The sequence below is a fragment of the Macrobrachium nipponense genome, chromosome 3, assembly GCF_015104395.2.
Source record: "Macrobrachium nipponense isolate FS-2020 chromosome 3, ASM1510439v2, whole genome shotgun sequence".
Lineage (NCBI taxonomy): Eukaryota > Metazoa > Arthropoda > Malacostraca > Decapoda > Palaemonidae > Macrobrachium > Macrobrachium nipponense.
Window position 1 is genome coordinate 106,688,996 of NC_087202.1, and position 72,089 is coordinate 106,761,084.

The 72,089-nt window shown below is 41.2% G+C and overlaps 1 long non-coding RNA gene across 2 annotated transcripts; it reads left to right on the forward strand.

Moving 5' to 3' along the window:
* The first annotated feature begins 19,581 nt into the window (after positions 1 to 19,581).
* Positions 19,582 to 40,040, forward strand: LOC135221939 (uncharacterized). 2 transcript variants are annotated; one of them, XR_010316129.1, is made up of 2 exons: positions 19,582 to 20,734; positions 39,371 to 40,040. It is a non-coding gene; the product is annotated as an uncharacterized LOC135221939 (long non-coding RNA). The 2 variants fall into 2 exon arrangements; XR_010316130.1 differs by having other exon boundaries at positions 19,582 to 20,659.
* The last annotated feature ends 32,049 nt before the right edge of the window (positions 40,041 to 72,089 follow it).

Here is a 72,089-nt window from a genome sequence, read left to right on the forward strand (position 1 = left end):
GTCTTTTTCCAAAAGAATATATGTATTAGGTTCTAGTCTACTTCTCCCATCTATAAGCTCCTCCACTACTTTCACCACTTCTTTACAATACCATGCTTTTGCTGTGTCCTTGAGCCCATAAACTGTTTTCTTCAACTCATAATCCACTCCAACCATCTTCCCTAGGTGGCTTTAAATATTCTTCTCTTTGTATCTCATCATCTTGTAAATATGTAGTTTTGACATCCAATGTATAACAATTCCAATCTTTCCCTTTTATTATGGTCAAACAAAATTTTAAAATTTCAGCTTTGCACATGGGAGCATCTTTTTCCCATTGCACCATCACTTCAACCCCTCTAGTTCCCAATCTTGCTTTACATATCCTTTCCCCCCCTTTTATCTTTTCAGTTACTATCAATCTTCTAGATATAGCTTTTTGTCAAAAATCATTTACTTCCTCATATCTTATTTTCCCTCCAACTTTGAACTTTTTCTTTAGCTTCCATTACGCTTCTATTTTCAAAGCCTAGCAACACCTCTTCTTCATCTTCAATTTTTTCTACCTGACTGTAATCCCTCAAGTTAACCCACCCCTTGTCAACTGACTGAGAGTCTAGTACATTGTACGAATCAGCCCATGACTTGCTTGATCTTTTTCCAGCAAGACTTAATATAGTCCATTCTTCTACTTGTCCTGTATCATTGTTTACAGCTCTAACTCTATTTCCATTTTTTAATTTTGTTATCTTCTATTAACTCACTTTCCCTATCATCTTCCATTGTTTAATCTACCGCATCTCTTTCTATAGCCTCTTCTGTGTCTTCATTCCTTCTCCAGCTCACTATTATCTCCTCTTTCCTGCCCATCTACATTCCCTTCATTTGGGCCATCGGATCTACCTTTCACAACATGCAATTTGTTCATGAAACTTACCTGTCAGATATATATATAGCTGTATTTTTCCGAATCCGACAGAAATTTAAACACTTACGACACGCAGTGGGAGTCAGGTGGTTAGTACCCATTCCCGCCGCTGGGAGGCGGGTATCAGGAATCATTCCCATTTTCTATTCATAATTTTTCTGTCGCCGGTGCTGGAAACACCTGTTTGCAGCACCTCCGTCCAGATTTTGGAAACTTACTAGCTACTTGAGTATCCCTTTTGGTTTTTCTTTGGTATCTGATTTGGATCGGTGGCTTGCACACGTTGACTTTGGTTTGAATTGATTTTGGTATTGAATTTTCTTTGATCAAGATGTCAGGGTCTAGTTCTACTAGCGCTAGATTTTGTTCGATGGCTGAATGTAGAGGTAGGCTACTGAAAGCTTTCAGTAGACCACATTCTGTTTTGTAAGTGTGCCAGGGGAATGAATGTTACGTTTGAAAGTCCCCCCGTTGTAAGGAGTGTGAAAGACTAACAGAGTCGGAATGAAGGCGTATGAAACCTATCTTAAGAAACTTGAACGAGATAGGTTAAGGAGTCTTCCTCCAGGAGTGTTTCAGGTATGGCCAAGATTTAAATTAGTTCTCCTGCTAACCCTCCTTCTGTAGATTATCTCCTACCCCTGTAGTGTTGCCTCCGGCCCCTGAGACAGTGTCGGTAGAAGGTAATACGTTATCGCTAATTCTTGAATCGATTCGTAACTTAGAATCAAAAGTGTTAGCTCTGGAGAGCAAAAAGTGAAGAAAAGTGCAGTGAAAGTGCCCCTTGTGTAGTGGAGGGTGCGTCAGATCGGCCTCATTTCGCCTCTAGACCTAGACCTCTGCTTGACTCCCAGATTACGGGGAGAGAGCATGTCGAAAGTCGAAGGAGGGTTACGAGGAACCCCCACCGATCTGGCGTGCCTTCGGCAGCTTCTGACGAACATACCAGACTGCCAAGGAGCGTGCGCGTGCACGTCTTCTCAAGGAGTGCTTTTCTTCTTCTGAAGCTTCCTCCCCGCGCAAGGGTGGATCTCTATACCGCATCACGTCCGCTTGAAAAGGACGGCTCGCGTTCGGGACGCTTCACGTCCAAGTTGTTCTCCGGAACTTTGCTCGTCGCCTGATAGTGCGTTTGCTGCTTTTCCTCCGCAGAAGAAGCGTAAGGATTCGTCGGAGGCGGAGTCTTCCCTAGATGTTTCTTTCGAGCGCCGCAGTCGCTCAGGAAGGTGCGTGAAGCGGCGGTTCCTGGGAGTAGCAAAGAAGGCGTCCCCCTCGCCGCTCTCCTGCTACAGGATCAGCCCCTCCCAGAAAAGGAGGCTTCACCTACAAGCAAGATTCTTCAGTCTCTTCAGCAGCACTTCGAGATGTTTTTCCTTCGAGAAAGACTGCTCCACGTCGCCGTAAGGATGACAACCTTCCTGTGAAGAGGTCGAGGCGTTTCTCCCTCTCTCCTCCTCGCTCGTCTCTCTCTCCGTTTGAGTCTCCCTCTAGAGTTAGTCCTGCTCCCCAGCAACTTTAATTTCTAGAGGAGGCGAGAAATTCGTTTCTCGCTCTCGTGAAGCGTTGTTTCCGCTGATACGAAACTTGTGGATAAGAAGCGAGTTTCCTTAGATGCAGAAGCGCTTCGGCGAAAGTCAAACGCGCTTTAGTGGACGCCGAACGTGACTCGGTGCAAGTTTCCGCGAGCGCCAGTGGACGCTCAGCGAGTGTTAGTGGACGCTCGGCGCGCACCACAGTGGACGCTCGGCGCGCACCAGTGGACGCTAGGCGCGCATCAGTGGACGCTCGGCGAGCATCAGTGGACGCTCGCGCGCCACCTGTGGACTCTCAGCGCGCACAAGTGGACGCCAGGTGTACACCTGTGGAGTTTGAGCGAGCTTCTGTCGGCGCCAGTAGATTGGCTTCGGACGCAAAACGCGCGCATACGGACGTCAGTTTTCCACTTCCGCAAGCACAAGCGGAGGCGGGAACTCTTCCTGTTCGCCGTTCTTTCTCTTTTGAGAAAGCTCAGGACTCTTCTTTACTTCCTCCGACTTCTCCAGTGTCTGAAGAGGAAGTTAGTGACGCTTTCGTCGAAGTGGACGAAGAACAGCACTTGGCTCCAGTTTCGACGGACTACAAGGTTTTGACTCGTTTACTTCAGTCAGTCTTTGCAGACACCTTCCAACCTGAAGCTCCAGTACTCCTCCCTCTCAGTTTTCGTCTTCCAAAGCTGCTAAGATCTCGGTGCCTTTGTGAGGATGAAGAAGTCGCTTTCTACGAAGCAAGCTTTTAGGAAGGTCCATGATTGGATGGAAAAGAGGAAAGCTTCAGGCAAGACTTCTTTCGCTTTACCACCTTCAAGACTTGGTGGCAAAGCTGGTATGTGGTATGAGACGGGAGAAAACGTCGGAGTTAAGCTTCCAGCCTCAGCTCAAGGAGACTTTGGTAGCATTGTAGACGCCACCAGAAGAGCTTTTTTGTCTCTCGAAGGTCTCGTGGACACATAGCGAGTTAGACTTTCACCTTAAAGGCCTCTTCAGGACACTAGAGGTCTTTAATTTCTTGACGTCGGTGCCTGGGGGTATTGGATGCCAGGTCCAGGAGTTCTGATTCCATCACTCCGGGGGAGCTGTCCAGTGTATTGTCTTGCATGGACAAGGCCGTCAGGGATGGTTCTGAGGAATTGGCTGCCCATTTCAGCACGGGACTGCTTAAGAAAAGAGCACTTTTTTGCAATTTCACTGCAAAGTCGGTCTCACCAGCGCAAAAAGCGGATCTTCTTTTCGCGCCTTTCTCAGAACATCTCTTCCCCCAGTCTATGGTAAAGGACATAGCAGCCAGTCTCCAGGAGAAAGCAACTCAAGACCTCCTGGCTCAGTCTTCTAGGAAGCCTGCTACTTCTTCGGCTTCTGGGTCCTCTGCTTTGAAGAAGTCGAAGCCCTTTCGACCCGCTTCTTCCTCGAAGCCAGCCCCTCGAGGAAGAGGCTCTTTCAGAGGCAAGACTCCCGCTCCTTCCAAGAGCAAGAAGTGAGAGGGAAGTCCTTCAGACACCGGTAGGAGCCAGACTTCTACATTTCGCGGAAGCTTGGGAAGAGAGAGGTGCCGACGCTTGGTCTCTGGACATCGTCAAGAAGGGGTACAGAATTCCTTTCCTGTCGTTACCCCCGCTGTCTTCGACACCAAAGGATTTGTCTCCGTCGTATCAGGGAGAAAAACAGACAGTGCTTCACGATCTATTAGATCAAATGATCAAGAAGCAGGCAGTGGAACAAGTCTTCGACCGGAGTTCTCCGGGGTTCTACAACCGTCTGTTCCTAGTGCCGAAGCAGTCAGGGGGGTGGCGCCCCGTTCTGGATGTCAGCAGTCTGAATCGCTTCGTTACCAAGCAGAAGTTCAAGATGGAGACACCTCAATCCGTGCTTGCAGCTTTAAGACCGGGGGATTGGATGGTCTCGTTAGACCTTCAGGACGCATACTTTCACGTCCCCATCCATCCCCGTTCAAGGAAATACCTGCGGTTTGTCCTGAAAGGGGAGATTTTCCAATTCAGGGCACTCTGCTTCGGTCTCAGCACGGCGCCGATGGTGTTCACCGTTCTTATGAAGAACGTTGCGAGGTGGCTCCATCTTGCGGATATAAGGATCTCTCTCTACCTAGACGACTGGCTTATTCGAGCCTCATCGCCAGACAGGTGTCTGAAGGACCTGCACACGACTCTGTCGTTAGCGAAGTCCCTGGGACTTCTGGTCAATCTCGAGAAGTTGCATCTGACTCCTTCTCAATCCTTAGTCTATCTGGGGATTCAGATGGACTCAGTGGCTTTTCGGGCTTTTCCTTTTTCCGTCCCAGGGGCGACAACTTCAATGCCTGGACAAAGTGTCGGCCTTTCTGGGGAAGGAAACATGCTCGGTGAGGGAATGGATGAGTCTGCTGGGGACCATTTCCTCACTGGAGAAGTTTGTTTCTCTGGGAAGGTTGCACCTCCGACCACTTCAGTTCTTCCTCTCAAGCAATTGGTCACGCAAACAGGATCTAGAAGAGGTCTTGCTTTTGACGGAAGAAGTGAAAAAGCACCTCAAATGGTGGTTGGATCCAAAGAAGCTTGCGGAATGGTCTTTCGCTCAAGCTTCGGAACCCCGACCTAGTGTTGTTCTCCGACGCGTCCTCCACCGGTTGGGGAGCAACACTGGGAGGGAGAGAAGTGTCAGGCACCTGGAGAGGGAACAGGTGTCCTGGCACATCAATCTAAAAGAACTCTCAGCGTTTACCTCGCTCTGAGGTTCTTCGAGGAGGAAGTCTCCAGCAAAGTGGTTCAGATAAACTCGGACAACACACAGCCTTGGCATACCTCAGGAAACAGGGGGGAACTCACTCTCATTCTCTGTTCGTCATCGCGAGGAATATCCTGATGTGGGCGAAGGCGCAAAACGTCACGATTCTGACAAGGTTTGTGTCAGGCGTGGAAAACGTGCGAGCGGACCTTCTCAGTCGGCAAGGACAGCTTCTGCCGACGGAATGGACCCTTCATCAGGAAGTATGCCAGGCGCTATGGAAGCTGTGGGGACGTCCTCATGTGGACGTTTTCGCAACTTCCCGAACGAAGAGACTTCCGCTGTATTGCTCCCCAGTTCTGGACCCGGGAGCAGTGGCAGTAGACGCCCTACTGTGGAATTGGTCGGACTAGACTTTAGGCTCTTCCCCATTCAAATACTCGGGGAAGTAATGAGGCAGTTCGCTGCATCAGAAGGAGCGAGAATGACCCTCATCGCCCCCTTCTGGCCAGCGGCCGACTGGTTCACGGAGGTGATGTCCTTCCTAATAGACTTTCCGAGGACTCTGCCCCTAAGGAAAGATCTACTCAGACAGCCCCACTTCGAGAGGTACCACAAAAACCTCCCCGCTCTGAGTCTGACTGCGTTCAGACTATCAAGAAGTTGGCCAGAGCGAGGGGTTTTTCAAGACCTGTGGCAACGGCGATTGCCAACGCAAGGAGGCCCTCCTCAGTCGCAGTTTACCAATCAAAGTGGGCTGTCTTTAGAAGTTGGTGCAAAAGGAAGGGCATTTCCTCCACCTCAACCTCTGTGAGCCAGATAGCAGATTTCCTTCTTCATCTTAGGAAAGAAGCGAAACTAGCCGTTCCCACGATTAAAGGCTACAGAAGCGTGCTTTCTGTGGTCTTCAGACATAGAGGACTCGACTTAGCGAATGATAAAGACATTCATGATCTCATTAGATCATTTGAGACTGTGAAAGTTCTCCAACCTAAGGTACCATCGTGGAACTTAGACGTGGTACTGAAGTTCCTCATGTCGAGTCAATTTGAACCGCTCCATTTAGCCTCGCTTAGGAATCTTACTAAGAAGACTATTTTCCTAACCGCTCTGGCGACGGCGAAGAGGGTTAGCGAAATTCAAGTCATAAGCAAGCATATTGGGTTCAAGGATCATAGTGCAGTTTGTTCCTTAAGTCCTACGTTCTTGGCAAATAGAACCGAGAAACCCTTCCAAACCCTTGGCCGAGAACGTTCGAGATCAAGGGGTTGTCGGAGCTAGTGGGACCTGAAGCTGAGAGAGTCCTGTGCCCTGTCAGGGCTCTCAAGTTTTATTTGCAGAGAACTAGAGCATGCAGAGGTTCTTCGGAGAACTTGTGGTGCTCTGTGAAAAAACCAGATCTTCCGATGTCGAAGAATGCACTGGCGTTCTTCTTAAGAAGTACGGTTAAGGAAGCCCATGAAAAGTGTGGTGAAAGTGACATGGAGCTTCTGAAAGTGAAAGCCCACGAGTTGAGGGCTATTGCTACTTCGGTGGCTTTTCACAAGAATATGGCAATCAAAGACATTTTGAGCGCCACTTATTGGCGAAGCAATTCGGTGTTCGCTTCACACTACCTGCGGGAGGTGAAAGCAACATACGAAAATTGTTACTCGCTAGGACCATACGTCGCTGCAGACACTGTTTTGGGGGCAGGAGGTAGCGCTCATCCTATCCTTTAATGGTTTAGGGGAGTTTTTAACTTGTGTTATGGTTGTGGGGTTGACCGCCTGCGGCGGATCTCCCTTCCATTAGCTTAGTCTATGTGGGATACTTTTGGTAGGCTACGCCAGGTGGTTTGGTTTTTACTTCGTTGCCCTCATTTGTATGGTCTATGGTCTAGTCACGTCGTGGTCTCGCCCCTGTTGACAGATCATCTGGAGTGCACCAGCTATATAGGTCTCTACCTCGCTGGCAACTCTAGTAGCACAAGCAGACTTACGCGGCAGTAACCTCGAAGTCAGCTATGCTAACAGGTAAGGAATCAAGATATCAATTATCTGCATATATATGTTTCCTAAAATCTTCTATTCTGTCTACTCCCACCACCAAAGGTGGGATTCAGCTATATATATATCTGACAGGTAAGTTTCATGAACAAAATGATATTGTAATGATACAATTAAGTTTGTTCATACTTACCTGGCAGATATATATAATCAAGTACCCACCCACCTCCCCTCAGGAGACAGTGGAAATAAAAAATTATGAATAGACAATGGGAATGATTCCTGATACCCGCTCCCAGCGGCGGGAGGGAATGGGTACTAACCACCTGACTCCCACTGCGTGTGTCGTAAGTGTTTAAATTTCTGTCGGATTCGGAAAAATACAGCTATATATATATCTGCCAGGTAAGTATGAACAAACTTAATTGTATCATTACAATATCATTTTATATATTCTAGCAGATATCTTTTGTGTTTCTGGTGATAGTCTTTGAATCTTAGTAATGTGTATTCTAGCTACTTCTCTTAAAGAATCCCCATGTTTAATTAACTACTGTTTTCCCTGATACTCCCACTACCTGAGCAGGTCTTCTTCATTCATTTTCATTTGACCTCTTATAGAATACCTCATCTCCCACCACTGCTTCAAATTTATGTTTCCTGACGTTTTTGTGTAATGCAATTCTTATTACACAACTCATTTTTTACAAACACTTCTCTGGACTTGTGCATAGCATTCAGTGTGTCTCTCACCATACTCTCTTACATTCCTTTCTCTCTGCTTGCAGGACTAGAACTCTATTCTCCCATTAAATTAGGCAGGGAAGGGTTTTTTCCAAATAAAATTGCTTAGGAGAGAAACCTCCATTATTCATTAAGCAGTTCCTAGCACTTGCTACCCATTTCATTAAGCCTCTTACGCCGAAGGGGTATAATAAAAATCGTCTCCCGTATGCTGAGGGGGTCTCGGAGTGAGTGCCGAAGTGGAAAAAATATTTTTTTCAAAAAATCATAGCGCGCTTAGTTTTCAAGATTGAGAGTTCATTTTAGACTCATTTTTTTGTCGTTGCCTAAAGTTTAGTATGCAACCATCAGAAATGAAAAAAATATCATTATCATATATAAATAATGCGATATATGATAGCGCGAAAAAAAAATTTCATATATAATTGTATTCAAATCGCGCGGTGAGCAAAACAGTTAAAGCTAAAGAGTTAATTTTTTTTTGTATTGTACACTAAATTGCAATCATTTTGGTATATAACACATTGTAAAACGATCAAAGCAACACAGAGAAAATATTATCACAAAATGATGTATGAATTCGTAACGAGTGGACGTAAAATTTTTTTTTTTTTTCAAAAATTCACCATAAATCTAAATATTGTTCTAGAGACTTCCAATTTGTTTCAAAATGAAGATAAATGATTGAATATTACTATACTGTAAGAGTTTTAGCTTACAATTGCAGTTTTCAACCATTTCGGACTAGTTGAAGTTGACCGAATGTCAAATTTTTTTTATATATTTTTTTTATATGCACATATTTCGAAAATGAGAAAAGCTACAACCTTCAATTATTTTTTTTGTACATTAAATTGCGCACATTTTCATATATAAAAGTCCATGAAACGCCTAATACGAAATGGAGCAAATGTAACGAGAATGCGACGTACGCATTTCGGAGATTTGCGGCGGAGAATCCGCGCGTAGGGAAGGAAAGTTTTTTTTTTTTAAATTCACCATAAATTGAATATTAAGCTACAGACTTCGAATTTGCTTCAAAATGAAGATAAATGACTGAATATTACTAGACTGTAAGAGGTTTAGCTTACAATTGCGTTTTTCGACTTTCGGTAGAGTCAAAGTTGACCGAACGTGGTTTTTTTGTATTTATCGTGATTTATATGCAAATATTTCGAAAATGAGAAAAGCTACAACCTGCAATCATTTTTTGTTGTATTCTACATGAAATTGTGCACATTTTCATATATAAAACTTTATGTGACGGCTAATTTAATATGAAAAACTTTCTGTAACGGCTAATTTAAAATGGTGCAAACATTAAGACAATCGCACAAAAAAATTTATGATTTTTTTCGGAAGAGTTACTGCGCGGACGTAAGGATTTTTTTTTTTTTTTTTTTTTTTTTTTCTCTCATAAATTCACCATAAATAGGAATATTGTGCTAGAGACTTCCAATTGGTTGCAAAATGAAGGTAAATGATTGAATATTACTAGAATATAAGAGTTTTAGCTTACAATTGCGTTTTTTGACCATTTCGGTTGAGTCAAATTTGACCGAAGGTTGAAATTTTGGCACATCGTTATTTATATGAAAATATTTCAAAACTGATAAAAGCTACAACCATGGGTTGTTTTTAGTTGTATTGTGCATGAAATTGTGCACATTTGCATATATAAAACTATGTAACGGCAAATTTAAAATGGCGCAAACATTACAACAATCGCACACAAAAATTTATCGGAAGAGTTACGGCGTGGATGTAAGGAAAAGTTTTTTCATAAATTCACCATAAATCGAAATATTGTGCTAGAGACGTCCAATTTATTGCAAAATGAAGGTAAATGATTATGTCGACATTTAATACGTCCAATCGGCACCCTGGAGACAATTTATCTCGACGTTTAATACGTCCAATCAGCGTAAGAGGGTTAAGCAATTCCTAGCACTGACTACTTATTTCAGTGCTATGGACCAATCTACTTTCTCATCCTCCATCATCTTTCTTACATTTCCCTTGATCATGCCTACGGTCTATTCACATAATCCGTTGCTCCATAGAGATTCACTTAGTAACTTTTTTTATTTCCTCTTTTTTTTCCTCTATTAACCCATCACTCCATTGTGTTTCCTCTGTTAGCGTCCATATTTTATCTCCACTTCTGTGACCAAACTGTAAATGTAATTTTTTCATTGTGCTCTTAATTAACCCCTTCTTTCTTTACCGGGTGGGTGAGCAGAATGTAAACATTGTGTCGCTGCCGAACTGAATCTCTCGGTAGTGACTCGAGTTTGGAGGGGTGCCCATCGTAAATATTTGCCAAAAATACACTAATCAAGACAGGCTAATGAAATTATCAGGTATTATTAGCACTATAATAACGCATATTCTCTGTTAGTTTTATCATCCTACAGGGAAAATAAAAAAAATTTTGATTTTATGAAAAAAAATGTGAAACTCAGTGTCCCTTGTACAAGGGACACTGGTGGTCGGTGAAAAAAACTACGGTCTTGAATAGAAATTCGGTCTTACAGAATGTTGGTATATTGCACCTGGAATGCATGCAAAGTATTATCAAAAAAGAACAGTAAATAAGCACGTAATAACAAAAAAAATGAGCAAAAAACTAAAGCGAAAGCCCCGCCAATAAATATGGAAATCGCAAATTTTATAGTATATCTTTCAAAAAATTGGGGGCGATGTCATTTTCTACGTTTTCTAAGATTAGTTTCATCACAGAAAACAACTTTAGGGGCATTAGGGGTATCTAAACTAATTTTTCAAGTTTCTTGTCCTCAGAAAAAAATCGCTTTTTTGCTTTTTCTCTGGTTTGGTTTTTTATATATAAAGTTACTATAAGGCTTTATTTCTACCTTCATTTATCTGGTGTTCATATCTTTTATTTGTAAAATGTAATAAGTGAATAAATAAATAAATACAGTAAATGATGATACAACTGGTTTTTACTTGGGGGGTAGAAGTTATTACATGTTTACGCTTGTCTGGTTTTGTGATTTTTTGTTGAGACGCAGTTCATCTGTCACCTACACACTACTATAAGCAGTAATAATACTATTTTTTTGGGTTCATCATACGTCTGGCATCGTGTCATACTGTTTATTTTGCTCCAAACTCTTCAAACCGAAATTACAGAATGATTGGAAGTCCCTATCTGAAAAGAGGAGTTTTGGTGGTACTATGCGTACCACCTTTATGCACCCGGTGCGGTATAGAAGACTTCAATGGTGGTACCCACCTACCTCCAAACAAACTTTCGGTAATGAAGAGGTTAACCTCAGACTCCTTTCCAACCCTTAAGTAATAATTCTTCTACCTTCCTCCTACTTACAGGTACTCTTAAATGACTTATAGGTACTCTTAAATGACCCTGTTTGTCTTCTCTTAACCTTACCTTCATTCCTCCTAATACTTCTATTATGACAATTTTCTTTCAAATTTATGGTCATACCAATTTTGTTCATGGTTTGCTTACCAATTAGCTATGGTATATCACCCTCCAGAATTTCTTTCTTCAAATAACACTTATTGTTTTTTAATATCACTTGTATTTCCATTACTCATTTTGACTTATAAGATGTCTCACCAAAATTAAACATTATTAGACTCTGTCCTAGTATCCATCATTCTCATCAACTCTTCCTGACTCGAATCCATGACAGTGCATGCTAGTCACAATTCCCCGCAAACTCTGGATTTACACCATGTCTAAAATCGCATCAACCACTCCCTGTGACTCTTCCTGTTTTATTAACTTCTACATGAATTTCTTCTGGCCCAGTTTCTGTTTTCTGCTTATTTTCTTCTTGTTTTGTTTCAGTTTTCTTCCTATTATGAAAATTCTGATGACAATCCTAGCCCAATGCCATTCTGAGCTGCATATTACACATAATGTTACTTTCCTTTCTTTGTTTATAGGATTTCTTCCACCCCTACCTCTGTTCCATCTTCCTCGATATCTCTGGTTTTCCCTCCCTCTCCCAGAACTCGCATTGCCTTCTGACCCTCACCATTCCTATTTTAACTTTCCTTGACCACAAGCTGCTAATACCATTTGTTTTTTATTTTCCATGAGATTTGGTTAATCCACTACATGATAATCCTTGACTTTCCCTTCAAACGTGCATTTCCCCATTGCTGTGTCACACTCAGATGCCACCTTTTCGTACCTAATTAAAAAGAACCTCGTCTTTTCACTCTATTCTCTTCTCATTGGAAAATAGTTTTTTATTCTACTGTAATTCTCTATTAGCATGTATTTTAGATAGGCTTCATCTAGTTTGGCTAGGATTATCTTTGGGCCCTCTGTACCCTTAAGTTTACACTAATCATTCCACTAGTTCTTGGGCTTTCTCTTTTAAGCTCATTCTTATCACTATCGCCAGGTATTTTGTATCCTCGCCAAACAACAATAGCCAATCTTTGACTTGACCTCTCCATCCTTTGTACTCTTCTTGTATTCCACTAAATCTTGGACATTCCCTTCTCCATCTATCTCCTTTTGTTCACTGTTGGATCCAACCATCTTTGAGCAACCTCGCTCTGCTACCAGTTTGAATATTTTCCTAGCCTAATCTTTCCTTTCGAACACAAATGTGCACTGTACCCACCTGTTCATGTTCTTCTTCTTCTTCTTTCTCTTCCCAGCTTTAACCCATTTTTATATGGGGTCGCCATTGTGAATGAGCCGTCTCCATTGGTTCACGTTCTCCGATACCAGTATACTCCAGCTTACACCTTTGAACAACACCACAACATAACTTACAACCCAAAAACTCCTATTCGACAGAGAGCTCTCTCCTACCATCCAAACAACCCACCCACGTGTCTCCTTCTGCCCTGTTATTGTTTACATCCACCAGACGCTGCCGCCATCTTGTCTTCTATGACGTCACAACACAACTTAAATATATCTATAGACACTTTTTAAAATCAACTATATGCTGCCCATACATAGGACATCAACCATATTTCGACAATGCAGAAAATAAAAATAGCAATAAAAATGAAACAACTCTGAATAAACTGATATATATGTAATGTACAATCAGAAGCTTGATTTGTTCCAGTACATTATACAAACCATCGGTCCTTTAACAATAGGGAAGGTAACTAGCGGCAGCTGGAACGGTCGTAAGCTTTGAACAAGGGAGTTCGGTAGTTAACTGCTTGTCCGACAGTGCATGCACAGCGCAACTGGGAGGTGAAGAACCACTTTTGCTTTCGGCCGTGTAGTGTGAGGACGACATTCGCCATCGCTCTCTGCCCGCTTTATCGTTGTTTGCTTTCAGGATTTTTTGTGTTTTCCCTTACTTTGTGTGTTACTGGAAGTCCATTTGTATTCGGGGTCTTCTGTTCGTTCGGGGTGGCCCCCTCCCCCCCGCACGAGGGGGAACTCCTCCTATTTACCCGATCTTTGCTTCCACAGGTGCTTATGCCCTGAGGAATGACCTTGGTCAGGTGTGGGCGTCTTTGGAACTGCAGGGCGTGCCGAGTGTCCAGGGGCTGCTTCACTTTTTGGCGGGGTCTGGTGCGGTCCCTTGGAGCGGTGACCACGACGACAACCAACTTGTCGACTCCAGGGTACGCTGCCCCTCCTCACCTGGTTTACTCGCCGCACGTGGTGTCTGTCCTTCGGGAGCGGGGCCCGTCTCTCCTTCCGCAAGGAAGAAGACTACGGGGACCGGAGGGGTACCGGCTAACACCGGTAGTTCCTCGCCTGGTGCTAGGGGCTCTGCCGCTACACCAGGTTCCGTCTCGGCCACTCGTTCCCGAGAGATACCGAGTGTACGGTCACCTGCCGGTGGCCGTACAGCCAAAAACCAGACACCAGAGCTCGCTCGGTGTCAGGTTTACGGCACAGAGCGGAAGGCTGGTTAGAGCCGCTCAGGCGACTCTCGCCAGGCCAGCTCTTGCTCTCGTAGCGACCAGCCGGTCACCCGGGTTGACGTGACAGTCCCAGACCAACCACAGGCTGAGGCTGGGAAGGGGTCCCCCCGATCGCTGGCGCCAGTGGTTCGACGCGCCATGAGGACAAGCACCGGTCTCACCGTGACAGTGGTCTCTGCAGGTTGCCTGACCACCGCTCCCACAGGGACCGGACGGGTAGGGCAACCAGCAGCAGTTCCTCTGACGCACGAGATTGGGGCTGCTGTTCTCAGTCCAGCCGTTCTCCCCAGGGGAACGGCACGACCAGGCCTGCAGCTCGATCCCCACTGCGGGTTGGTGATCGCCTGCAGCCCTCCAAGCCCGCTCGTTTTGCCAGTGAGCGAGGGGGAGCGTCAGGTCTTCCTCTCCTGTGCCTTCAACTTCCTCGGGTTACACCGGGAAGGGCAAGGTCTTAGGATCGACCGGGTCGTACGTGCTAGTGACAGGAGGAGACAGAGGGGTCTGTCGCTTTCCCCCTCCTGAAGAGGGAGGATCTCGTGAGTTGCTCTTGTTTGAGGGGCTTGACGGTCCTACTCCGCAAGATGCAGTCACTCCAAGGATCCAGAGGAACTTTGCCGAGGTTATTGCGCTGATTCGTCAGCATGACGACCTCGGGGAAGGATCGCCGCTCCCACCATCCGAGCCACATCCCGGCTCGAGTCGTATTGGGGTCCAAGAAGGAACCCAAACCGACGGTGGGTCTGCCGCGATCGCAGCTTGCCGACTGTTGGACCAGGTGAAGTCTCTCGTCTTCGGACCGGAAAGGCTACTTCCTCCTCCTCTACTGCGACAGCGGCGTTTTTATGTGCGTCAGAGGACGGTATCGGCTCTCTCCTGTCAGGTATCAATCAGCCCCACCCAGACGACGTTCACAGTGGCAGCAGACCCTTACCTACAGTGCGAGTTCGTAACCCTCCTCGGGGAAAACGTTTCTCCTGACGATACGTTTTCCCAGACTGGAAGGCCATCGCCGCAAGGTGATGGCTGCTCCTACTCTCTTCTCCAACTGCTAGTTCTGCTGGGAAGGCGAGCGAGTATCCAATTCCTCCCCCATTCCCTCTCTCCTTACGGCTACGAGGGAAAGGGGAGGGATCCTGCAGAGAGTTCTCTATAGGATCCCACGTTGGGGACTGCGTTACCGGGGGACCTTAGGGTTCTACCTGACGTAAGCCCCCGTTGTTGAGGAAGGATCCTGCCCCATCCTCGATTTCTACAGGAATTGGGAGGACCACCAACTGATGATCGTTTGATGAATTTGGGGGGGTGTTTCGCAGTGCTTAGAATTCTGTGGAATTTCTAGCACTCTTGAGTGTTCGAGTTTTTTACGATCTCCAAACACTTAGGCGAAACCACGGTCCAGAGTGGGCTAGACGAGAATCCCCAATAATTGTTACCACGATAATCGGGAACCTCACCAAATGCTCGAATTCTTGGAATTTCTAGCATTTGGAAGAAGCACTGCTGCTGAAGGAAGAATATCTCACAGTAGGCGACCAACCCTGAAATAGAGAAGAACAGACGGGAACATCCAGTTTGGCTTGAACTATCGTCTTTGGTATTCTGTTTACCATTGAAGTGAAGCTTTCCTTCGGGGAAGACTTCTCCTTCACTCTTGATTAGAGAACGAAGGCGGTTGATCTCCAATCCATATTCTCATTCCTCGAAGGGAAAAGAATTTAGGATGGAGGTCGTTGTACAGAAACCTACAAATATACTACGTATATTACCCTCGCGACATGATTCTGTTAAGCAGTTGAATTGTCAGGGGTGTAGGCGCATACCGTAGTTAACTCTTTGGATTGTGACCGAGACTAGTATCCTAATTGAACTGCAACTCGGGGCTGCCTGCAACCTCCCAGGAGTTACCAGTTTCGATTTTAGATACTTAAAGGTATTGTCACAACAACACCAACTTAGCTTTTGTATTTACTGAAATCCGTTTCGTTTAAATATAAATTGCTCGAGTGTATTTTTTATGCTCGATGGTTCTAGCCGAACGCATTCCTTTGTGGAATGGATTACCTGGCAACTCAGGATGACGAGCCAGCGAGAGCTACTGTGTATTGAACTGCCCGATAGCAGCTCAGTACCAGCTGGCTCTCCGAGATACACGGTCAGCTATGTCTCTCTCTCCCCTGCATTGATTGACTACCGAACTGTATCTCTGCCCAACAGTCACGGACTTAGGTCTCTGATTAACGGGGATTCTCGCATACATGAATGACCATCTACTTCTGTGACGCTCAATTTCATCGCCTTCGACATTGCGAGAATTTTCAACAGAGATATCTCTTGGACTCTTTCATCTTTCTGTTTACCACACTGTAACAGAAGTCTGTACTAGTCTCCCGCTGCATCGCACTGCGATAATGCGGAATGATTTCTGCAGACGTCTGAGTTTGTCTTCAAAATATCTCGTATTCGTAGGTGTGCAATTGTTCATTGTTCACCCCGAATTAACAGATGTATCGGAAGACATCGCCTACTCCCCGACCTGCCAGCTTTACTTCCAAATGTTCAGCCCATGAGAAGCAGTTCTTCAGGCGGTACTCCCGTGTTTTCTTTACTGAAAAACGTCCCGCTTTCATTGCAACTATGACTCCTCACCGGACAGCAATGAAATAGCGGTTTAGCGTTTTCAGTCATTTGTAAGCACAGGTTCAGAATCTTGAGAATCCTTCTCTCGATTCGGCTGTGAAGACGTAGGTTGCATAGTGTTGTTTCTCCTTAGCTGAGACTCAACTACTATGAGAATGTCTTGCCATCAGGGACCTCGGTCTCTAGAAGGCAATTGACTTTCGCCTGTTGGGCACATGCCTTAAGAGAATCATCACCTCGCCATCCGGCATCGGTGACAAACAAATACACGATTTGTTTGGTCTCTTGGCATAACCCTTTAAAGGGCGAAGGTCACGTGACTTGCTCGGATGCTTGGACAACTTGCCTCACTACCGAACGCAGTCAGTCGGCAGCTGTCAGGACTTAGTTCGGTTTTTCCAGATCAATCATTACTTCGTCCTAATGGCTTGTCCCAGTACCCATACCATCGACACCCACCATGGAGTGTCGGTGTCCTATCCACTACCGAGAAGAACAACTTCGCTGCATTGGGATACGAGAATGCGAGACACTTCGCTACAGACTTCGCTGCAGACGGATAAACCAGTATGGGTACTGGACATTACCGAAGTCGAGAAGAGGGATAGGTCATGCGACTATTCCTTTCTTTTCCTCTGAGGGAACTGCATGACTTTTCCTGCGAAGTCAAGCATACAGGGGATGGGGATCCGTGACGCTCGATTTCGTACTGAACTTTGTAGCGAAGACTCGGAACCCTTCGGTCCCTGACGATCTGTTCGAGTTCTTCACAATTCCCTCCCTAATGGACTTCCCCGCCTTCGATGCGAAGGAGATGCTGCTTTGTCCTGTGAGGGTGCGACGGCGCTATCTGAAGAAACTCGACACCCCAGGCTGAGTGTTGACGCCTCTCGGGATGACCTAGAAGAAGTACATTCCCTCGCATTCTGCAAGAACTTCTCCATGGCGCAGGTACTGAAGGCACAGGGGTCTGGTCCAACCAGACCACATGCACCTCCTCCTACCTTCGGGATATTGCCCACAGGTCCTTGGATCTTTTTCCTTGGGACCCGTGGTGGCTACTCAACACGTTGTGTAGCTAACCCAGACCCTCGCAGGCTGAACAGCATCGAGTCCTGGTGTGACTGTAAGAATGGATGAGTGAATGAGAGTGTGACTGGCTCCTCTTCCCATCTTTTTCTCCCCCTCTACCTGTGGGTAGAGGGATACGGTCGTCACCCTGCTAGATAAGGACGAGATGCAGGTGAGCTACTCGACAGAGCCCCATCCTTTCCCTTTCACTAGGGATGGGAGCGAATATCCACCACTTCCCCCAACAAGGGGGGGAAGTGGAAGCCAACAAGAGACAAACCCATAACTTTATGTTGCCTCTTGCAAACAGGAACATGTTCTTGCTTGCTGGTACGAAGAGATACGCTTCCCTCTCTCTTAGTACTTGGTGCACACCCCGATCAATCGGACAGAGGCTTGGATCCCTCCTTCGCTCTTACGGCCAGGGAGGCTTCCGAGGTTGGGCGAACATCAGTCTGTTCACAAAGACTCAGATTCCTCCCACCAAGAAGTGAGTCTTCCTATTGTTGAAGGACCGATGGTTTGTATAACGTATCGGAACAAATGACAATTTGTCGAAAATTGCATTTTTCCTAACTATACAAACCTGAGGTCCTTTAACAATAGGGAAGGTAACTAGCTGCAGCTGGAACGGTCGTAAGCTTCGAACAAGGGAGTTCGGTAGTTAACTGCTTGTCCGACAGTGCGCGCAGCGCGACTGGGAGGTGAAGAATCACTTTTGCGCCTAAAGCAAGAGTGAGGGGTGGCATGAGGTGGGACTATATGTAAAGGACCTCAGGTTTGTATAGTTAGGAAAAATGCAATTTTCGACAAATTGTCATTTCTTGAAGCGTTATAGGGCTTCATATTCACTGATGCCTGGCACCAGGTTACCCTCATTAATTTCAGGATTGATGTTGAGGTCATCTTTATCACTCCCATTTTTCAAAGCCAGGACAGCATTGTCACCATTACCCTCAGAAACTCGTAAGACATGCTATCGAATCTGTAAGAATGGAAAATTGAAATCACCCAAGAAGCAGCTTTGTCTTTTGTGGCAGGGAGCCCAACTAGCAAAGGATGCTTTCCATTTAATATTCATTAATCAGTTTTCTAAAAGTATTATATAAAAAAAATTGAAGTTTTGGAAGATTTCACAATATATAATAATACCAAGAAAAAATTAGTAACCTACCAGGACATATAACCTACAAACAGGCTAGTACCAGCTTGTAGGTGGCACAAGCCAAAAAGTGCATCCACCTCTTTGGAGAGCTTGTTGAGCACTGATGATTCATGGGTTGATCTTACTAACTTATCCAAACCAAACCAACACATGACAAAAATGTACAGCATGGTCAGTTTGGTCTTGGTCTACCACCTCGATGGTCGCGAGTTCAATTCTCATGGATCCCATTGAGGATCAGAGATGTGTATATCTAGTGATAGAAGTTCACTTGACATGGTTTGGAAGTCGCGTAAAGCTGTTGGTCCCGTTGCTGAACAACCACTGGTTCCATGCAATGTAAAAACACCATACAAACAAACAAAACACCATGGATCACATTTTACCTGAACCCCACAGTACCTAGCTAGGTTAAAAGATTGTATTAATTTGAGGTGCTAAGTCATAGTTTGTAGTTATGAAAAAGATGAGTTTGTGGTTATGACAAAGATGCCTTAAGAGAGGCCTGGCCACTGAAATTAAAGAGGTCTTATTTTGTCATATTGAAATGTATTTAAGGATTCAAGATTTTTTTTAACAGGAAGTCTAAAACTTTGCCTGTGATTTATTAAATAAAACAGAAATTGGTGTAAAAGCAGCAAAAAATATAGGAAAATTTTTTATTGTTATTATTTAATGGGGAAGAGTATATAAAGTTCAGAAGGTACTGGTGAGTAAGCTTTTTCAACAATGATTAAGAAATATCAATTGCAAGTAGCATTATAAGTGAGTCCAACAACTTAATGAAATTATAAAACTGACAATCCACTTTAAGCCTAAATGGAAGGAAAGGCCAAGTCTTGCTTTTGAATGTACCTTAAACAAATTTTTTTTTTAATCGAGACCTTAAGACAAAGAAGTCTAACATAAGCTGTTCATTAACATTCATTATTGTTTTGGGTAAAGTTATTTGTAACCAGGGCAATGAATTGCTCAGAAATAGTAGAGGCAAAAATGTCAGAAGCAAAAGGAGGTTAAGTAGTTGATAGCTGAAACATTTTGTGGTAATTTAGGAAAAATAGGTTTAATAATTTTTAGTATGGAGACCTTTCATTAGTTGGTTAACTAAAAACGACAAGAGTAATATGATCAGAGAAATTTGTTGGTTATAATAGTTTAAAATTCTAAGATGAGCATGTAACAGAGCCAAAGATTATTGAAGAGAATGGCAATTTTGTCTTTACACCAGCTGTTAAGTAAGTTCCCTTTCCATAGTAAAATAATGGTTTTAATTCCTTTCAAAATGTGAAGGTGTAAATTTTAGATTAAGTTACTCTTGGATATTAGGAAGTGTCCTGTCCAAGATGATACTGATACTGTGTTCTTGAGATAGGCAATACTCTGGTTATATTATATAAATACTCTGGTTATATTATTTAATTTAGTAACATCTAAAAGCCAAGGAGCTTGGCACTCAAAACTTGAGTGCAGTTAACTTTATCTGTATCACTGAGGTTCGTGTAAAATAACGGAAAAAATTGATACTATTTCTTTTAGTCATTTTTGTTTGTCATCGTAAAAATGAATGCAAATAAGTCGCAGGAAGTTTTTAAGCAAGGTGGATCAAGTTGTAAAATGATTCACACTATACGTAGTATCAAGGCTAACCATAATATACTGGTACGGAATATCATTGTGAGTGCTAATCTGACTTGTGAGTGATCTTTGGAGAGATTAACCAAAGAATAATACAATAAATTTGTTTTGAAAGAAATAGGCTCACGAACAATGAAATTTTGTGCCACTGTTGGAGTTACATACTTGGTATTCGTTTTTAATTAATTAACTATATTTAAGGGTTTAAGTTTATGGTTAACACTACTACATTTTCAATCTTTTGGTTGAGTGATAAAAAATAAGTTTATTTGTATACAGCAGTTATTTTATATATTTTGTTATTTTTTCTTTTTTTTTTTTCTAGTGAAAGGATGTTCCAAGTACTCATGTAAGGACAATCTGGTTTTTGAAAACTACTCAAACTACTGTATGCTGAAAATAGAAGAAAACAGTATACAGTGTGGTAATTAGAATTTTTAGAATTAGTATGTGGTAGATTTTTATGACAGTTTCGTTTCCTATCTATGTTATCATATCATTTTCATCTTCATTACATATTATGGCTGTTATTGGTTACTGTCGGCATCAACGCCCAAAGTTGTTAAAAAACTGTGTTGGTCAGTTGATGCTTGTAATGCAGACAATGAACATACCATTATGTAAAAGTTTCAGTACACTCTTAGCTTGAAAAAATTGTATGTCGAGTGTAATCTTTAGAGAGGGTAATTCTTGCTAGGTTTAATGAAGTACAAAGGATTTTTTTAATAGTTTGCATCTTGTGTGAGGAAACTTTTACCAGATTTAGGTTCCTTGTTCATGATGTTATTAGTTGTAAAGCTGGTTGGTAAGATTAATTAGAGGGGGAATCTTTTCTTATTAGCTTGGTGCATTTTTAGAGGTCTCTTTGGCTACTTAATTCCTTGTATTAATTATAGCTAGGCTCCAGCTGGCGCCAGAGAATTTTATCTTTGTCACGGCCAAATGTTTCTGAGTTATGACAAATAAAAATTTAATTAAAATTCATCATATTTATTACGCATAAATAATTTTCTAATTTTGTTTGTACTATCCTTAACTTTGATTTCTCTTTTGTCATAAGTGCTTTCAACTGTATGTATTGGGTGGTAGGCTTTGTGCTCTGAAAGTGGTACCAAAATTTCTTTTCAGTATCCCTTTGGCCCCATTTTGCAATTTAATTTTCTTGCAGTTCACTTGATGCATTCCCATTTTAACTTTCATGCTCAAATCTTCACCACACACTCTCATCACATTAATTACCTGGATTTTAGTAGAGTTTTGTTAGACCTCCGTCATTCTAAGAGTAAAGTTGTAATCATGTGAAGATCAGTGAAGTGAGAGCCTTTTCAATTTTTATGTATTTACTAATTAGTTATATGTAGTCAGTCTTTTCCTCTTTTCACTGATTAGAATGGAATGCATGGATGTCATTATGCCTCAATCTTGATCTAGCTTTGATGTGACATTTTGTGAACTGAAAACTGTCCTTAAAGAAATGACTTCCTAACTTGTGTACAAATAAAGTGAATATTCAACAGAGATTACAAAACTGCATTTGTTACAGGTTACCACCAATAGTTTGTAGATTGTACATCATGTTCTTTTTCTTCTAGCTGCATTGCTTTTATGCATTTTACTTTTTTTAATTTCTCTACTATTTTTCCATAATGCTGCTAAATCATTTATTTTTTTTTTTACCTTACTCCAGTTTTCCCCTCTCATTTACCATCATTCTTAGGGGGAGGCTGAACAGAATTCAGAAATTAGTCCTGGTGATCCTTTCAAACTATACTAATATCAGTTTATGTAAATTGCAGTTGTAAATCTCATGATTTAGATGCATTTATTGAATTAATTTTTTACCATAGTGATAGGAGGGTTTGCAATTTTTATGTACAATTCAAGTTACGATTCTTTTACTTGGATTGCCATCCCCTTATCCTAGAGTTTGAAAGCAAAAATGACAAATTTGTAACTAATTTGTATTTTTCATAACTAACAAACCTGAGGTCTCAACATTAGGATTTACTAGCGCCAAGCTGGAAACCGGTGAATTAAAATTAAAATTGTGAGATCCAAGGACTATTGGCATCTATACTGGGTCACAGGCATGCATTACCCAGAATGTCCTTGGCGTTCTGTGACCCACCAGTTACACTTCTAACCCAGTTTAGACTACTAGAGGGGTGGTTTGAGGTGGGCCTTTAACTGTTAAGACCTCAGGTTTGTTAGTTATGAAAAATACAAATTAGTTACAAATTTGTCATTTGATCATATATGAAACAAACCTTCAGTCTTAACATTAGGATAGACTTAATTATTGGAGGGAGGTAAGTCTCTATACCTGACTGGGAGTTTGCCACCTTTATCCATTTCCAAATATTAGGAGTATTCCAAGAGGATGGACTATAAACCCTTGAACCAAAGATATAAGAGAATCTATTGGTTTCCCTCACTGGGTGCTGGTACCATGCCATGGTTTATAAACTATGGGAAAATAGAGAACCTTCCATTCTCATAAACCACTCTTGTCCCTTGTATCTGGATCTACCATCACCCCTCTCTTCCCTATTAGAGAGAGGGGTGTGTTTTTACTGAAAAGTGTACTATACTTTAAAATAACTTTACAGTACGGCTGACCACCTCACCTGCATCTAGTCCGTTCCAGCCTATGATGGTACTCTCCTTCATACTGCCCGTAGGTAAAGGAGTAGAAAGAAAGTAGTGAAGAAAAAAAGACCAGTCATCCCATTCATTCTACTTTCATACCTTCATCTTAGACTACACACAAACTGACCGCCAGGGGTACTGGATGAGCTATATCACTTGCTGGGCCGCCACCACTGGACCCCAAGGAAAAGGTATCCAAGGATCTATGGGCAACGTCTTTTAAAAAAAAGGAAGTGAAAGTTCTTTGACATTTCCAAACACCAGCTTTCAGAATTCTCTCCACAGACATATTCTTCTTGAATGCCAAAGAAGCACTAAAGCCTCTGATGTCATGAGCCGTAGCCCTCTCCTGGCTATCTGACCCCCTGTCTTCTGTCATGTAGGCATTCCTGATCGTTTCTCTTAGCCAAAACGATGTTGTATTCCTGGACACTTCCTTTTTGTTCCGTCCTGTACTTACGAACAACCTTCGGCACCCCGGCCTGAGGTGCCTTGTCCTTCTTAAGTACTCTCTTATTACCCTGGCAGGACACAGAAGCATCTCTTCTTTGTCATTGTCTACGAAATCTGCCAGAGAAGGTATGGAAAAGGAGTCGAATCTACCATTCACTATTGATGGATTTTGAGTTTTGGCCGGGAATTCTGGAACAAACTCAAATACCATTGACTTCCAACCTCTCGGGTGCTTTACGATATATGACAGGCCATGTAGTTCCCCACCCTTTTGGTTCAAGCTGGGCCAATAAGAAGACTGTCTTCGGGGTCAGGCTCCTATCTGTGGACTGCCTTAGTGGTTCTTAGGGAGGTTTTGTCAGACTACTTAGTACCATGGTCAAATCCCACTCTGGGGCTATTAGTTCCTTTGGCGAACATGACTGCTCAAAGCTCTTCATCAACATGGCCAACTCCCATGAAGATGAAATGTGCACACCTTCCATGCGTAAGACCGAGGCTAGAGCAGCCCTGTACCCCTTTACTGCAGATACAGACATATGTCTATCTGTCCTGAGATATATCAGAAAGTCTGCCAATTGCTGAATAGTGGTACCAAGTGGAGACAAATTCCCTCTACGACATCTATCACAGTATGCTGACCATTTTCCTTGGTATACTGCTGCCGATGACTTTCTGATATTTCCTGCCATCTGCTTTTTATTACCTTGTTCAGAAGCTGACAGATTAAACAAAATGGAGGAAATGTGTAAACGTCCAGATTGTCCCATGGGTGTTGTAGCGCACCTGATACTGCCTCTACGTCTAGGACTACCGAACAATATACTTCCAACTTTTTGTTGTACCTGGTTGCGAATAGGTCTATGATCGGCCTTTCCCACAACATGAGCATCCTGTCTACTACATGTTGGTGCAAGGACCACTCCATTCCCAGGATCTGATCCCTGCAGCTCAACTATGTTTCTTTTTCCCGGAATATATCTGGCCCTGATGTCTACTAGGTTCTCTTCAGCCCACTAATGAAGTTGAACTGTCATCACATGTAACTGTCGAGAAACTAGGCCTCCTTGTTTGTTTATGTAAGCTACTACTGTGGTGTTGTCTGACATCAATACCACTGATTGCCCCTTCACCCTCCCCCTGAATTCCTGTAGTGCTAGAAATGCTGCTTTTAACTCCAGCACCTTTATATGATATGGAGTTCTCTGTCCTCGCCACTCCATTTTGCTGAAACCATCAGCTCCTCCATATGGGCTTCCCAACCTTCTAGTGACGCATCTGAGAACAGCTAGAGATCCGGGGAGGGTTGCTGAAGGGGAACACCCACTGTTAGATTGTTGTACTTCACCCACCACAGCAAGTCTTTCCTCACTTCTACCGACAATGGAATCTGCTCGTAAGGGTGATCTACTACTGGTGACCAAAACTCCATCCTCCATTGTAGAGATTGAAGGTGTAGCCTCGCTTGTGGTACTAGCTTCTCCAAGGAAGTTAGAACTCCCAATACTACCTGCCACTGTTTTGCTGGCTGTGTTTTTGTTTTTCCAGAAAGGCATTCACCACTTGTTTGCATTTCTCTACTCTGGTCTGTCGGGAATACTTTGGCTTTTATTGTATCTATAACCATTCCCAGATACACTAGCCGTTGACTTGGATCCAACTGTGACTTCTGATTTATCACAATACCTAAGTTGTGACAAAACTGTAGAAGGGTCGCCCTGTCCCCGAGTAATTTCTCTCTGGACTTTGCTATCACCAGCCAATCATCTAGATATCTTATTAGCCTAATCCCCTGAGCATGCGCCCATGTCGACACGAGAGTGAACACACTTGTAAAAACTTGAGGAGACATTGTCATTTCAAAGCACAGGACTTTGAACTCTAAAACTTTCTCTGGAATACTGATGGACTGGGATCTGAAAGTATGCGTCCTTCAAGACGATTGTCAGCATAAAGTCTTTGACCCTGACTGCTTGTAAAACAGTCTTTGAAGTTTCCATTCTGAATCTGGTTTTTCTTATAAACAGATTCAATGTTGACAGGTCTATTACTGTCCTCCAGTCCCCGTTGGTTTTGGGTACAAGGAAAATCTTGCTGCAAAACCCCTTTGACGGAATGGATACTTGTTCCACAGCCCCCTTTTTCCATCATCTTCACTTCCTCTTGCAGAATAAAAGCCTTCTGAGATTCTTGAGCATAAGCGAGGTGAGGTAATGGCTGTTCTGTCAGGGGTGGGGATACTTTGACAGAATCAAATACCCGACCCTGAGAACATTCACCACCCACTGCTCTGCTCCCAGTTCCTGCCACACCTTCCAGTGATTTGCCAGGCAACCCCCCACTGGTGTGGCTGAGTGATGAGAGGCGCCCATCCTATCGTCTTGAACCTCTCCCCCTTCCTCTGTTATTTCTATTGTGAAAGGGGCGGTGAGCCAACTTCTTTGGGGGAGAGGGTCTTGTTATTCTATTAGGGATGTTATGCCTCATTGGCTTCTTTCGAGGTATTTGCTGCTGCCTTACCTCCATAGGGGTTGGCTTGACTGTTAGATGTTTTTCTAACTGCCTGCTGTACCAATCGATAGTTAAATGTCCATTCTCATTCTATCTATAGCCTCTTCCAGTATGGCCTCTGGCAACAGCAATTGCTAGCAGGGAATCCAAATCAACAGTGCTGCTTAGTCTAGCCAAAGCAGCATCCCTCCTCATTAACAGGATATTTGCCCAAACATTGGCACTTAAATTTTTCAAGTACGCAATTGCTGTGGCACCTGATTGCAGTAATCTAATGAACATTGATTCATCCACTACTTTTCTCGTCACTTTGAGGATGCAATCTTCGCCACTACTGTTGACCAAAGATCCAGCCAGGAAGCAGTCTGAAAGACAAAAGCAGCTGTTGCTTCTACCGTAGCCTTTTGGCAAGTCATCGAAGGGCATTCCATTTTAACTTTATCTAAGGTTAATCCAGGCCTTAACCTTACCACATATGGGTTAATTTGTCTAGATAGCAAAGGAACCATCGGTGTCGTATAATATTTCCTATGTTTCATCATTGGAGGAGGGATAAACTTAAACGATCGATTTTTTCTTAAGGAATCAATTTTTTCTTAAGGAATTATCCCTTCCCGCAATCCATGCATTTACATGTTGTAAAACGGACTCTGCATGACTTGAACAAGGCAATTCATACGACACCTTGGTATCCTTTTGCAACCCAAACGCCATGTCAATCCCCGGAGGAAGCATACTGGCAGGTGTTTCCGTTCTCCCCAAAAGGTTATTGAATTGACGAATCAATTCAATCACCTGCGCATGCGAAGCCAGAAACTCCTGGTTTTCCCCTTCCTCCGGTTCTAGCTTACTGTGCTCAGCCACAGGAGGCGCTCTCTCACTCCTACCCCTGACAAACGTCGGGTGTCTCGTGGCCGCCTGCCCCTACGGCCTTGGTCTCTTTGATCTCTGATGATCGCCGACGGCTCTATCCCGAACAGTAAGCAGGAGAACAAGACTACCTCACTCCTTCTCTGCTTGCGGATCTAGAGCGAGAATCTCGCCTATACCTCCATGATGAAGGCGCCCTCAAAACCGAGCTAACTTCCTCTCCATGACGATTGATATAGTCTCCAACGGTCATCGGAGAATTCAGCCTTGCTCCTTCATCTAGGCGGACAACGCTTTCTACCAACGTATCAGATGAGGTTGCCAACTCTCTATTCTTCGTTCTTTTAATAGGAGCCTTTTCATCCTTCCTCCATATTTTAAACAGTCTTACAGGTGAAACCGGTATCTGTGCTCTATCATTTGCTGCACTTTTCGCCCCCAACGTCGATTTCGCCAACGGCATTGTAGTCTTTCTAAGACTCTTTGTAGTCTCTGTTGGCAACTCTGCGTTGGCCACTAGCCCAGCGACCGTCGACTCACTCACTCGCTCGTTCGGACTCTTGTAAACGGCTTCGTCCGCCAGCTTTGAGCTTACCAGCCACTGACTTCTTGCCTTTTTTGCTGATTGGGATGTGACAGTCCTGGCCCGAAGATGAAGAAGAATTCACTCTTCTCCTCTTGGCCTGAGGATCAGTCACGAAATCCCGTATCCTCCAACGCTTGACTGGTAGTACACGCCGTGACGTCATCGAACTTAGCGATGACGCTGATCTAGAGGAAGAAGACGCAGAAGACGAATCATGCCTTTTCTTTTTGTCTTTCTTATTAATTTTCTTCTAGATCCTGTAATTTCTTCATTACAGTGTGTACCACCGAGTCAGAAAGCGTATTTGGGTCCGGAGGCAGCGAAGTAGACCGAGAAGTAGTAGGCTGTGACTTCCTCACATCTGCCATGGTGTGTGACATCACCAATTTTGTTGGGAGAGACTGGGTGGCGGCTGCTACCATCCCTGTGTTTGCAGCAAAACTACCTCCAACGTTCTGCATCGCTGTAAACATAGAAGTTGTTGGCGTAGCCGCAGCATTATTTCCCATAAAGTGCAAGCCAGGGGGATGAGGAATATTCAGCGCTGCCAGACTCTGCTGGAATCGTGACACTATATAATGCGACAGCAAACCTTCCAAGGTTGGTACGCCTGTTAGGCCTACTGCCGCCCACGTACCTTCCATCCTGTTCGCGTTGGGAGCGGGCACCTGGAACAAAGATGGCGATGCTCTCCCCCTCCCTCCTGGAGTTTCCGATAACAAACCGCTAGGAGAATCCGAAGGGGTATGGGACAAATCAAAAGCAGGTGGCGAAACATATGGAGCAGTCTTTTGTATTGCCGATACAAAAGAAGCTGGCAACGCTTGATCATCCATGCCGTTGACTCCTTCCTTTTGTACTGGCCTCCCCCTAGATGCTGACCCCTTGACGTGGGTAGGGGGCTTAGGCACCAGCAGCTGGGGCGTGATGCCTGGTGGGGTTGCTTTCTCACTGGTCCTTGGGGCCCAGCTGCTGATCCAACTAAATTAGTCAGAACTTTTTCTTCTTTCTGCAATTTTTTCATTCTTACTAAATCCTTCTCCTTCATGTAATTTTTTTTTTTTTTTTTTTTTTTTTTTTTTTTTTTTTTTTTTTTTTTTTTTTTTTTTTTTTTTTTTTTTTTTTTTTTATTAATTATGTGGAAATTTCCACTTTGCAAAAATTACTGGACCTGGTAAACAGAAGAGATATCATAGCTGGGACTGGGGTTTTATATCTGAAGCTAAATAGTGGGAACCGTGGCAGGACCATCAACTGCCCGATAATGTTCGGACCTGAGTGATATCAGGCGGAACTATTTTGCAGGGCTGGACCACGGATTCCAGGGGGGTCTAGTTTTGTGGATAGGACTCTCGGCATTCTGTCCGGTTTGCCCATAATGTGATTAGAGTGGGGATGATTGTATTCTGGTAATACTCTCAGTCCTATCAAGCGGGTTTGGCTTACACTTGGGCCACTCTAATTATGTTGTGCCATCCCTGTGGGGTAGGGTATGGATGAGGACATTTGGGAGTCGGTTCTCACTTGTGCCATTAGTGGAAGAATAATCTCCATGATGAAAGGTTGATGATATCTTTTTAAGGTTTTCAGGTTTATTTATATATATATATATATTTTTTTTTTTTTTACTTTGATCTTTATGGAATCAAAAAATAAAGATACAAGTACCCCTGGACCCTTTGATGGCGGTAAATCGGCACAGTTAACGACTACTGGAACCTCCCCTGACAAACTTACTCTGGAAAAATCCAAAAAACCTTCCAGTGCAATTACACTGAAACCCTATGCTCCTGTACAGAGTAAAGGGAAATTAAGCAGAGACATGTTTGAAATTGGACCTGGAATATTTGAAAAGTCATATGAAAAGTATTTAACTTTAAATTTGGAAGAAGATGGTTATGATATTTTTGCTGTATATCGAGACATTGTGAAGTGTTGTGGCCGTGAGCCTAAGATTTCCCATGAAGGTAGAGGAAAGCTGACGGTGGAATCTACCTCAGCCAAAGAGACTGAAAAACTGAAAATATTATCACACCTTGGAGGAGTCAAAGTACAATGTGGAGCACATGCTTTTTGGAATCACTCCAAGGGAATGATATATGCTCCCCAACTGATGACATACGCCGAAGAAAAAACTTGTAGAGGAACTAAAAGATCAAGGTGTGTAATAAGAGTTGAGCGAATGAAGAAAAAGGTAAATGGAGTCTTTGTACCACTTCCCAATTTGATTATTACATTTAATTCTACTAGATTACCTACTGTAGTAAAAGCAGCCTGGCTACATTTCAAGATTAAAACAATATATCCCAAGACCGAGGAGATGTTTCCATTGCCAAGAATTTGGACATATGTTAGGGTCCTGTAGACAGAAACTGCAAGGCAAGCCAGCCATTTGTGTCAAATGCAGTGAACCAGAGCATGGCATATGTAATAATCAAGCCAGATGTATACATTGTGGAGAAATTCATCCATCATCTTCACTTAATTGGGATGTATACATCATGGAAAAAAGAGATTCAAACTTTAAGGGTAGCATAACGTATCACATTTAGGGAGGCAAAAGAGAGAGTATCGAATCAATATGTTAGACCAGGAATATCCTTTTCTAGTGTCGCTGCCAACCGAAGAGAAATATAAATGTTAACTAAGGATAATTTGAATAAGAAACTGGTAACGACCCTTACTCGTGCCTCTTTGGAGGTGGCGCCAATTGTTGCTGGCGCTCCTTCCTCTTCAGAGGCTGCGCCAGTTATTTCTGGTGCTCTTGCCTCTCCGGAGGCTGCACCAGTGATTTCTGGTGCTCCTGCCCCTCTCCGGAGCTGCGCCAGTGATATTCTGGTGCTCCTGCCTCCTCGGAGGCCGTGCCAGTGATTTTCTGGTACTCCTGCCTCTTCAGAGTGGTGCCAGTTGATTCTGGCACTACCACCATCTTTAGAGGCGGTGCCGGTGGTTTCTGGCACCATTGCTTCTATGGAAGCAGAACCAGTGATTTCTGGTACACTTCCTCTGTGGAGGCTGTGTCGGGTATACCTGGCACTCCACCTCTCTGGAGGATGTACTAGCTATAAATGCTTTGGAGGATGCACCAGTGTCCAATCCTCACACCCCATCAGGCGACACCAGCTTTGTCTGCTGTTCCTGAGACTGATAATCCTCTAAAAAGGAAGGCAGCCCTAAACAATCGGTCTCCTTCCAGAAAAAAAGAGCAAGGTTGTAAGCTGAAAGCTCTTAAAAGAGGCTCTAATGTAACAGCCTCTAAAGGAAAATAAAATTCATTAATTTTCTCCAGTGGAACTGTCAGGGATTGAGAGCTAAATGGGAAGAGTTAACCTCTTCATTACCGAAAGTTTGTTTGGAGGTAGGTGGGTACCACCATTCAAGTCTACTACACCGCACCGGGTGCATAAAGGTGGTACGCATAGTACCACCAAAACTCCTCTTTTCAGATAGGGACTTCCAATCATTTCGTAATTTCGGTTTGAAGAGTTTGGAGCAAAATAGCACAGTATGACACGATGCCAGACGTATGATGAACCCAAAAAAATATTATTACTGCTTATAGTAGTGTGTAGGTGACAGATGAACTGCGTCTCAACAAAAAATCACAAAACCAGACAAGTGTAAACATGTAATAACTTCTACCCAAGTAAAAATCCAGTTGTATCATTATTTACTGTATTTATTTATTTGTATTCCCACGTATTTACATTTTTACAAATAGAAAAATATGAACACCAGATAAATGAAGGTAGAAATAAAGCCTATATAGTAACTTTATATATAAAAAAAACCAAACCAGAGAAAAAGCGAAAAAGCGATTTCTTCTGAGGACAAGAAACTTGAAAAATTAGTTTAGATACCCCTGATGCCCCTAAAGTTGTTTTCTGTGATGAAACTAATCTTAGAAAACGTAGAAAATGACACTGACCAATTTTTGAAAGATATACTATAAAATTAGCGATTTCCATATTTATTGGCGGGGCTTTCGCTTTAGTTTTTGCTCTTTTTTTTTGTTATTACGTGCTTATTTACTGTTCTATTTTGATAATACTTTATGTGCATGTTCCAGGTGCGATATACCAACATTCTGTAAGACCGAATTTCTATTCAAGACCGTAGTTTTCTCACCGACCACCAGTGTCCCTTGTACAAGGGACACTGAGTTTCACATTTTTTTTTCATAAAATCATTTTATTTTCCCTGTAGGATGATAAAACTAACAGAGAATATGCGTTATTATAGTGCTAATAATACCTGATAATTTCATTAGCCTGTCTTGATTAGTGTATTTTGGCAAATATTTTTATGATCGGCACCCTCCAAACTGAGGTCACTTCCGAGAGATTCAGTTCGGCAGCCGAACGCAATGTTTACATTCTGCTCACCCACCCGGTAAGGGGTTAAGGCTGCTCATATCAGAAGTGTCTCCTGTTTGTATAGGCTCTGCAGGAGACCCATGATTGGTAATAATATGTGCCCCAGCCCACGAGAGTATACATCCTATCACTCCACCTATAATTTAAATGTTGGAAGCCATGGTGGTGGTGTTTTGTATGTTCGAAATGACACCCCACAAAATCCTATTATTATTCAATCAGCATTGCAAGTGATTGGTGTGCAGATCCATTTGCAAAGAAAATATACAGTATGCTCTCTCTATCTACCACTAACGAAGTCTTCCCCATCAATGAATTCAAATCTCTTATTCAACAGTTACCACGTCCTTTTCTGATTTTGGGAGATATGAATGGAAGAAAACCCTCTTTGGGGTGATATCATCACCAATCAAAGAGGAAGGTGCTTAGGTTCCATCATAGAAGATGAAAAATGTGGGGATCCTCAACTCTGGGGAGTCTACGCATTTTCATGTTCAAACAGGCACGTTATCAGCAATTGATTTATCTATATGTAGTGATGACTGTCTTATTGACTTTACTTGGAAAGCTATAAATGATAGATTTACCAGTGACCATTTTCCAATAGTGGTGAGTGTAGCATCAAGTCCTTTCCATCTTCAAGGCTACCCAAATGGAACATTGGTAAAGCTGATTGGTCAACGTTCCAGGAGCACAGCTCAATAGATGACTGCTGATGACTTTCCCTGTGTAGATGACGCTCTTGACTTTTTGAATACAATAATGTTCTCGGCTGGTCTTCAATCTATACTAGGACTTCAGGCAATTTGTCCGCCGGACCAGTTCCCTGGTGGACTCGTAAATGCCAGGAAACCCATAGAACTATGAGATCTGCTTCACCAGACGCAGACGAAAATGTGAGTATTATGGTGTAGAATTTCGAAAAGCGAGAGCTCATTTTCGCTTGGAAATCAAAAAAGCACGAAAAGAATCTTGGACAATATTCATATCTTCACTAAATTCAAAAACTCTGACCCTAGTTTGGAAGAGAGTTAGAAAAATAGCAGGCAAGTTCACTCCTTGTCAACCTCCAGTTATCAAGGTGAATGGTTGCGAGGTAGCAGACCCCCAGTTAGTGGCAAATGAGTTTGCTAATCATTTTGCTAATGTTGCTAAGAAAAATGATGATAGACCCTATTCAGCTCAAAGACGGATAATGGAACAGGTCGAAATTGATTTTAATACCTCAACGACATGAGCAGTACAATGCTCCTTTTACTATTAGAGAATTTGAATCAGCCTTGAATAAATGTAAGAATCAGCTCCTGGACTGGATTGATATACATATTCATGATTAAGCATACCCCTGAAAATACCAGACTTTTCATATTAAGCCTAATTAACAGAATTTACCGAGAACATATCTTCCCCAAGCTTTGGGAGAAGTTAAATCACTGCCATTGGAAAACCTGGAAAACCAAAAGATCCGTTCAAGACAGAAAATTATCGTCCTATTGCATGACATCTTGTTGTGTAAGATCATGGAAAAAATGGTGAACACACGATTGATGTGGTACTTGGAGAGAGGTAAATACCTTTCGCCTGCTCAGTGTGGTTTTCGGAGTATGCACTCCACAACTGATGTATTGGTACGAATGGAATCTTCAATATGTGAAGCTTTTGCCAACAAACAGCATCACATCACCGTTTTCTTTGATCTAGAGAAAGGCTTATGATACAACATGGAGGAGATATGGCATTTTTGAGGGTCCTTTATGAATGTAACCTGAGAGGCAATTTGCCCCTGTTTAATAGGCTTTTTTAAAAAATAGGATATTTCAGGTTCAGGTTGGAGCAACATTGTCAGATGTGTTCAATCAAGAAGAAGGAGTACCACAAGGAAGTGTTTTAAGTGTAACCTTGTTCGCCTTGGTAATCAATGGGGTTTCTAAAATAATTCCCCCAGATATAACCTATACCCTATTTGTAGATGACCTGTCAATTTCCTTTGCAGCATCAAGGATGGCAGTAGCTGAACGCCGCCTTCAGCTCTGCATTGATAATATAATAAAATGGGCTGAGGTTAATGGTTTTAGATTTTCTGCCAGTAAAACGATAACTATGCACTTTTGTCGTATAAGGGGAATCCACCCTGATCCAGATCTATTCATTCATAGGCAGAGAATTCCTTGTGTTGGTGAAACAAGGTTTCTTGGTTTGATTTTGATAGTAAGCTGACTTGGATTCCACATCTGAAATATGTTAAGGCAAAATGCTTGAAAGCAATGAATTTGCTGAAAGTCGTGTCTCACACTCGTGGTGTGCAGACCGAAACTCAGATGTTGAGATTATATAAAGCCTTGGTCTTTCAAAATTAAGTTATGGGTGTGAGGTGTACACTTCTGCGAAGCCAAATAGCCTTAAAATGCTCAACTCAATTCATCATGGAGGAATATGATTATGTACAGGAGCATTTAAATCATCTCCCACGAGAGCATGCTTGTAGATGCTGATGAGGTGCCACTGGATCTTCATTACAAGCGTCTGCTGGTTCGGAGTTGGTATAGATTCCAGAGGCTACCTAGGTCTTTAACCAGCATTTGTATGAAAAATGAAAGGCATTGGCAGTTTTATGAAAATCACCCCAAGCAACCTCATCCATTTGCTTTTAGAGTAAATTTTATTGTCCGTGAGTTAAATATGCCAAGAATCGAGATTTTACCAGCAAAATATTCAGTTAGTCCCCCCTGGAACTTTCCAGAGGTAAAATTTTGTAGATATTTTAACTTTACCAAGACAGAATTGTCCAGTGAGGCCATGCGGTCAATATTTTTAGAACATTCCGTGCAACATGATGACTCCATTGCAGTTTTCACGGATGGCTCAAAGTCAGATGCTGGCGTTGGCTTTGGTGAAACCTTCCCTGATGTAGAGAGAAGTGGCAGGTTATCATCTGTTGCATCGATTTTTACAGCAGAATTATATGGAATTTTAAAAGCTTTAAAGGAAAGTTTTTAATTCGGAAGAAAATGAAAATTATATATTGTGACTCAAGAAGTGTTCTTCAGTCACTGGAATCTTTTAACCCTTTAAACCCTCTGATTTTAGATATATTGGAATGGCTGCTTTACTAAAAAGAAGAGGAAAGAAATAAAGTTCTGTTGGGTGCCTTCCCATGTTGGGGTGGCTGGGAATGAGAAAGCTGACCAACTTGCAAAGTTCTGCAGTCAGCTCCTCAGAACCCACAAGATGCCTACTACCATATCGGGATTTGTATCCTCTAGTAGGTCAGAGTTAAAAAATGTTGGCAGTCCCAGTGGGAGGATATTTTAAATAATCAAAAAATGCGTAGTATCACGTCATCAGTGTTTCTCCTTGGTCATATCGTAGATGCCAAGGACAAGAAACGATGTTTGTGCCGATGAGGATTGGACATACAAGACTCACCCATGGGTTCTTGATGTCTCGTGAAAATCCTCCGTTTGCGAGAACTGTACTGTGCCCTTGACTGTGAGACATTGCTGGTTGAATGTCCCAGATTCTTGAATTTGAGATTTGAGACATAGGTTACTGTCGGTCGTGACAGAGTAGGTAATTTTATCCTAGCTACAATTCTTGGAAGGATTGTAATATAGAGCAGTTATATATTTTTATGAGGGAGGCGGGCCTCCTTAACCCTTAAACGCTGAAGCGGTAAAAAAAAAAATGTCTCCCGTGTGCCGGAGGTGTTTCAGAGTGAGCGCCGAAGCGGAAAAAATATTTTTTTCAAAAATTCACAGTGCGTTTAGTTTTCAAGATTAAGAGTTCATTTTTGGCTCCTTTTTTTGTCATTGGCTGAAGTTTAGTATGCAACATCAGAAATGAAAAAATTATCATTATCATATATAAATAATGCGATATATGATAGCGCAAAAACGAAATTTTCATATATAATTTGTATTCAATCGCGCTGTGCGCAAACGGTTAAAGATAACGAGTTACTTCTTTTTTTCGTTGTAATGTACACTAAATTGCGATCATTTTGGTATATAACACATGTAAAACGATAAAAGCAACACAGAGAAAAATATTTATCACAAAATAATGCATGAATTCGTAGCGCACGGAACGTAAGACAGATATTTTTTTCAAAAATTCACCATAAATCTAAATATTGTCCTAGAGAGTTCCAATTTCTTTTCAAATGAAGACAAATGATTGAATATTACTATACTGTAAGAATATTAGCTTACAAATGCAGTTTTCGACCATATCTGACTAGGTAAAGTTGACCGAATGTCGAATTTTTTATATATATATTTTTTTATATGCAATTATTTCGGAAATAAGAAAAGCTACAACCTTCAAATATTTTTCGTTTTATTCACATGAAATTGCGCACATTTTCATATATAAAACTCTATGAAATGCCTAATATGAAACTGAGCAAATATTCCGAGAATGGAACGTACGCATTTCGGAGATTTTGTGGCTGAGAATCCGCGTGCGTGAGAAGAAAGATTTTTTTTTAAATTCACCATAATCTAAATATTGTGCTAGAGACTTCGAATTTGTTTCAAGATGAAGATAAATGGACTGAATATTACTAGACTGTAAGAGTATTAGCTTACAATTGCGTTTTTCGACCATTTCAGTAGAGTCAAAGTTGACTGAACGTGGTTTTTTTTCTATTTTTATCGTGATTTATATGCAAATATTTCAAAAAAATAAGAAAAGCTACAAACCATTCAAGTATTTTTTATTTGAATTCTACATTAAATTGCGCACATTTTCATATATAAAACTTTATGTAACGGTTAATTTAAAATGGTGCAAACATTACCACAATCGCACGTATGATTTTTTCGGAAGAGTTACGCGCGGACGTAAAGAAAATGTTATTTTTTTCATAAATTCACCATAAATCGAAATAGTGTGCTAGAGACTTCCAATTTGTTGCAAACTGAAGGTAAATGCTTGAATATTACTAGAATATAAGCGGTTTAGCTTACAATTGCGTTTTTCGACCATTTCGGTAGTCAAAGTTGACCGAAGGTTGAAAGTTTGTCACATCATTTTTAATATGAAAATATTTCAAAATTGATAAAAGCTACAACCATGGGTTGTTTTTAGTTGTATTGTGCATGAAATTGCGCACATTTTCATATATAAAACTTTATGTAACGGCTAATTTAAAATGGTGCAAACATTACCACAATCGCATGTATGATTTTTTCGGAAGAGTTACCGCGCGGACGTAAGGAAAAAGTTTTTTCATAAATTCACCATAAATCGAAATATTGTGCTAGAGACTTCCAATTAGTTGCAAAATTAAGTTAAATGATTGAATATTACTAAAATATTAGAGTTTTAGCTTACAATTGCGTTTTCGACCATTTCGATAGAGTCAAAGTTGACCGAAGGTTGAAATTTTGGCACTTATCGTTATTTATATGAAAATATCTCAAAACTGATAAAAGCTACAATCATGAGTATTTTTTTGTTGTATTTTTCATAAAAATGCGCACATTTTCATATACATAATACTTCATGTAACGGCTAATTTAAAATGGTACAAAAATTATGTCAAAGTGACGAAATAATTTCCGAGATGTGTCACAGATACTTTTTAGTGCGGCAAGAAAGAAATTCGCGCTTGCGCGCCTGCGTAACGATTGTAAACAAAACAACACCTTGATCCGTGAACTCCCAGCAATCCCCAAGGCGCGTGATTCAAGAGTTTTCGGCTGGTAGGCCTAAAAGTATTTTTCCCGCGAAATTTTTAAAAAAATTTTTAAAAAAACTTTGTATGTCGACGTAAAATACGTTTTTTCCAAGTCGGCACCCGAGAGACAAAAAATGTCGACGTAAAATACGTCCAGTCGGCGTTTAAGTGTTAACCAAATTTAAATTATACATAGATTGTCTATGTAAGAACTTATATATGAACAAAAATTTTATATAATATATTTATAGATCTTTTTATATGAAGTTTATCAAAAATTTAATTTTTTTATATAATTTAATTTATTTCTGTGTCATTACCCAGATGTTGTGACGCCAGATATAATACACAATCAATCAATCAATTGTACTGGCCTTTCTCATAAAATTTCCTCCACTGTTCCACCGACCAACCACGACAAACAGAACAAGGATTAGTAATTGTTCATACATTTTCTCTGCACCTACTACACGTTGGATGAGGATCCGTCGACACCGAAGTTAGGTATCTTGAACACGGAAAGCCGCTGACACAAGAGCATTTCCTTTGTCTTTGAAACGGTAGATCCCGATGATGAAGCAAAAACCTCCATCTCACCACTTACACACTTTTACAGCTCACACCCACACTGACCACACTCAGAGAAAGAGAATTAACAAGAAAAATGAAAGTGAAATGGATAAAAACGGGCAAACTAAAACCGGCTTTAAACAAATAGACAGTAAACACATCCTATCTTAAGGTGGTAGAAAGATAACTGGTGGGTCACAGGACGCCAAGGGCATTCTGGGTAATACATGCCCCGTGACCCGGTATAGATGCCAATCGTCCCTGGATCTCACAAGTTTAATTTTAATTTTACCGGTTTCCAGCTTGGCGCTAGTAACCCTAATGTTAAGACTGAAGGTTTGTTTCGTATATGAACAATTCAACAATTAGAGCAATTAACGTGTACACACACACACACACACAAAAGTTACTGTGAAACAAGGAAGGAGTGAAAACTACTCTATGCTGCTGATTATGTTTCAAGTTTGAGTTAATTATAGAATTACTATCTGGTTACCATTAGTTACAAAATTAGGGGACAAGCTGATCTGTATATCAAGGGCTAAATATGGTAGTGGTCTGCTGACTCAGCTTAAATAGCAAAAGGCAAGCAATACTGTGAAACTTTTGCAAATTAAAATTTAGTATAATAGTTAATTACTGTCTGAATAACTTACGTATATGTCTTAGTTTAGGCTAACTTACGTATATGTCTTAGTTTAGGCTAAATGACTATATAATATGGCTTAATTTTGCTCTACAAGGTTCTAAAATTGAGCATAATTATGCTTTATAACTTTGATACAAATAGGAATTTTTAATCCAAGGGATTCAAAGGCAGGAAAAGTGAGTTTTATTCAATAGCTATTATCCTGGCAAAACTTGAATCATTGTGTTAGGCCATATTCAGTACTCATAGAATGGCATGCAGACAAGGAGCTATTGTTTTTATAAATTTTAATTGTATGCGAGTGTCAAGTAGCAATTATTGACAGTTTTAGATCAGAGCCCTTTAAGAATTTTTATTGGAATCTTGAACCATTTCAGCATATATATTGAAAGTAAATGTTTAATGGGATGACATTTTAGCGTCACCATTCTAAAAGTATACTGGCCAGAGCCATAATGACTAGTCTCCTCTGGGTACATGTAATTACAGACTGATTAGATGAAGCCAGTGTTTTACTAAAATCTCACTTTTTGTAATTTTTTTTTTTTTTAAGCTCAGGCTGTCAAGAATTCCATCAAATGTATGTACTTTTGAACTTTTGGTGTGATAGAAGTAGGTTTTTTTATTTTATTTTTTTCCTCCTAAATTCGTACCATGTTACATGGTATCTTTTTAGAATTTTACTAATGTTCAATTCTTTTCTTTTTCCACAGCGCTGAAAGCATCAGTTGATACAGCAGAGTTCAAAAGCCACGTAAATTATTGCACTGCATTTAAGGTTGACATATACCTTATGGTAATAGAGTACTAAAGTATGAGTAACTATTTCAAGATTTATAGGTTATGTATGGTATGGTATTCAGATTTATTCATTGAAAGGTTTTTTTTTCTGTAGTTTATAGATAATTAGATTTATTTAAAAAGGGAGAGTTTTATTTTGTCCATTTGAGATTTATAATTTCAATCAGGAAAATATCTATTTTTTTCATCTTCAAATTGCAGAATAATTTGAGATTGTTTTAGTATGCATATGCCGATTTTTTTCAAAAGCAACAAATTTAATTTCTTAATATGTACATCTTTGTTTTTTTTCTGTAGTTTATAGATAATTAGATTTATTTAAAAAGGGAGTTTTATTTTGTCCATTTGAGATTTATAATTTCAATCAGGAAAATATCTAATTTTTTCATCTTCAAATTGCAGAATAATTTATGAGATTAATTGTTTAAGCATGCATATGCCAATTTTTTTTTCACAAGCAACAAATTTAATTTCTTATTGTATACATCTTTATGTACTTTTGTAAATAATACTTCTAAATCTCTGGTACTGTCAGCATTTTGCTAATTCTTGAGTCTTTTCAATAAACAACTTTAAATCATATGGTATTAGTCTTACTTCTGAGTAATTCAAATCCCTTACTGCAGTATGTATGTGTTGATAATGAATAATTTTCCTTTAAGTAGTACGGTATTTGGAATTTCAGTATAGTATAATGTACTCTAGTTATGTCAATGAAAAAATGTATTTCATAAATTTTCCAAGTTACTATCGAGTGCTTTTCCCACTGATTTGCCCGTCAGTGAGAGATGGCTTACTGAAACCATGACAGGCGAGAAATTTTTCTTTTAACATGGTTCAATATTGTCTTTCTATTCTCTTTCTGTATTCCTTCAATCTCCTCCGAATGTTATCACAGCTTTTTCCACCTCAACTCTCCAACCACTCCAACTTTCTTATCACTATCTTAATTATTGAGAACAGATACTATCATTATAGTTCATTTTTAAAGCTAAAGAAACAAACTATTCAGACAAAAGAATTGCAACTTAAAATAAATAAAGGACCCAACTACATGAACCTGTGGAATGCCAAATGTATAAAATGGTCAAAACTATCAAGTAAGATGTAAGAATATTTTATGTACAAGACAATTAAAATTACTACAGAGGATAAAAGGAATGACCATAAAAGAAGCTAAATTAAAGCTAAAATTAAGAGGTTTTAATGTCCGATAAATTCTCTTATGTATAAAAAAAATGGCAGGTAGTAAATATATTTTCATTAAAGCAATAACACAAGAAAGTAATAATTATATGTACAACCAACTAATGATTCCTAGGAAAATTATACAAAACAGGAATCAAGAAGGATGCCACCTTAACAGGAATATGAAGTTTTCAATACCTTGCAACATGAGACTACCAACTATAACAAAATTATGGGGATCACACCCAAAAATAATAAAAATTTAGTAGTACATCCAAAAATGTGGAGTACTACAATAGTGGGGCCCCTGTATTCATATTATCCCGATTCACAGATTTCTCTGGACCATATCTACCCAGTATTCGAGGGAAATTCGCCTATTCGCAATATTTTTCTAAGAGAAACATTCACACGTCCCTAGTTCTTTTTACCAATTTCATCATAAAATGCACTTTGTGGGATAAAACTACTTAAAAAAGGGATTTTGACGTAGGAAAAATCTATTTCTGGGCGAGGAAGCCGTGTCGCCCAGTGAAATGTGTCCTCTTTAGCACTATTTCTAGTAAAATATTGCTATGATACCAGAGAACTGCTAAATTGGACATGTCAGAAGTCTCTGACTCGCTCACCTAAATAAAAGGTGTCTGTATAGAACTGGGGCGAGTGTTAAACACTACCACAGCAACCCCTCCAATTAGCCTTTTCCTCATCAAAAGACCCTGAAAACGGGGAGCCGACCTATAGGTCACACCCAGCTACCCTGTTGAAGGGGACTGCGGCGTCATACTTATCGATAGCATAGAAGCTTGGTGCACAGCAAGGGGGGGAAAAAAAAGGAAAAAAGGGGGGATTTCACTGGGCGACACGGCTTCCTCGCCCAGAAATAGATTTTTCCTCCACATCAAAATCCCTTTTCTGGGCTCAGGCCGTGTCGCTCCGTGAAATTGTACCAGAGAAACACCAAGCTATACTATCCTGAAAGGAAAAATCATATTAATGAAATCAAAGGAAATAATAAAATAGTTTAGAATTGGAAAAAATACAATTTATTTACAAAATATACTATATAGCCAAAACATGTGGCAAACATTTGCAACAAGTCACATACATAATAAAATAATTACAGATAATTGTATGTAGTAAAACTATACACGATTATACATTCTTTTCTAATAGCTAAGGCATTTGCTGAGGTAGGGTAAAATGTTAATGAGGCTGGCATAATGAAAAGATTCATATGACACAAGGACGGTACTATAATGATGTAGCAGTAGGAGACATGGCCTTCCTGCAGCTATTGCATGATATTTAAGATCCTCTAAAGACTTAAGGTAGTGCTTTTGAAAACCAAGGGTGACTTCCAACCAGTATACTTCTTCAGATCATCAAAGTCCATATATTTGAAGAAGTTAACAGAAGTTGCTATGCCCGAATGTCATGCACCTTGGGAAATGACCCTGGGCTGGCTTTCTTGATAAAATATAAAATCTGCTGCCTAATGCCTTTTAGAGATAGTGTACCACCATCTTTTCTAATGAAAAGGGGGCCTTCGGAATAGGTAGACGTCCTAGATAAATAGTCCTTAAGAGTTTTAACAGGACATAACGATGGATCCTGCGGAAGCGGGACAATCTTCCATGGAGACCACCTCATCAAGGGGTCTTCATTCTTAGCTAGAAATGCTTATTTGGCGAAAGCAACACGTCCCCCGAGGAAAGGAACTCAATATGCGCTTCATCTCTAGATAAAGATGACAGCTCTGATATTCTGGCACCTGAAGCTAGACTCAATAAGAACAGAGTTTTACGCAAAATGGTTTGGTAATCACATTTGAAGTTGTCTGTTTCCGAGGCTAACCTAAGAACATCATTAAGAAAACCATGACACTGACGACGGTCTGTGAATGGGCCGTAGACGTGCACATGCCCTTGGGATAGAGGTGAAATAAGACTCGGTTAGATTGATACCAAAACCTGAGAAGAAAAATCTTTTTCAGAGCTGACTTAGTGGTTGTTATTGTTGCAGCTGCCAAGCCTTGTTTCAAACAAAGACCTGAAGAAGGTTATGGCCACGTTCAATGTCATTACTTTGATATTTGATTCTTCTGAGGAATGAAGACAATTTCTTAACTGCTGAGTCATACTGGCGAAGCGTAGACTCTCTCTTGTCTGACTCCAAGAACAACATGTTCTGTGGATCAATGTCGCCTACTCTTTTACCTGCAAACTTCATGAAATCCATAAAGTTAGGGTTTTGTGAAGACCTGAGGAATCGAACACAGTCCTCGTTTGAACTTGTTGCGATAGTCTCAAGTCCGGGAGAGGGTGAGGGCGAAGACCTAGTTCCAGGAGAAGGGGAAACCAGTTGCTCTTGGGCCAGTGAGGGGCTATGAGAGCCACCTGACCTTCGAAGGACCTCAACTTGTGCAGCACCTTCAGGAGAAGGTTCACTGGAGGGAATAAATAGATCTTCGTCCACTGGTTCCAATCTATGCTCAGGGCGTCCGTAGCGTATGCCAGAGGGTCCAGATTGGGGGCTACGTAACAAGGCAGCTTGTGGTTTGCCTCTGTGGCAAACAGATCTACTTCTAGACCTGGTACTCTTTGGCAAAACCCTTCTCAAAGGATTCTTGGTCCAGTGACCATTCTGATCCAGAGGGACCGACCGAGACAGGGCGTCTGCCACTACATTGTGGACTCCTGCCAGGTGAGTAGCCGACAGATGCCAGGTGTTCTTGGCTGCTTGTTACGACCTTATTTACGGCCGTAATTTCAAGGGTTCTTGTCTCTACTCAGAATTTGCGGTCAGTAAAAATGTAACACAGCAACTTAGGAACAAAAGAACAAACACCTCAACAAAAGTTACAATATTTATTTACAAACACACACACAAAAAAAAGGTAATGGTTGGACACAAACAAAAAAAAGGTAATGGTTGGTAACGACAATAACCAAAATAAATGAATGTATATATCAAGGGAAAACCAACCTTAAGATCTTTAAAAGATCACCTACAGCTAAATTAAACCCTAACATAAGAAATAGGAATTTTAAAATGTGACACTCCAGGCAGGTACCTGTCAAATTACTGGCCAGAAAATCTAACCTAATAAACTAAGTTAGGATGAAGAAGCACGAGAAAATAAATGGGAAACTTAATATTATGCAGATAAACTAACTTAAATGCTAAACTGAATTCTAAGTGAAAAATAAACAATGATTACGAAAAAAATAATCTTACAAATTGATGCAAAAGTAATAATCACAAGAGGCCCTTAGTAGATTTTGGTCTTTAGGGCCATACAAGGTCCAGAAAACCGTACTGCAAACAGGGGCGTACAAATCTACAGGTACTCAGAGATTCACGATCGTCTTAAATAGCTATAAAACATCTCATACCTGTAGAAAGCCGCCCTACTTGTCTCCACGAGTTCCAAGAACTCACTGACGCTGATGCAGAGGTCAACCGGGTCAAGGTGCAATGCCTGCAGGCAACCCAAAATACCACGGGAACACCGAGGGTGGTAGCCTCCGAGAATCCGGGACGTCAACGGATCTCGCACGCCACAAACTGCACGTTCACAGTAGATACGGGCCAACTCGTTTGGAATTCCGTCCGACGAACGAGGGAAGGGGCGGGGTGGCTGATGAATGCCGCGGGTGACAAACACCAGCGACCACACACAAGGCAGCGAAGGATTAAAGAAGCCGTGATCCAAATCTCCAAATCTCCGTACAAAACTGCAGAGTGACCAAAGATTGTGGGCAAAGCGTCAGGCTGTGAGGAGGAACTCGAACTAACTCTGTCACGAATCACCACCCTTACGATCAAGCCTTCCACTCGAGTCAACACAGCTCATAGGAGAGAAAAACAACGATCGTTAATACGGCACTTCAATGGTTCACTAATACCGGGGGTAGAAGGCGGTAAACAAAGCAAAACTGCGAAGTCATATGACTCCCTTACAGAGTTCATCGAAACTAATAAACGATACTAACTTGTTTAAAAAAACTTAACCTAAAATAAGATCAAAAGGTTGACAACTATTAACAAATTATAATTTGAAACAAATTATTAATTTACTTTAATCCTATACCTTTCTCCCCCTACAAAAAAATTTTAATCAAATAGAGTAAAATTTTTTTATACAACCTAAAGAATCAATTAAAACTTAAAATAGCATCATCTTAAAAGTAAAGATAACCTTAATGTAAACATGCATAGAATTATCTAATAAAGCACACACAATTGTGCATTACACATTCTGAAATAAAAAGGTCGCATTAAATATACCTCAATTAAACATACCAATATATACAGTCAATTAAATACAAAGCCTGGAAATAAAATAAAATTAATCGAACATAATTCTAAAGCGAAGAACAAAATGTACTAAATCACAGAAAATGATAAAGTTCGAAATTCCAAAAGTTCTTGCTAAAAATTAAGATATAAATGGCACAAAGACCTACCTATCAGCTAATAAGAAACTATTACTAATATAGAACTGAATATTTCTTACCCTAATACTTAAACTAAAAACAACACTGGCAAAAAAAAAACAGAATTATCATATAAAATAAACGAAACAACCGAACAACGTCGGAACAAACCATAAAGTTAGCACTTGCTTTCACTCTAAATGAACACAAAGAGAAACGAGCAGGGCGAAAGAGGCAGGGAAAGACCAAACAAAAATAAACACTTTACATCCTAGACAAGGTGTCCGGGATCTTATTATCAGATCCTTTAATATGTTAATTACCAAGTTGAGCTCTGCAGCTGCAAGGCCCAACGTAATCCTTTGTTAGACCCTTTCATCCGTTCAATAATAAACACTAACGGATTATGATCCGTCCATACCTCCACTGAAAAGAAAGAATAGTTAAGTATGGTTTAAAATGAGATATGGTACGGATCAGGGCGAGAGCCTCTTTCTCAATAGTTGAATACTTACGCTCTGCCGTTAACAACTTTTTGCTGTAGTAGGATATTGGGTACACCTCCTCGTCCTCACCCTTTTGAAAGAGAACGCCTCCAATGCCTACATCGCTAGCGTCAACAGCAATTATAAAGGGAGCTTGAAAATTCGGAGAAATTAAAATAGGTTTAGACATAAGAATAGTCTTAATTTTTAATGAATGCTTCTTCACACTCGCTAGTCCAAATAAATTTCCTATTTTTTTTTAGCAAAAGATCATTCAAGGGACGAGCAATGTCAGAAAAGTTCCTAACGAACCTCCTATAGTATCCGTCATACCTAGCACCCTTCGAACTTCTCGGACATTGCACGGTCTCTTTAGATTAGTTATAGCCTCGACATTAGCCTGTTTCGGGGCTATATGACCCAGACCAACCTCATGACCCAGATACACAACTGTGGCCTTACCAAATTCGCATTTAGCGAGGTTAATGACTAAGCCCGCAGCACGGAGAGCTTCAAAAACTTTACCCAACCTGAGTAAATGAGTTTTCCAATCATTACTGTGAACAACAAGATCATCTATGTAGATCTCGGTACCTTCTAACCCACAGACCACACGGTTCATTAATCTTTGAAAAGTACAAGCAGCATTCCTCATCCCAAAAAGGCATGACCTTGATTCATACAAGCCGAATGGGGGTGACAAAATTGCTGAAATTTCTCTTGCTCGATCCGACCAAAGGAAACTTGCCAGTAGGCTTGAGCAAATCCAACTTTGTAATATACTTTGCTGAACCAATGCGGTCTATGCAGTCGTCAATTCTTGGAAGAGGAAAGGAAATCATTTTTAGCTATGGGTGTTAACTTTACGATAGTCCACACACATCCGATACTGTCCATCGGATTTCTTCACCAATACTATAGGGGAGCTCCAAGGACTAACAGAAGGTTGTATTAAATCATGCATCAGCATATATTCTATTTCCTTATTGACTATATCCATTTTAGTGGGATTTAGTCTATAAGGACTTTGTTTAATTGGTGAAGCTTCTCCTACTACCACATCATGTTCAATTAAACTGGTCAATCCGGGAGAATCTCTAACCAAATCTGAAAAAGAACGAATTAAGCCTTTCATTTCCCTTCTTTGATTTAGATCAAGATGCTTCAGATGCTCATCTAACCCATCCAAACATTGCACATTCTTGGATAGAGCATCTGAAGGTACTTGATTAATTATTTCCTCAGACCCATCAGGAAGCACCTCTGCCACCAAAGAAACCGATTCATACCCTGTTTCCAAAGGATCAGATCTACTAGAGACATAAGGTTTCAGTCTGTTAATGTGAAAAATTTGACACTTTCGTTTGGTCCCCGGAGCTTCTATTTCATAATTAAGATCGGATACCTTCCTCAACACTTTCCAAGGCCCCTTATACCTTGGTTCAAGGAAGTTATCCGAATCAGTACCCAACACCAAAACTAATTCCCCAGGCTCAAACGACCGTGCTTGAGTTTTCTTGTCATGATTGTGGATCTTCCATAGCATCCTGAGAGCTAGCTAAATTTTCTCAGCAAAACTTCCAGGCGCTAGAAAGTTTTCCTCTAAGATTATCAACAAATTCACCCACGTTCGTCTCCCTTATTTCATCAGATTCCAAAACTTCTTCATATAAAATTTCTAAAGGGCCCCGTATTTTATGTCCAAAGACTAATTCAAAAGGAGCCACTCCTGTGGATGAATTTGGATGACTTCTAAGAGCAAAGAGAGCAAAAGGAAGACCCTTATCCCATTCCTCTCCATGCTCATAACAAAATCTTCTTAAAATTGATTTAAGAGTTTGATGGAATCTTTCCACCACTCCCTGACTCTCTGGATGGTAAGGCACACTAAGTAGTGTGCAGAATGGCTAGATCTGCACACTTACTTCGAAATTCCTTACTAGTAAAATTAGTTCCACAATCAGTTTGTATCTTACGAGGGATCCCATACCTCGAAAAGAAAATTACCAACTGGTCAAATACAGCCTTAGATGTGACTTTCTTCATGGGAATGGCTTCTGGAAATCGTGATGCCGATCCATCACAGTCAGTAAATAGATAAAACCAGTTTTAGTTTTAGGCATAGGCCTACTATATCAACTACCAGCTCATTAAATGGCTCCTCAATAGCTGGTATGGGATATAAAGGTGCTTTTACAATTGTCTGATTAGGTTTACCTACCACTTGGCACACTGGACATTCTTTCACATATTGTTTTACTGACGATTTCATTCCTGGCCACCAAAAACATTTAGCCAACCTACGGAACGTCTTCCAGACACCAAAATGACCAGAGAATGAATCATCATGAGATAAATTTAATATTTGTCTCTGAAATTGAGAAGGCACCACTATTTGCTCAATACGGGACATTTGGGGATCAGTAGCAACCAGGGGACGACTCACCCTATATAATATGCCCCTTTTTACCCAGAATCGAGGCTTCGTCAAGTCAGAAGTATCACCTAAATCAAAATTAAACTCCCTCTTCTGGGCTTCAATAAAAGCTGCTCGATCCCAATCGGGAATTACATTATCACTACTTACTACACTACTTACTACAGACCCGGGTCTTCCTACATCTACGTCTACCTCTAAACTACTCAAATTTAACTCTTCATCATTATCTAATAAGTCTGCAGCCCTTGCGGCAGCTTTAGTGGTAACCGCCACTGGACACTTATTGATTGACAATATTGGAAATAATTCCTGGCCATCACTATTAATCATATCATTTCCTAATATGCCATCAATACCAGCTATAGGAAGACTCTCGACAACGGCCAACTCGGTCTTTCCATAATGCACCCAGGGTAATGACCTAACATTACCTCTACTAAAGGAGGCTGAAACTATTGTGTTCGGGAAACCTCCCAGAACAATAAAGTTCCCTGAATACTTCACCAAACCTTTTAAACTGCTTTCCAGCATTAACGACCGAGCAGACCCTGTATCTCTCAAAAACCTAACATCAATAATGACGGAATTATAAATTACTTTACCAGGCCATATGTATTTATCATATTTTAGTCATTCCTGTGGATTATTATTTCCATCTCCGGGCGTACTATTACCACCACTACCACTATTTATTACAGGTAATCTTACGTCAGGAGATGCACTTGGCATTACAGCCACAGGATTATTCCTTTGAAGATAATTTGTTCTGGCGTGACACTGAGCTTGGAAATGACCGGGTTTATTACACCAGAAACAAGTCTTCATATTACTATTTCTCGTCCCAGAACTACCTCCTTTGGAAAATACACGAGTACCAGGTTTACTCGTGAATTTTCCATTCTTACTACCAGGGAAATTATTCTGGGCCACAGAATTCTTACACTTATTAATATCACTTCGTGTTCCTCTATGGAAATTCTCTGATCTGACTACATTACTACTATTCATCTCCTTGCTGGCGAAATTGCCTGAACCTGTTCTATGGGTCAAGACAAATTCGTCAGCCACTTGAGCTGCCTTACCTAAATTAGTGACCTTTACTTCTTCCAAATAAATTCTTTAGTTCTTTGGAGCAAGATTTCTTAAACTCCTCCAAAACAAGCATGAGTTCTCTCAAGGAAGAAAAAGTGACAACTTGACGACTTTTCAACCAGTCGTCAAACTGTTCCTCCTTGAACCTGGCAAATTCTACATACGATAAGGAAGGATGTTTATTAAAATTCCTAAACTTTAACCTGTATGCCTCAGGGACCAAATCATAGGCTTTTAAAATTAGTGCCTTTACCTTGTGATAATCCCTGGCTATCCCTTCTTCCAAGGCATTATATACCCGGATTGCCTTGCCTACCAGTTTACACTGAATCAGCACTGTCCACATCTCTGGTGGCCAAGACAACCGAGCTGACACCCTCTCAAAGGCCTTGAAGAATTCAGGAACATTCCTTTCATCAAAAATGGGGACCAATTTTATGCAATCCAGCCCCAATATTAAACCTATCAGGCTGACTACCTCGTGGGGTGCTAAATTGGTTAGGAGCCCCCTGTAACCTAGCCATTTCCAAATTAAGGTTGGCCATCTCTATCTCATGCCTCCTCACCCTCTCGTTCTCTGCATGCTCCAATTTCAACAACTCTATTTTTTTACAAATTAAATCATATTCCTGAATTTCCTTTGATTCAGAATTTACAGGCATTGTAGGCACTGCTGGCCCTAATTCTCTACAGTCAAGAAAGGGTTTGTAGTTATATTCCCTCTTGGAGGCAAATTGGCCGGACCTTCATAAATGACTCCAGTCTGAGGAGGATCATCAAATAAAGAAAAACCTGCACCACCACTAATTCCATTATCATCTACAACTAACCTATCATCATTTCCTAATTCACTACCTCTATCACTAATATTTTCCCCAACTAACCCTTCAGCCTCAGCCAAACCTTGCATAACACTGTTCTTTACCATTATTAGTAACTTCCTCTTTGTATCCGTCATTTTGAACGGAATACCTAACCACCTAGCACAACTAACAAGATACTCCTTACCTAGTACTGGTAAATGCCTAATACAATCGGCAGACCCTAAGAACTCTGCAGGACTAAACTCAAAGTCTTCCAAATTATCCATAGTGGTAGGAGAGAAAGGTATTTCCAAAAATAAATACTATAACCCCCACTGAGGAGCGTTCCAAAGTCCCAGTTACTGTGTACACCTGAGCGCAAATCCTGTCACGGTCGCCAGATTGTTACGACCTTATTTACGGCCGTAATTTCAAGGGTTCTTGTCTCTACTCAGAATTTGCGGTCAGTAAAAATGTAACACAGCAACTTAGGAACAAAAGAACAAACACCTCAACAAAAGTTACAATATTTATTTACAAACACACACACAAAAAAAAGGTAATGGTTGGTAACGATAATAACCAAAATAAATGAATGTATATATCAAGGGAAAACCAACCTTAAGATCTTTAAAAGATCACCTACAGCTAAATTAAACCCTAACATAAGAAATAGGAAATTTTAAATGTGACACTCCAGGCAGGTACCTGTCAAATTACTGGCCAGAAAAATCTAACCTAATAAACTAAGTTAGGATGAAGGAAGCAAGAGAAAATAAATGGGAAACTTAATATTATGCAGATAAACTAACTTAAATGCTAAACTGAACTTAAGTGAATAAACAATGAATTACGAAAAAATAATCTTACAAATTGATGCAAAGTAATAATCACAAGAGGCTTAGTAGATTGTCTCTTCAGGCCATACAAGGTCCAGAAAACCGTACTGCAAACAGGGGCGTACAAATCTACAGGTACTCAGAGATTCACGATCGTCTTAAATAGCTATAAAACATCTCATACCTGTAGAAAGCCGCCCTACTTGTCTCCACGAGTTCCAAGAACTCACTGACGCTGATGCAGAGGTCAACCGGGTCAAGGTGCAATGCCTGCAGGCAACCCAAAATACCACGGGAACACCGAGGGTGGTAGCCTCCGAGAATCCGGGACGTCAACGGATCTCGCACGCCACAAACTGCACCGTTCACAGTAGATACGGGCCAACTCGTTTGGAATCCTTCCGACGAACGAGGGAAGGGGCGTGGCTGATGAATGCCGCGGGTGACAAACACCAGCGACCACACACAAGGCAGCGAAGGATTAAAGAAGCCGTGATCCAAATCTCCAAATCTCCGTACAAAACTGCAGAGTGACCAAAGATTAAGTGGCAAAGCATCAGGCTGTGAGGAGGAACTCGAACTAACTCTGTCACGAATCACCACCCTTACGATCAAGCCTTCCACTCGAGTCAACACAGCTCATAGGAGAGAAAAACAACGATCGTTAATACGGCACTTCAATGGTTCACTAATACCGGGGGAGAAGGCGGTAAACAAAGCAAAACTGCGAAGTCATATGACTCCCTTACAGAGTTCATCGAACTAATAAACGATACTAACTTGTTAAAAAAAACTTAACCTAAAATAAGATCAAAAGGTTGGACAACTATTAACAAATTATAATGAACAAATTATTAATTTACTTTAATCTAATACTGCTAGAGAAAAGATTGCTATCATCACGTGGTTCACATGACTTGACTTTGAACCACCTCTGTTTATACAGTGTACTACTACTGCACTGTCGAGGACCAACCTGATATGAGTCTTCTTTGGAGGACGGAGCTTTTTTAAAGTCAGAAACACTGCCATAGCTTCCAGAATGTTGATGTGAAGTGTTTGGAAGTGAGGTGACCAAGTTCCCTGAACCTTCTCGTGCTGTGAATAACCTCCCCAACCTGTCAGCGATGCGTCCGTATGCACCACTAGGGACGGGGGAGGAAACTGCAACGGTAACTTCTTGGATAGGTTGGCGGCCTAACCAATAAAAAGAACAGATAGCTATAAACAAGCGTGTAACGCTGGGAGGCTATCGATAAGAAAGACGCCGCAGTCCCCTTCAACAGGGTAGCTGGGTGTGACCTATAGGTCGGCTCCCCGTTTTCAGGGTCTTTTGATGAGGAAAAGGCTAATTGGAGGGGTTGCTGTGGTAGTGTTTAACACTCGCCCCAGTTCTATACCGACACCTTTTATTTAGGTGAGCGAGTCAGAGACTTCTGACATGTCCAATTTAGCAGTTCTCTGGTATCATAGCAATATTTTACTAGAAATAGTGCTAAAGAGGACACATTTCACGGAGCGACACGGCTGAGCCCAGAAAACCAGGTGTAAAAATTTGTTTTTCTTGAGTTTTTCCTACCAAAAATAGGCCATTTTCAGGGTTTTTATAGGGGTTTCAACTATTCACGAATTCTAAACATTTGTGAGGGGTTCTGGTACACATCCCCCATGAATATTTGGGGGGAGGACCACTGTATTGTGAATTGAAATCCAAAATATAACTGACAAATGTCTAAATGTATATACAACATAAAAAAGGCCAACATTACAGTAAAAGTATACTGGACATATTCTCATTCATTGTGAAAAATATATATATATTTTCATAATAAAAGGTTTTATATACAGACCCTTCATGCAAGGGGAATTTTTGCATAAGTTTGGTATGATCTCTAATAAAAATGCTAATAAATACTTACTTCTAGAGTTGAACACTAAATATGACCCTAATCATGCTCACCAAGTATTAAGGTAACTTTTAAATGAAATTAAAGTTACTATAATTTCATTTAAAAGTTGACTTAATACATTACTCTTCAAAAAAGCAATAAATGGTTGATAAAAATATAGGAGTGTATAACATATTTCTCTCTTCTTTCCCCCTTCTGACCGACTGATCTATTTTTAGAAGTACTCTTAACCACTATTCTGTCACTTTCCTCTGAAATTTGTTTTCATGAACAAACTGCTTTTTATTTGGACTAAAGGTAGAAACAGGTCAATTAAAAATTATGTACCACTAACTTCGAATGAGTTAAAAAATGCATTTATATAAGTATTAAGCAGACTCAAATGTCATTTAAAATTTAGCTTAATACATTACCTTAACAAAAAATTAATGGTTGGTAAAAATATAGTGTGAAGATTACATACATATGGTGACAGAGAGAGAGAATTATGTGAAAATCATTGACTGCTAATGGCAACACTCCCTCTCCTGTCACATATTTGACAGTTCTGGACTTCAAGCTTCTGGTGGAGTTAAAAAGAAAGATGAGGGGAAAGAATTTTTATATACCCATCATTTTGTAATTAGTTATATTATTATTAATATATGAAAATATGTATTAAAAACATACATGTACCATAGAAATTCTCTCAATCTCCGTAAGAGAGAGGATATCACAATTTTTAAAAGTAAATATTTTTCCTAACTATACAAACCTGAGGTCCTTTGCATAAGGAATTACTATTCAGCGCCAGCTGGACCGGTCGTATGATTTACTAACAAGGTAGTTTCGCAGTAACTGCTTGTCCAATGGTCAGGAGTCCCGCCCGACTGGAGGTAAACATATCACTCTGCTTTAGGCCCAGGAACAGAGTGAGTGAGGGGTGGCATGAGGTGGGACTATATGTAAAGGACCTCAGGTTTGTATAGTTAGGAAAAATACAATTTACTTTTAGAAAAATGTGATTTGTTCCGACATGTTATACAAACCCTCTGTTCTTTACATAAGGAAGACTCACTTATTGGCGGCTGGAATCTGAGTCTTGTGAACAGAATGGTGTTCGCCAAACCTGGGTTCCCTTCCTGGTCATAAGAGAAAAGGGGGGGAACCTAGCCTTTGTCCAACTGATCGGAGTGTGCACTGCAAGATCAGTGGTCAGACCTCTGGACCAATTCATAAGAGGGAGGCAAGCTTACCCCTTATGAATAGCAAGCAAGAACTAGGTCCTATGTAAGAGCCAAATATAAAGTACTATTGGGTTTGTCTCTTACTGGTGTCTGCTTCCCCCCTTGCTTGGGAAGGGACGGATAAATGCTTCTATCCCTAATGAAAGGGGTAGAATGGAGCTCGGTTACGTAGCTTACCTGCATCGTTGGCCTGTCCAGCGTCGTGACAACTGCTACCCTCTGCCCGCAGGGAGAGGGAAGAAAAGAGGAGGAAGGGAAGCCAGTCAAACTCTCATTCACTCTCCATTCATGCAGTCTCACAAGGACGAGATGCTACCTTGTCCTGTAAAGGAGCTGGGTAAGCTACACAACTTGTTGAGCAGCCACCATAGGTCCAAAGGAAAAAGTGTCCAAGGGCCTGTGGGTAATATCCCGAAGGTAGAAGGAGGTGAAGGTGGTCTGGTTGGCTCACACCCCTGCCTTCAGCACCTGTGCCCCAGATAAGTTCATGTGGAATGCAAGGGTTGGACCAATGCCTCTGACTTCGTGGGCTCTCAAACGAAAGGTACTGGTGTCGGCATACCTGTCGGAGTCGTATGCTTTCCGGATTACCTCACGAAGCCAGAAAGAAACAGTGTTCTTGGACACTTCTTTCTTGGTCACCCCGGTGCTAATGAAGAGGTGTCGACACTCAAGCCTGAGGTGTCAAGTTTTCTTCAGATAGTGCTGTAGCACCCTCACAGGACAAAGCAGCATCTCATCCGCATCATTATCGGAGAAGTCCTCTTGGGAGGGGATCGTGAAAAGACTTGAACTTGGCATCAGGGACCGAAGGGTTCTGAGTCTACACTATGAAATCTGGGAAAAATCGAGCGTAACCGGTCCCCACCCCCCTTGAGTATATAACATCAAAGGAAAGACCGTGAAGTTCTCCTACTCTCCTTGCCAACGCCAGGGCCAGCAGGAAGACTATCTTGAGGGTCAGAGCCCTGTCTGAAGACTCTGAGAGGCTCGTAGGGTCTACGAGTCAAACTCCTTAAGACAAGAGTCACATCCTATCCCGGGGGCCTGAGTTCCCTGGGTGGGCAAGACCTCTCGAAGCTCCTCATTAGGAGAGATATTTCCATGGAGGAGGAAATATAACTCCTCGCAGCTTAAGGACTAGGACCAGGGCAGCTCTATATCCTTTGACTACAGAGACAGAGAGGAGCTTCTCTCGGCGAAGAAAGATGAGGAAATCCACTACCTGCTGAAGAGTGGCTCTGCGCGGAAAGAGACCCTGTCTACGACACCAATAGGAGACGGACCACTTTCCCTGGTATACTGCTGCAGAGGACTGTCTGAGGTATCCCACCATCTCTATTGGTGCTCGGAGAGAAAAGCCTCTCGCTTGCAAGAGATGGTGGATAACCGCCAGCCGTGAAGACACGGAATGCAGTGCCTGGTGGTACCGTGGTACGTGCGGTTGACACAGCAGGTTGTGCCAAGGGGGAATCTCTTGCGATGCCTCTGAGAGAAGAGCCAGCAGGTCCGGATACTAAATGGCTTAAGGCCATTTGGGTGCCACCAGAATCATCCGAAGATACAGGTGACCAGCACCCTGCTGATCACCTTGCGAATCGGGCAAAAACCGTTGAAGTCTTGCTCTTATAGGTGCACGAAGGACTGAAAAATTATTTTCTGGCAGAGGATTAGGCATGGACTTTTTAACAGATCTTGGGATGAAGCGTACTCTGCCCCTTGATCTAGGGAAATTTCTAGCAAATCCCCTGCCCCGAAAGGGTTGACCGCGCATGCCTGACAAAGGACGTGCACTGGAAATAGTCTCTCGAGAGCATTTAGTGGATTGTGCAAGAAGATTTTGTGTTGCTTTCTTCAGCAACTCCAAGGAAACTTGAACTACTGTATCCTCAGGGAAAATGTGCTTCTTATCCAGAGGAGAATAAAGGAAGGCAGACTTTTGTGCGAGATACTCCTTTGGAGGTGGAAGCACACAAAAGTTCTCTCTTCTTTAGAATGCCTAAGGCAAAAAGAGAGGCTAGTTCCGAGGATCCATCTCTAATGCCATTGTCTAAGCAGGAGATAACTCCTGAAATGCCCACAAAGGAATCCTCATTCAAAATAGTACAATTTTTGAGTTTACTGACTAAGGCTCCCACTGTCCAATCAAAGAAACTCATCATCTCAAAAAGGCTCCCACTGTCCAGTCAAAGAAACTCATCATCTCAAAAAGGCTCCCACTGTCCAGTCAAGGAAACTTATCACCTCAAAAACCCTGAAGATATTTTTTATGAGAGGATCTAATTCCGAGGCCGAAAACATTATCTTGGCTGAATTAAAAGCTGACCTTCTTGCCGAGTCAATAAGTCCGGAAAAGTCTCCCTGGGTAGAGGCAGATACACCCAAGAGAGCTTCTCTGGTCCCCTAATATAGATGTCATCTTGTGGAAAGACGAGGAGGAAAATTGAAGTTCACTATGCCTTGAACCCTCTTCTCCTCAAGCCAAAGGCCCCCTAGATGCTGACCCCTTGACGTGGGTAGGGGGCTTAGGGACCAGCAGCTGGGGCGTGATGCCTGGTGGGGTTGCTTTCTCACTGGTCCTTGGGGCCCAGCTGCTGATGCAACTAAATTAGTCAGAGCTTTTCCTTCTTTCTGCAATTTTTTTTTTCATTCTTACTACATCCTTCTCCTTCATGTAATTTAATTTAATTTTTTTTTTATTAATTATGTGGAAATTTCCACCTTTGCTAAAATTTACTGGACCTGGTAAACAGAAAAGATATCATAGCTGGGACTGGGGTTTTATATCTGAAGCTAAATAGTGGGAACCGTGGCAGGACCATCAACTGCCCGATAATGTTCGGACCTGAGTGATATCAGGCGGAACTATTTTGCTGGGCTGGACCACGGATTCCAGGGGGTCTAGTTTTGCGGATAGGACTCTCGGCATTCTGTCTGGTTTGCCCATAATGTGATTTAGAGTGGGGATGATTGTATTCTGGTAATACTCTCAGTCCTATCAAGCGGGTTTGGCTTACACTTGGGCCACTCTAATTATGTTGTGCCATCCCCCTGTGGGGTAGGGTAGGGATGCGGACATTTGGAAGACGGTTCTCACTTGTGCCATTAGTGGAAGAATAATCTTCATGAAAGGTTGATGATATCTTTTTGAGGTTTTCAGTTATTTATATATTATATATATATATATATATATATATATATATATATATCCTATATATATATATATATAATTATATTATATTTTTTTCTACTTAGATCTTTATGGAATCAGAAAATAAAGATACAAGTACCCCTGGACCCTTTGATGGCGGTAAATCGGCACAGGTAACGACTACTGGAACCTCCCCTGACAACCTTCCTCTGGAAAAATCAAAAAAATCTTCCAGTGTAATTACACTGAAACCCTATGCTCCTGTACAGAGTAAAGGGAAATTAAGCAGAGACATGTTTGAAATTGGACCTGGAATATTTGAAAAGTCATATGAAAAGTATTTAACTTTAAATTTGGAAGAAGATGGTTATGATATTTTTGCTGTATATCGAGACATTGTGAAGTGTTGCGGCCGTGAGCCTAAGATTTCCCATGAAGGTAGAGGAAAGCTGACGGTGGAATCTACCTCAGCCAAAGAGACTGAAAAACTGAAAATATTATCACACCTTGGAGGAGTCAAGGTACAATGTGGAGCACATGCTTTTTGGAATCACTCCAAGGGAATGATATATGCTCCCCAACTGATGACATACGCTGAAGAAAAACTTGTAGAGGAACTAAAAGATCAAGGTGAAATAAGAGTTGAGCGAATGAAGAAGAAGGTAAATGGAGTCTATGTACCACTTCCCAATTTGATTATTACATTTAATTCTACTCGATTACCTACTGTAGTAAAAGCAGCCTGGATACATTTCAAGATTAAACAATATATCCCAAGACCGAGGAGATGTTTCCATTGCCAAGAATTTGGACATATGTTAGGGTCCAGTAGACAGAAACTGCAAGGCAAGCCAGCCATTTGTGTCAAATGCAGTTAACCAGAGCATGGCATATGTAATAATCAAGCCAGATGTATACATTGTGGAGAAAATCATCATCATCTTCACTTAATTGTGATGTATACATCATGGAAAAAGAGATTCAAGCTTTAAGGGTAACAGAACGTATCACATTTAGGGAGGCAAAAGAGAGAGTATTGAATCAATATGTTAGACCAGGAATATCCTTTTCCAGTGTCGCTGCCAACCGAAAGAGAAATATAAATGTTAATAAAGATAATTTGAATAAGAAACCAGTAACGACCCTTACTCGTGCCTCTTTGGAGGTGGCGCCAATTGTTGCTGGCGCTCCTTCCTCTTCGGAGGCTGCGCCAGTGATTTCTGGTGCTCTTGTCTCTCCGGAGGCTGCACCAGTGATTTCTGGTGCTCCTGCCTCTTCGGAGGCTGCGCCAGTGATATCTGGTGCTCCTGCCTCCTCAGAGGCCGTGCCAGTGATTTCTGGTACTCCTGCCTCTTCGGAGGTGGTGCCAGTTGATTCTGGCACTCCCACCTCTATAGAGGCAGTGCCGGTGGTTTCTGGCACCATTGCTTCTATGGAAGCAGAACCAGTGATTTCTGGTACACCTTCCTCTGTGGAGGCTGTGTCGGGTATACCTGGCACTCCCACCTCTCTGGAGGATGTACTAGCTATAAATGCTTTGGAGGATGCACCAATGTCCAATCCTCACACCCCTCCTCAGTCGACACCAGCTTTGTCTGCTGTTCCTGAGACTGATAACCCTCTAAAAAGGAAGGCAGCCCTAAACAATCAGTCTCCTTCCAGAAAAAAAGAGCAAGGTTGTAAGCTGAAAGCTCTTAAAAGAGGCTCTAATGTAACAGCCTCTAAAGGAAAATAAAATTCATTAATTTTCTCCAGTGGAACTGTCAGGGTTGAGAGCTAAATGGGAAGAGTTAAGGCTGCTCATATCAGAAGTGTCTCCTGTTTGTATAGCTCTGCAGGAGACCATGATTGGTAATAATATGTGCCCCAGCCCACGAGAGTATAACATCCTATCACTCCACCTATAATTTAAATGTTGGAAGCCATGGTGGTGGTGTTTTGTATGTTCGAAATGACACCCCACAAAATCCTATTATTATTCAATCAGCATTGCAAGTGATTGGTGTGCAGATCCATTTGCAAAGAAAATATACAGTATGCTCTCTCTATCTACCACCTAACGAAGTCTTCCCCATCAATGAATTCAAATCTCTTATTCAACAGTTACCATGCCCTTTTCTTATTTTGGGAGATATGAATGGCAGAAACCCTCTTTGGGGTGATATCATCACCAATCAAAGAGGAAGGTGCTTAGGTTCCATCATAGAAGATGAAAATGTGGGGATCCTCAACTCTGGGGAGTCTACGCATTTTCATGTTCAAACAGGCACGTTATCAGCAATTGATTTATCTATATGTAGTGATAACTGTCTTATTGACTTTACTTGGAAAGCTATAAATGATAGATTTACCAGTGACCATTTTTCAATAGTGGTGAGTGTAGTATCAAGTCCTCCCTCTTCAAGGCTACCCAAATGGAAAATTGGTAAAGCTGATTGGTCAACGTTCCAGGAGCACAGCTCAATAGATGACTCTGCTGATGACTTTCCCTGTGTAGATGACACTCTAGACTTTTTGAATACAATAATGTTCTCAGCTGGTCTTCAATCTATACCTAGGACTTCAGGCAAATTTGTCCGCCGACCAGTTCCCTGGTGGACTCGTAAATGCCAGGAAACCCATAGAACTATGAGATCTGCCTTCACCAGATACCGCAGACGAAAATGTGAGTATTATCGTGTAGAATTTTGAAAAGCGAGAGCTCATTTTCGCATGGAAATAAAAAAAGCACGAAAAGAATCTTGGACAATATTCATATCTTCACTAAATTCAAAAACTCCTCTGACCCTAGTTTGGAAGAGAGTTAGAAAAATAGCAGGCAAGTTCACTCCTTGTCAACCTCCAGTTATCAAGGTGAATGGTTGCGAGGTAGCAGACCCCCAGTTAGTGGCAAATGAGTTTGCTAATCATTTTGCTAATGTTGCTAAGAAAAATGATGATAGACCCTATTCAGCTCAAAGACAGATAATGGAACAGGTCGAAATTGATTTTAATACCTCAAGACATGAGCAGTACAATGCTCCTTTTACTATTAGAGAATTTGAATCAGCCTTGAATAAATGTAATGAATCAGCTCCTGGACTGGACGATATAACATATTCAATGATTAAGCATACTCCTGAAAATACCAGACTTTTCATATTAAGCCTAATTAACAGAATTTACCGAGAACATATCTTCCCCAAGCTTTAGGAGAGGTTAAAATTACTGCCATTTGTGAAACCTGGAAAAGATCAGTTCAAGACAGAAAATTATCGTCCCATTGCATTGACATCTTGTTTGTGTAAGATCATGGAAAAAATGGTGAACACACGATTGATGTGGTACTTGGAGAGAGGTAAATACCTTTCGCCTGCTCAGTGTGGTTTTCGGAGTATGCACTCCACAACTGATGTATTGGTACGAATGGAATCTTCAATATGTGAAGCTTTTGCCAACAAACAGCATCACATCACCGTTTTCTTTGATCTAGAGAAGGCTTATGATACAACATGGAGATATGGCATTTTGAGGGTCCTTTATGAAATGTAACCTGAGAGGCAATTTGCCCCTGTTTATTAAGGCTTTTTTAAAAAATAGGATATTTCAGGTTCAGGTTGGAGCAACATTGTCAGATGTGTTCAATCAAGAAGAAGGAGTACCACAAGAAGTGTTTTAAGTGTAACCTTGTTCGCCTTGGTAATCAATGGGGTTTCTAAAATAATTCCCCCAGATATAACCTATACCCTATTTATAGATGACCTGTCAATTTCCTTTGCAGCATCAAGGATGGCAGTAGCTGAACGCCGCCTTCAGCTCTGCATTGATAATATAGTAAAATGGGCTGAGGTTAATGGTTTTAGATTTTCTGCCAGTAAAACGATAACTATGCACTTTTGTCGTATAAGGGGAATCCACCCTGATCCAGATCTATTCATTCATAGGCAGAGAATTCCATGTGTTGGTGAAACAAGGTTTCTTGGTTTGATTTTTGATAGTAAGCTGACTTGGATTCCACATCTGAAATATGTTAAGGCAAAATGCTTGAAAGCAATGAATTTGCTGAAAATCGTGTCTCACACTTCGTGGGGTGCAGACCGAACTCAGATGTTGAGATTATATAAAGCCTTGGTCTTTTCAAAATTAAGTTATGGGTGTGAGGTGTACACTTCTGCGAAGCCAAATAACCTTAAAATGCTCAACTTAATTCATCATGGAGGAATACGATTATGTACTGGAGCATTTAAATCATCTCCCACCGAGAGCATGCTTGTAGATGCTGATGAGGTGCCACTGGATCTTCATTACAAGCGTCTGCTGGTTCGGAGCTGGTATAGATTCCAGAGGCTACCTAGGTCTTTAACCAGCATTTGTATGAAAAATGAAAGGCATTGGCAGTTTTATGAAAATCACCCCAAGCAACCTCTTCCATTTGCTGTTAGAGTAAATTTTATTGTCCGTGAGTTAAATATGCCAAGAATCGAGATTTTACCAGCAAAATATTCAGTTAGTCCCCCCTGGAACTTTCCAGAGGTAAAATTTTGTAGATATTTTAATTTTACCTAGACAGAATTGTCCAGTGAGGCCATGCGGTCAATATTTTTAGAACATTCCGTGCAACATGATGACTCCATTGCAGTTTTCACGGATGGCTCAAAGTCAGATGCTGGCGTCGGCTTTGGTGAAGCCTTCCCTGATGTAGAGAGAAGTGGCAGGTTATTATCTGTTGCATCGATTTTTACAGCCGAATTATATGGAATTTTAAAAGCTTTAAAGGAAGTTTTAATTCGGAATGAAAATAATTTTATTATATATTGTGACTCAAGAAGTGTTCTTCAGTCACTGGAATCTTTTAACCCTTTAAACCCTCTGATTTTAGATATATTGGAATGGCTGCTTTTACTAAAAAGAAGAGGGAAAGAAATAAAGTTCTGTTGGGTGCCTTCCCATGTTGGGGTGGCTGGGAATGAGAAAGCTGACCAACTTGCAAAGTCTGCAGTCAGCTCCTCAGAACCCACAAGATGCCTACTACCATATCGGGATTTGTATCCTCTAGTAGGTCAGAGAGTTAAAAAATGTTGGCAGTCCCAGTGGGAGGATATTTTAAATAATCAAAAATGCGTAGTTATCACGTCATCAGTGTCTCCTTGGTCATATCCGTATATGCCAAGGAGACAAGAAACGATGTTGTGCCGATTGAGGATTGGACATACAAGACTCACTCATGGGTTCCTGATGTCTCGTGAAAATCCTCCGTTTTGCGAGAACTGTACTGTGCCCTTGACTGTGAGACATTTGCTGGTTGAATGTCCCAGATTCTTGAATTTGAGACATAGGTTACTGTCTTGGGGTCGTGACAGAATAGGTAATTTTATCCTAGCTACAATTCTTGGAAAGGATTGTAATATAGAGCAGTTATATATTTTTATGAGGGAGGCGGGCCTCCTTAACCAAATTTAAATTATACATAGATTGTCTATATAAGAACTTATATATATATGAACAAAATTTTTATATAATATATTTATAGATCTTTTTATATGAAATTTATCAAAAATTTAATTTTTTATATTTAATTTATTTCGGTGTCAATTACCCAGATGTTGTGACGCCAGATATAATACACAATCAATCAATCAATCAAGCCAAAGGTTAATCTTCAACACCTTCCATGCCTAAACAGAAAGCACTAATTTAGGCAGCTTCGCAGAGTTCTCTTGGTTGTCTCTTATGTAGGAAGACTGGTGAAGCGGGTGTCACTGGTGAGAACGAATCAGAAAAATTTGCTACAATGTAAAACTGTAGCAATTTGTATGATGTCAGAGACAACTTTTTATCTTCTTTTTCCTCTTCTGTTGATGAAATCAGCGACAAGTTCTCTTGAGGTTGAACAGGAGGCACTGAAGACTGTATAAACCCAAGATGCTGTCCAACTTGTTCTGAATGGCTGAAAATGAACAATCAGGCGCAGCCATAGCGTGTGACCCAGGGCCTGTCAGTAAGACACAAGGCATAACTGTTGTCAAAGATTGTCTAAAAACTTCATACTGATATGGCTGCTTAGACACTTGTGGCAGCTCAGGCGCCAATGGACGCTTGGGTACCGATGGACGTTCAGGCACCAATGGACATTCGGACACCAATGGACATTTGGACACCAATGGATGCTAGGGAGCCAATGGATGCTCGAGCACCAATGGATGATCGAATGCTAATGGACGGTCAGGAGCCAATGAACTTTCGGGCACCAATGGGCGCTTGGGAGCTGGTGGGCTCTTGTCTTCCCTCAACTTCTCTTGAATTATCATAGGTTCCAGTGCTGTAGGTATCCTCTGTGCTGATGGGGGCTCATACTCCAGACGCGGCTCCTGCACCCAAGAAGTCACATGAACTACTGGTGAGACTGGTGGAAACACTACCTGTTCTTCCGAGTAAGAAGTACAAACAGGTAATGATGAGATCACAGGAATCTTACACTTCCCAACACTCATGGAACGGACAGGAGGAATGGATCTGGCGCCAAAGAACACTCTGACCCTTTCCTGCCTGCAACCTCCAAAAGTCTACCAGAGGAAGACTTTCTCGACGAGGACCAAAACTTAGAGGATGAAATCCTCTCACTCTGGTGTCCCTCTCCTTCCGGATCCTGAGAGAATCTCTCTGGAGTCCCAAAAATTGCATGAAAGTTAATCCTCTTGAAAAGGATTAGCCTTTTTGTATGGGACTGGAGAAGGGGACACCTTATGAGCCTCCCTTTTCAATGGACAGGGCTCGTCAATGAAGCGCCACTGGCGCCTGGGAGAAGACTCCCCAGAGCTAAATGCACTAGATAAAAAAAAAAAGACGCACTTCCTTAGAGACACCTTTCCAATGGCACTCTGTTGTGACCTGGGACTCATCAACAGGACTGCCTGACCTCCCTTGGGCTGCCAGTATGCCGCCTCCCAGGTTCTGGGGAGTTTGACAAGGACCTTTGCCTAGGAGAATCAGCAGGACGAACAGCCACCTCCACCACAACACTAGCACTGGCACTCACTTCACCGCTTACCTTGTCCATTAGGACTTTACTAGACGCTCCTAATTTTTCCATTGCTTGAAGCATGATCAAAAATTTTTTATCTACTCTTATTTCTAGGTTAGCAACAGCATTGGGTATGGGTGTAAGAGAGCCAAAATTAGGGCTAAGGATTAGGAGATGGGGAAGGTTCAGAAAGAGACTAGTTTTCAGTTGACAATTCTTGACTAACTAAACCTGTAGCTTTAGCTCTAGAAGCCGCTTTCCTCTTTTTATCTCTTAACTTGTTGATGTAGCTAGTCAAGATTTTCCAAGTTCTCTTGTCCCAATTACTACATTCCCCACAAGTTTGATCTGGGGTGTAAGTCTGACCCCTACAACCTATGCAAATTGAATGCGGATCATTACAAGCTTTAGCAATTCTTGTATAGCAGCCTTTACTGCAATGCCTAATTCCTTTTGAGCTAGTATCAGACATGTTTACAGATTAACCCAATACTAAGAGACTAATTCAGGAGCAAAATATAACTATTTATATGAATTCCTAAATAGCTAAATATTGCCGAAATGGCTACCAATATTTAAGAGTAGGTACTTCACCAAATAACTGCAACAATGAGCAACAGCAAAGTAATTCCAAAAATTTTGCTGACTACTGAACTGTGTTATCAGCACCAGCCGGCAGCAACAGCCGAATTTCATGTGGTATTGGTTCCTCTCTCCCCTGATAGTGGGCAGGGGGTATCACCTGACCAAAACAAACTGGCACTACCGCGAATTTCAAAAATTCTAGCTGCGGATGGATTTAGAAACTATAGCTATGTAACTACTTGGTATGTTGCATACATAAAAATGAACGTTCACTATGGACGACTTGGAACGGTTCCTTATCATAAATTCAAGTCAAACCTTTAACAGGTTCTAAAATACAGTTTACATCTTATTCTAGTTTCTCGATATGCTTTCTCTGAACCGAAAGGGGGGCATAAGGCAGATCTGAAAGAGGAAATGTCAGTACTATCTATATTAGTATCAGGCCTAGCAGAGGAAAAAACCATAGGCTGAGTAAGGCTAACCACAGACAAAAGCTCATCAGGGAGGGGAGAAAAGGCAAGTTTATGCCCTTACCTAATTAAATGCTTCCGCAAGCTATCTGCTTCCCTTTTCCTACATCTGACACTTTTAAGCATAAGATCCTCAGCTCAATCCCTACATTTCTCACACCTAATTTCTTGATCACACTCTCTACCCCTGCAGCCAGCACAAACATTATGTTGATCTACCTTAAATCTAGGCATCCTGACATTAATTGATTCGCTTCTGGTGGAAGATATCCTAGGAAGATTAAAATTACCATACCATGTCAGGAGAAAATAACCAAAATTCACAAAATACTAACAATCACCTATACCCAATGGCAGCAAGAACAATTCCAACTAGAGTTAAAAGAGTCTAACACACCTGGTGAAGAGCAGGTGAACTAGACAGTCTTCCAGGTCAGCCAAGCGATCTTTTTCTTTTGTTTGAATGCCAACTTGCCTCTTGGCATGGAGATGTGAGAGCTAGCTTTAACAGTAGTTAAGATTCATCTCAAATAATAAATCTTAAATTAGGTACATATTTATATTTTTTAAATTAACCTTACCTCTCCATTATATGTATAGCTGAAATAGGAGGTGGACAAAGTTAAAAGGCTACTTAGTAATAAAATATTACAGTTAAAAGGCTACTTAGTAATAAAATATTACATGTTTATATTTTTTAAATTAACCTTACCTCTCCAATATATATCTGATTCCCACACTTGAAGCAGGAGGTAGGCAAAGTGAAAATCAACAAACCTGTAAAGGATACTTAGTAATACAATATTTGTACACAAGTGTTTCTTTTATCCAGTTAATTGAATTCAATCCATAGGCTATCAATGTAGTACCTTAGGAGGATTGTCACTCAGGTATGAGATCCTCATCATGAAGATAGCTAAGGTCTCTTTGGAGTATGGCCTCTTCAGCAGAAGGAGGGGTAGGGTTACTGTGCTTGAACCCTGCAGAGCCAATAACAGATAACTAACAAGTACATAGTGTATGTACCGAAAAGGTATACATACATACTTCTAATTCTCAACACTGAGCACCTCCAAGCTTTCCAAAACCACACCCAGTTTAAGAAGCAGTAGACCAAAAAAGACTAGCTATTGATTCAGGACATATCTCCTGCACAAACCACAATATCAATGCTCTGCACACAATAATCATATATAATCTCAGCACCATGACGATAAGCCAAAGCAAGTAATACAAGATTACCATGCAAATGAGTGATTTCAATATCTTATCCAAGCATAAGTTCTCAAATCTAATAGGTGTAGCCATTGCTCACAGGTCCAGTGGTTTACCTTCCATTAAGGATAGAAGTTGGCTTTTAAATCCTGAACCAAAGACCCAATGAAAAGGACATTGTACAGTAGTACCTCAAGATACGAAAGGCTCAACTTACGAAAAATCCAAGTTACGAAAGCCAATGCGAAAAATTTTACTGCTCTACATATGAAAAGTTTTCAAGATACGAAAGGTTTCTGAAAGTCCGAGATTCGCCCGATAACAATTTTGAAACTCGCGCCGCACGCCGCCATCTTAGTGCTAGTAGACTCGCCACCATCCTCCTGCTCTCCCATTGGTTCCTGATGCTAGCCAAGCCATGAGATCCTTCTCTCTGATTAGACAGCATCCCTCCCATCATGCATCTTCTATACGTACGCGCTGGCGTCCCTTAGCTCGGCCACTCCGCACCCGAAACTTTACCGTACGCAATCGGCATTCGTTCGCTCCAACGATTTCGTTTAGTAACGTAAATTCGTTAGTGATTTTGTTGCAGTACATATTATCGTGTTGTGCGAAGACTGTATTATTACGTATTTGTGTAACTTTACGTAAATTAACGTAGTCATGGGTCCCAAGAAAGTTGAAATTCACGGAAAGAAGCGCATGCTGTCTCTGGAGACAAAGATGGAGATCATAAAGAAGTACGAAGCTGGTATGCGATTGAGTGTGATCGCAAAGGAATAGGGCCATAATCCGTCGACAATAGGCACCATCCTTAAACAGAAGGATGCCATCAAAGCAACTACACCATCGAAGGGCATCACTATTTTGTCCAGCAAGAGGAGCCATGTGCACGACGAGATGGAACGGCTGCTCCTCATCTGGATAAAAAACAAAGAAATCGCTGGCGATACAGTAACGGAGACAGCAATCGCTCACAAGGCCAGTGCTATTTTCGGCAATTTGATTGCGCAGGCGGAAGACGAGGGAGGGGAAGGGACTTCAACGCCAACCCCAGAGTTCAAGGCTTTGCATGGCTGGTTCGAGAAATTTCGTAAACGGACTGGCATCCATTCGGTGGTGCGTCATGGGGAGGCTGCCAGCTCGGACACAAAAGCGGCCGAAGCCTTTAAAAAGACGTTCGACGATATGATGACCCAAGGAAGGCTACAGTTCTCATGCAAGTCTTCAACTGTGATGAGACTGCCTTTTTTTGGAAAAAAATGCCTCATCGGACATACATCACGGAGGAAGAGAAGAAGCTACCCAGGCATAAGCCTATGAAAGACATGCTTACGCTCGCACTTTGTTCACGGAGTGGGTAAATCTGTGTTTCGGCCCGACTGTGAAGAGTTTTTTGGAAGAGAAGCGCCTCCCCCTGAAATGTCTGCTGGTGTTGGACAATGCCCCTCCCCACCCTCCTGGCCTCGAGGAAGATATCCTAGCAGAGTATTCCTTCGTTAAGATTCTTTTTCTTCCACCCAACACCACCCTTCTCCTCCAGCCCATGGACCAGCAAGTGATAGCGAACTTTAAGAAGCTGTACACGAAACATCTTTTCAAGAGATGTTTTCGACATCACAGATAGCCACAAACCTCACCTTGTGCGGTCAATTTTGGAAGGAGCATTTCGACATCATCATTTGCATCCGACTCATTGACCTAGCTTGGCAGGAGGTTTCGAGGCGAACCTTGAATTCCTCGTGGAGGAAACTCTGGCCTGATGCCGTATCTGCCAGAGACTTCGAGGGATTTGACGTGGGCGAAGCTGGTACTGCAGAGTCAGAAACAGTTGATCCCGAAACTGTTTTGGAACCAGATCTTGATGAGATCGTTGCACTCGGCAAGTCCATGGGGCTGGTCGTCGATGAGGACGACATCAACGACCTTCTCGAAGAGCACCAGAGGAGCTTAGACGGATGACCTGAAGGAGTTGGAGGCCATGCAACTTAACGTCGTTCAAGAGGAGTTCTCTAGCAGCGGCGAGGAAGAGGAGGAGGAGCCTATGACAACGGCAGAAATTAAGGATATTCTAGGCGCTTTTCATAAAGTGCAATTGTTTATCGAAAAAAGACACCCCGAAAAGGCTCACATAGGTCGTATGCTTGCGCAGTTTGATGACGTTTGCTTGAGTCGTTTCAGGAACATTGTGAAAAGTAGGCAGAAGCAATCTTCCTTGGATCGTTATTTTTAAAGAGGCCTTCAGCATTAGCAGGAGTAAGCAAAAAGGAAGAACCAAGTGATAAAAAAACAGAAAGTTGAAAGCAAAAAGGAAGAACCAAGTGATGAAAAACAGAACGTTGAAAGCGGTGATGAAGTTGAAAAAAAAAAAAAAAAAAAGCCTACGTAAAAATAAAAAAAAGTTAAAAATAAAAAAAAAAAGAAAAAAAAAATGTTTACGTAATTTCTAGATTTTTGTAAGTTAAGTGTTACAGTTTTGTTAAGGTGTTTCGTAAATTTTAGTTTTAAGGTTTTCCTTAAATTTTGTGTGTGTTTTCGTAAAGTTAAGTGTACGTACGTTATCTGCCGTTTGTCCTCCTCCTCCTCTGCCGCCACTATCGGAGATAGCCTCACTCGAAAGGTAAGCTTCCACATTTTACGTTACAGTAATAATATTTCTTGTACACTAATATACACTTTATTTACAGGTTTTCGACTTTTATTCTTAATTTAGGTATTGAATGGTCCAAATTGTTGTAGTATTTCATTGTTTATAGGTCAATTTAGCTTTATTATGAAATTTAATGGGGTGTTTTTGGAGGGCTTGGAACGGATTAGCCATTTTACATGTAAAATGTGTTCCAAGATACGAAAAACTCATTATACGAAGGACGCCTCGGAACGGATTAATTTCGTATCTCGAGGTACCACTGTATTCAACTCTTAGGAAACTCCGGTTTCCATATCATTAGACAGAATCTTTACATAAGATCTAATTCCATTAGCTCAATTCCAACAATCTTTACAGACTACTGGACTCCCAAGAGGCCAAGTTCCTTGAGCCTTAGTGACTCCAGGCAAGGTAAAGATACCGTTGTAGGAAAGAGACTACATAACCCAAAACTGTACTTCGCTCAAAATAATGTTAAGATAACAGACCTTGCTTATCTAACTAATATTGTGGGTCTCTAACTCTTTAGCTGTATCTAAGGCTACGGTAAAGTTTCCATAGAAACTTCTGTACAAGGAGTTAGCTTTAAATAGTTCATAGGTCAACAAAATAATGAACTGAAGAACAGCATACAGCTCCCAAGGTAAAGTATGTTGCAGACACCTGGGAAACTCCTCTTTAAAACCTTGAAAAAATCTAGATCTCTTTGTCTTAGACAAGCCTACATAAAGTCAACATGGGCCTTTAGCTTTGAAAGCTGCTACCAAAAGTTTCCTCATAGTTTGAGAAACAGAAACATAACCATGTTTATAGATGTATCAGTGCTGAAAAAACCCTTAATATGGGGCCATGACTTACACTCTGGCCCCTGGTGTTGGAAGAATCAATTAGTAAGATTCTCTCCCAGCACCGATAATGGCATTATTGCAAGATCTCGCCTTCAGGTCACAAGAACCATGGACCATATCAGGCAGTCTTCTGTAGCTTGTACGGAAAGTTGCAAACTTTTCATCTCTCGGTTGCTTGCGTCCACCACTAAAAGGAACTGGAAACCCAGTCTTCCCAGGTCACCTGGGGTAATCAACCAAGACCACCGAGATAGAAGGCCTGTTCGATGTGATGTGACGTGATGACGTCGACCCTGATAGTCAGACTCTCCGACGCGAGTGACTGGCGACTCACTTCCGACTCTCGATCTTCCATCCTTCCCGTACATCACTTGGACACAAGGTATTTTCGTGGTTCCATTGTTTTATTTATGAACTGGAACATAAAACTTATATGGCATCATGAGGTAGCAAGCCATGGGTACATCTAGTGTGCTTTTTGGATGAACTTACCGTGGTAAGCAGGTAAACTCGGCAATAAGTTCACTGCAACGGGTACTACCCATTTGACTTTTCTCTCTGGATGACTTTCAACTGCAATATAAATACAGTCTGCATTGTAGGTAGGAGTTGTGAGCAACAAGGTCAGGTACAATATAAAGAAAGACTGGTTTAGCCTACATTGAATTTTAGTAGGAATTCATGTCAACCAATGTTTAGCAAAGTCGAATAGATATAGGCTAGCCTAAGTTGAAGAACTCCAAGTGTAGCCTTACCTTAACCTTACAGACCTTACAGTTCGTTCGGGTTGCCCCAGGTCCCTCAGTGTGAGGCGCCTCTAATGTCTACCAGAGAGTTGCTAGTACATCTTCCGGTATATTTTGCATCTTCCAATCTTGGATGGTCTGGGATGCAGTTTAGATATTTGTCGAGCTTATTCTTAAACACATCTACGCTCACTCCTGATATATTCCTCAGATGAGCTGGCAACGCATTGAATAGACGCTGCATTATCGATGCTGGTGCGTAGTGGATTAATGTTCTGTGTGCTTTCCTTATTTTTCCTGGTATAGTTTTGGGCACTATTAATCTACCTCTGCTTGCTCTTTCTGATATTTTTGGTTCCATGATATTTTCTGTTATTCCTTCTATCTGTTTCCATGCCTGAATTATCATGTAGCGTTCTCTTCTCCTTTCTAGACTATATAATTTTAAGGATTGTAGTCTTTCCCAGTAGTCTAGGTCCTTAACTTCTTCTATTCTAGCTGTAAAGGACCTTTGTACACTCTCTATTTGTGCAATATCCTTTTGATAGTGTGGGTACCATATCATATTGCAATATTCAAGTGGACTACGAACATATGTTTTATAAAGCATAATCATGTGTTCAGCTTTTCTTGTTTTGAAGTGCCGTAACAACATTCCCATTTTTGCTTTACATTTTGCCAACAGAATGGCTATTTGATCATTGCATAACATGTTCCTATTCATCATCACACCAAGGTCTTTAACTGCTTCCTTATTTGTGATTATCTCATTATTAGGTCCCCTATATGCATATAGCTTTCCTTCTCTGTCTCCATAATTTATTGATTCAAATTTATCAGAGTTAAATACCATCCTATTTACCTCTGCCCAATCATATACTTTGTTAAGGTCTCTTTGTAGAGCGTTCCTATCTTCATCACAAGTAATTTCTCTACTTATTCTTGTGTCATCAGCGAAACTACTCACTACCGAATCCTTAACATTACTGTCTATGTCTTCAATCATAATAACAAACAATATTGCAGCTAGCACCGTACCTTGTGGCACACCGGATATTACCTTGGTTTCATCCGATTTCTCATCGTTTGCAATAACTATCTGTTTTCTGTTGTGTAAAAATTCTTTTAACCATCTTCCTACTTTATCTACGATATTGTGTTTTCTAATTTTCTTTGCTAATATATTATGGTCTACTTTGTCAAAAGCTTTTGCAAAGTCTAGATAAACCACATCTGTTTCATTTCCGCTTTTCATATTTTGAATATGTTCTCACGGTGGACTAACAGTTGGGTTTGTGTACTTTTTCCGGGTACGAAACCGTGTTGTCCTATATTAAACAAATTATTTTTATTAAATGTTTCATAATATTTTTCTTCATTACCCTTTCATACACTTTCATAATATGTGATGTTAGACTCACAGGCCTATAATTACTTGCCTCTAGTCTTGATCCACTTTTGAAAGTAGGGGTGATATATGCTAATTTGTGCTCATCATAAATCTTGCCTGTATCTACACTCTGTCTTAATAATAT